Raw genomic sequence first — 72089 nt, 5'->3', positions numbered from 1 at the left:
TTCTGCTATTTATTCCAATTCATTTTCTATTATTTTAAGTTCCTTTTATTATTATTTGCAGCGATTTAATAAATTACAAGCTCCTTTATTCTTCTTCTATGGACAAAGTAGCTTAAAACTGGAAAGAGCATAAGGCAAATGAAAATATTAAAAATAAAAAAAATATGTAGAAAAATATTCAATTTTCAGCTTAAAATATCATATTTTCATTTCTTTAGATTTTTTTTAATTTATATTCAATTGAGCGGAAAATGTTATTGCAGCTACTCAACGAAATCCTGCAAAATGCTGCTTTAGTCAACGAAAAATAGCCAATTCCAAGGACGGAGAATGAAAGCTGCTGAAGAAGATTTAATAAGCTAAAAATATATAAATAAATTAATTTTTTTGGATCATTTTTGGTAGTTATCTCTCTGGATTTTTGACATTTCGTCGATAATTTTGACGATATTAAATTGCATTATAAAATATTCAAAATGTATTTCAATTTGGAAAAGCGAAAATATATTTTAGTTTAATTGGAAATACCTCATAGAAATAGTTTTCTGTAAAATTTCACTTTTAATAGATTCAATCCCTAAATTCTTCAACAGAAAACCTCTAAAGACCATAGTCAGTATAGCAGTTACTGGTATATATATATAGATCTGGGTCAGATTAGGTGTTTACAATCGGTACAGGATATTATTTTAATTACAATATTACCCTTAACTGCAGAGTGGGGCGACATCCATTATGGTCACTAAAAAATTACTTAAAATTGAATTCTATTCGTCTCTATATCTGAAAAAAATATTTAATTGTGTACTCCGACATTAATTTCTTTTATAAATGTATTTTATTAAAGGATTTAATACTTCTGAGTACTTCCATTAAATACTTTTTTTTTGTCTTTGGAATATGCTCAGGGCAGACTGGTACAATAGGTCTCTTCTGGCCGCAGTACCGGCTGTTGGGCAATTTTCACGAATACCTTTTATTATTATTATGCTCAGGGCAGTACGCTACTACGCTCAATGCTTATCGATCATGTATAATATGGGTATAAAGACAATGTGACTAACGTTTGATTGCTTGAAAAACTCAGAAAAAGATATAGTTAGTAAAATCTCAACGACTCTGAACAGAAAAGAAAATATTAGGACCTAATAATATTTGCAAGAGCAGGAATATTTAATTCATTCTTTTGAATAAAAAACAAATTCAGGTCACTAAAGATAGGGAAAGATCAAGACAACTAGGAGATTAAGTATTTCGCAGAAACATACTTCACTGAACTTAGACAAATACACACGTTTGGATAAGAAATAAATTTCGCATGAGCCGAAAAAGAGAATAAAAAAAACCTTGAGAATATGTACTGATAAGGTTTACTCTATTTAAAGCCAACTCTCTAGATAAGATCATTCGAAGAGAAAGCTTAAATGAAATAGATAAATTAGCGAAATAAAGAAAGACTATATGTTATATACCAAAGAAAACTTTTTGTAATAATTTAGCAAAGCAGCACAACGAATTGAATAGGAGCAATGTAATGGCAACTAACACAAGACAATCTTTAGTTAAATATATGGCATCAAAAGAGAATAAAACATTAGGGTGTCCCAGGGTGTAAGGGCGAAATTTTTTTTTTCGATTTCAAATACGCATACCTCTTATTTTTTTCTATTTGATACTAGTAACTAAAATAATAAATATTATTGGTATCGGATAATGATAACCCGTGCCGACTTGATCCCAAACTTTTAACAGAAAGTTTGTATAGAAACTATAGAAGACATTTTAAACCTTCATGTTTATTCAGTAAATAAAACACTATTTTACCTGTATCTTATATTTATTAAGTATTTATTATTAAAATGATGATAATTATTTAATTTTCTTTTTTGGGTTTGCTTGTTGCAGTCAGGATAAACATATCTGTGTTATTGTACGCAGCGTAGTAAAAATTCCTTTTGTTCGTCTTCAATAGTGATTTTGCCATGAAAGTCCTGCATTAACTTAACCGCTCTTTCTGCTGTATCACTAACTGCTCTCAGTGTCAGCACCTTGTTTTTAGCATGTTGAAATGAAGCATTACTAGACCATGAAGTAGGACATTCGTTAAGAAAACTGTCATCAATTTTGAGTCCATTAAACAAAGCCATGCTTTTGAATGAAACAAAGTCATCGATGTTTTTCTCGTAAGGCGAACCACAAAGTTTATCTTTTGAAGGAATATATCGTTTACTGTGGACTGATGGGTTTTCTTTGGCTAAGTTATTAACTATTTTTGCCTTTCTTTCATAGTCAACATCATCGTCAAATAGGGACAAGACAGCCACTTCATCAATTGATAAATACCATAAAAGCTGACAGAACTTTTGTAAAACTGTTTTTGAGATAATTTTGTCAATTGTTTCATAAGCCTTCATGGTCTTCAGAAAACACAAATCCTGGTAAGGTGCTTTTACCGCTGAAATGCATTGCAGCCAAGGTTTGACGAAGAATGTCACGATGAACAGGCAGACGTCTAACAGAGCCGCTTTATCCTTATTAGGCACTCTCAATTGAGAGCTAAGTAATGAAATTTTTAATAAATAAATTGCCCTCGCCATCCATCGCACTTGGTGCATGGCACCTGGAGGTCGAATCTTAAATTTCTTTTCTGTATCTCCACCAAGGAATATTATTGAAAGCTCTATTAATTCTCTATAGTCATTTCTAACAATTTTCTTAGTCAATTCAGTTCGGAAAAATTCCAGCAGTTTGCCAATTTCTGAAGCATTCAGGTAAGATAACCTTTCTGTAGGATACTGTACTTTCTTATGGTCGATATTTGTCCAGTTTTCTTGTAACCTTTTGAATAATGGAATGTTAGGATTGTTGGTAACTTGACTAATTTTAGCTTCAAATACGCCTTTCAATATCAATTCGAAGATGTGATGGCGGCAGGCAAAAATAGGCATATCTCGATTAAATTTTTGTTCGAGAAGCACACAAGCACCATTAATGCGACCGGTATTTGAACCAGTAGTATCACAACAAAAGATTTGCACTTTATCTTCGAGATTCCAGTCAGTAACCGCATTCCAAACTGCCTGTGCCTGTTCACTTCCTATTCAGTTGTTTAATTTTGGCACCGCAATAAGTTGTTCTTTATCACCATACGAAATAACAATCGGGAGAAGTTCTTCTCCACATTTGCGCACATCTAAAGCCGACAACAGTTTGCCATCCCAATGGACAGTTACAGTGGTACTTCGTTTTGGATATCGACTTTAATAATTTCTGCACGTTGTTTTCGTTTTTCTGTGCGAATTCTTTGAATGGAGGACTTGCTTATAGGAAATTCGTCAGTATTGTATCCAAGTGCCTCAATAGTAGCTTCAATAATAAATACAGAATTTCTCATACTTAACTGACACCTATCTAAAGCTGTCACTAACTTTGGAGTGATAAAATTTTTCCTCATAGAAGTTTTTTTTGTATCGGACTGTGCACTCCGAGTTTGGAACATAAATAATGGATCTTGTAGATCCATTATTTCAGAATCAGAAGATAAATTTTCTTGATAAGATGACGTCGAAGCAGTTAAGGATAAACAATAATTAGCACGACGTTTTTGTTCCTCAATGTTTCTAAGACGCGCTTTTTCCTCTTTTTCGGCCAATTTTTTGTCCACTCCAGCTGAGTGACCAGGTCGACCTGGCTCTCTCTGGCGCTGCAAGAAGATTTTGTCTTCATTTATCTTTATTAATTGAAGCGCGTCAGCATGTGCAATGTCAAACAAATTGTCTAAGTAATAAACTCTTGTCGACGCTGCTCGTACACATCTTGTGTTTTGTTCGCATTTTTCTGCAAATCTCTCCAAACTTGGTATAATGTAATTAGCTTCTTTACACAGTTAGATAAAGCTTTAGTTGGTATACGTGCCTTTTCCCAATAAATAATGCACTCACGAATAGTAAGATTTGCGCCTTCATTGATACTTAAATTCACTTCATGAATGTTGTAGAACAGAACTGTCAATACTTGCCCATTAGAGGTAAGTTCTGAACCAGTGATTTGATGTTTTACATCCCCAATTAAAAATAACCTCTTTTTAAAACTGCGTAATCCCATTGACATATTGACTAAATGAAAATAGTGCGTTCACTACTAAAACAAACAAATAGTACGTAAGAGCTGACATGTATCGGTGTAAGTCGGCATGGATTGCATTATTTTTAAGTAAATAAAATTTTACTTATAACTTATTTGATACCACTTAAACATAATTACAGAGTATGCGTTGGGACACTTTAATGTAGATATGTATATATGTGTATAAAGATTATACGTATTCTGTATACATAAAGGACAGGGCCCTGAAGCTATATGCGAAAACCGACAGGGTGCCCTCCTTAACACTATCTAATCAATCTAGTAATCACTAACCGAACGGGGCAGTACGCAGATCTTAAATCAGTCATTGAATAATCACGAAGCTTATGAGGAATACACAAATGAGTCAGTGAGATGGGTGGGACTCTATAGAAACCCCCAGCTATCAAAGAGTAAAAGTGCCCAGATGCACTAACTCGGAAAAGGCTCAACATTAGATATACTAATATTAAATAGCATTTAGGATAACATAAATAACATTTAAGTAACATAAACTATCTTAAAGCTATTTAGATTTATAAAATTTTGAAAGTTGATGGCTATGGGTCTTTCATATGTTTTTACTTCCATGTTTACCTCAAAGTAACGACATAAATATATCTTATTAATGCGTAAATACTTTTATGAGTTTTTTATTGAATTGAAGTGCGCTTTCATGTTGCAATGCTTTCTGCGGTATTGTGAGTACATCAGCAGCTGCAATCACACATTTAATGGAGCCATAAACTTATGTACTTAACAGATATATAAGGGGGCACATATAGCTGTTTCTGCTGGCTCTGTGGAGCACAGTTCGTGCAATAAATCAGTAAAGTTCTTTATAAACATTTAACAGTATTAAAATAAAGCAACTTAAAAACAGGAATAAAATCCTTTGGTAAATTCTAACAAAAACAAGAAAAACAAGGAAAAAACCAGCAATGAAAATGAAAAGAAAATAAATTGAATAAAAAATTGCATAAAAATCGTGGATAGAATACTGTAGTGGCTGGCTTAATGGAGAAAATGTAAGGTTAACGTTTATAGTGCAGTTCCTTGAGGACAGCAACAACAACAACAACAACAACAACAACAACAACAACAATAACAAGGACGCTAGGTGAGATGCACAACATAAATGAAACTTGGTTAGGAAATTTATAAAAAGGAGAAATATAAAAATGGTTTATAGTATTGTACATACAAGAAAAATAGCAGCAACAGTGGCGGCAGCGGCGGGAACGGCGGGAGCGGTAGCGGCAGAAAAAACAAAACTAAGCAAAACCGCCACAGAAGTCCTGTGTACTTGCACTAAAGCCTTTAGCAGTTTTAAATGATTTCTTTCCGTCCACTCATCCACTCATCCACTCGTCCACTCACTCCCCAGGACCCCACAGAACAACTCGTCTATTTAATAGTGTGCGTTTGCTTTCTTTGCTGTAATATTTCACTTTTTAAGTTAATTACTCGCATTTGAAATTCTCGAGTTAAGCTGTAAAAGCTTAGATTTGCTTTTGATGAATTATTTATTTTCAGTTTAATGGAAATGGATGAAAATGGATGGAAATGGCCTCAGCTATAATTTAAATTTTATGATGTTATTTTTAAAATTTTTTTGTATTTTTTCTGAATAATTTTTTCTTCTTCCATGTTTACTTTTAGTACTTTTATTCAATTATATAGCGATGTAATAGAAAAACTAAAATAACTAGAGACATTTTGCTTCCTTACACTAGTAATTTGTGCCAAGAAATACGGAGCGAAAGTTCAGAGGTACAAACAGCTACCAACTAGTACACTTAATCAATTACTGGATAATAGATTGTGCGGTGTCAACTTGTTCTAGAAAACGATCATTTGAACTATTTCCACACAAAACTCAATAATAAATAAAAAATCTTTTTAATATAAATTTGCTGTTGCTTAGCTTTAAGAAGTTTTTAGTAATACCTCCAGCTCAAAAAGTACCTGAATTTTAGTACCCGGACAAATTTAAATTTTATTCAAAAGTTATTTTATCTCCTTCAAAATATGCTCTTTCTGAAGCGACACACATATGCCAACACTTAACCCAACCTTCCATACACCTTTCGTAGGCCCGTGAAGGTATGGCTTTTAGTTCCTTCGACGAATTCTCTTTTACCGATTCAATCAACTCAAAATGCTTACCACGAAGGGGTAATTTGAGTTTCGGAAACAGGAAAAAGTCGCATAGTGCCAGATCTGGCGAATATGATCGCGTACAACAAGAATTTTTCATAGTAAAAATCGCTAAATGCACTTGAGGTAATCTCACTGCTGTGAACAAACTAATTAACAGATGGCACTTCAAATTTGTACCATATGTCAAGAAAGGATGTACCAACATAACAAAAAAAAATTTTTTTAAAAAAGTTCTATTACTTAAGGAGTAGTTAACAAACAACATAGTCCGGATACTTTTTGAGCAGATGGTATGATAATGATAAGATTTACTAGAGTTAACTGCAATATGTCATCAAGCATATGTTTACTGAAGACATGTCATCTTCGTCTTAGCATGATTGTTCTCTATCTGCCACTTCTTTTTTACAATTTTGCATTGCTATTGTTTTTCAGTTGGAGGATACAGCTTCTAACTATCTCTTTTGAGGATGCCCTTTTCTTCTTTCCTCGATATGAACTCGAAAGTAAGCATTCTAACTACGTTGCTTAACCATGCAATGAGATTTTATATTTCTTGTTTCGTTTTTTTTATACTGTTCCGACGAACCTCAATGTCAGATTTCTAGGTGGACTTGGTCTAATTTAGGCAAGAAATTAACTAGTCAATTACTTCAACTAAGGCGGAACTTGCTCAGCACCACAGTATCTGTGCTGACAGGACACTGCGACACTATCCTAAAATGATTTTTGTCGTGGTTGTGCCTTTGAGGGTGGGGAGGAGACTGTGCTCCATTTAATGAGTCACTGTCCTTTTCTCACTGATTAGACTGAGCTGTCATCCTGTAATGTTAGGGAACTGGTCAAGTTTATAGAACTGTCAGGTTGGTTTTCCTTTACCTAATGGGGAAGTCGTTACCTTTTTCAGCGTTGGATGTACACTGATTTAAATCTACGTACATACCATGGGCCATCATTTGAGCTCAAGTGGGCGTTTTGGAAACAATAGCGCCACTGCAACCTTCCTACCTACCTATGTTTCGTTTTGGTTCTATATTATTCTCTCTATTTAAGCATCATAACTAGTTCGAAATAAATCATAAGTCTGTTGCAATGGAGTATCATTGCTCACATATGATTGGTTCCATAAACCAAAATTTTCAATATGTAACACTGATTATTATCCAATTCTATATAAAAAAAAAATTCAGTATATAAAAGAAATAAGTAAAATATGCGATGTGAGTGTAAACGAAGAAAAGACACTATTAAATAAATATAGAGAAAAAATTGATGAAAGTAAGCAGAGACCGAAAAAATGAGCTATGAGCAGGTTAAAGACAAAAAAAGAGGAAAGAGGAATGTTTTCAAAACTTAACAGATCCATAAAATACAGTAACCTAGACTTACACTTGAAGCGGAGTAGTAGTATTAGCAGGTATTTTGAATTGTAAGAGTTAATATCAATCACATAAAATTCACTAGAGAGAAAACAACAAAAAAGGTATTCATTAAAATCGCGTATCTCAAAAATGATTAATTTAAATGCGTTAAAGATAATATATATAAGACATTTTGGAGATAGGCTCCACCGACACTATCGTTTCCTCCGTTAGACATATCTAGCGGTGCCTAAAGAGGAGACATCGGAGTACCTGCATCTACATCCAGAATAAGGCTTGAACTTTCGAGCATCTAATGTTTTAGTACACCGGGAGGTATTTTAAACAGCATTGACCAAATTCTTAAATTTAGCAATATATTTGACTGGAAGAGGAGAAGTATTCAGAAAGAGTAGTAAGTCAAACAGATAATGTGAGAGTGACAAAGAAATACACCAAGTGGGATAACACTGGAGAAGAAAAATTTCAGAAACGAAATACTGAAATAATTTTTAGAATAATCTACATAAAAAAATATAGTATGAGGGTGAAATAATATGAGGAAAGAAAGACATAAAGAAGAATATAAGCGTAAATAAAAAAAAACTTGATTAAAAGCAACAGATTCTTAAGAAGAGAAAAATTGAAAGTCAATATGGTGCGAGAGATACAATTAAAAAAAATGCACAAAATTTAAGTGACAACAAATTTTACAAGAGTTGCCATAATACTACAAAGATCTTATTGTTTTGGTTTAATATTTGCATTTGATACAATGTGTTCTTTTATTAACATAACCAGACATTTTATATACAGCCAGTATACATGTTCAGGATACACTAACAAGCAATTGTTAGAGAATCAAAAGCTACATGTAAATGCGATAAATTATGTACTGGTCGATATATCAGGCGTAAAGAAATTAAACGTTTTAGGCATAGCCATTACTTAGTTCTTTGAATAGAGTGGATGCTTTAATGTTGACATAACCCTTCAGTAGGTATTTGTGAGCTTCAGCATATTTTCGCAACACATTCATTACAAATGACATTTCAACCTTCATGAAAGAAGGTGCAGTCAATCTATAGTTCATATATTTATAAAGTTCATTGCGTTGACTTTTTTTAAGTATTTGTGGAGCAATGTATTTTTAATTAATTATAATTCTACACTACTTCAGTTTTTCAGAATTGAGACATTACTTCTCATAGAATGTAATAAGTTTTCTATAACAATTCTCATCATGTTTACTTTAAAGAAACAGAAACACAAACTGAGGAAAAAGAAGGAAAGTAAAAAAAAATGTGTTTTCTCACATTTTATTGCATTTTAAAATATTTTCATGCGAGCTTTCGATGTGCATTGCATGCATATGATAAAAAGCACTGAATATATTGAAGGAAGAATGAGGTAAAAAGAGAAAACAAAAAAATAAAAACTAGAAATTATGAAAATCCCCTCCGGAGGCCAGTCACTGTTATGCTTTAAACTGATTACTTATGTGTGTTTTTTGGCCAATTTTTCAATTCACGGTCACATTAACTCTGCAACTAAGCAAGCACGTACCGAGCAGAACTGAGTAAGTGCAATTGCCGAAAAAAGAAACAACGAAAAATCAAAAAATACAACAACAGCGGCAACAAAGATATAAAAAATAGTAAAAGAAATGAACGAAAACTGCCATGGCAAATATTTGCCAAATAAATATACACAAGGGCACACAAACACATGCACCGACACATGCACATGCACATGAAACGAATGGCAGGCAGTATGACGCTGATATGCGTTGGCTAAATATTACTTTGCACTGGCAACTTTAGCACATCGCACATTCATTTTGCTTGTACGTTTGTGTAAAGCGTTAGATTTGCACACACACACACTGACGCACACACACACACTGCTCCTCACGTCCGCTAACGTACTCATATGTATGTATGGTATGTGGGTATAAAGCTTGTATGCGCTATAGCGTAACATGTGCAGTTATTTCTATTCATAAAATCCCGAAGCGAAAATAAAAAACTATTTTAACAAAGTAACAAATATTGTGTCGTACAGTGCGGGGCGGCGCGGTGCGGTGGTGTTGGTGCTGCAATTGTGCCGTAGCAGTGACGCTAGCATCGAAAGCAACAGCAACAGCAACTGCAGCAACTTCATCTTCATCAACAGCTACACCTAAACACCAACAATAACAACAACAACACCAACACCAACAACGGCAACCAATTCAGACTGTTTTTCGTGTATGCAATTGTGTGTGTGTGTGTGTGTGTGTAGGTGTATTCTTGCACTAAAGTTTCCTTGCTTAAATAGAGTTTCGTTAGTAATTGTGTTTGTTTTTTTTCTTGAAAGTTTTAATTTTTTTTTAATTCACATATTTATTTTTTTCTCTTTTGGTATTTGGGGAATGTTTTAAAGTACGTGACGTAGATGTTTGTTTGAAATGCACGCGGTATTCGATTGCAGGCGAATACATGGAGTTTAGGCCACCCACATGCACGCAAATGACTAAGAAACTTAACATTTGCATACTTTTTTTTTATGTTGTGGAACTTCAACCGCCCTAAAAACTCCTCTCGTCCGGACTGAAAGCTCCTTCAGGAACCACCGTTAGGTAAAGCGTCTGAAAGCGTCATGAGCGAAAGCTCAAATCATTAGTCTGGTCATCACGTCAGTAACCGTCCACTTGTTTGTAGAAACATCTCTTCCTTCCGTCGAACTTGTTCAGCAGCCTTCAATTCTCTCATCAAAGATGAAATAATGGAATCCGCCATCTGCCAGTTGTTGACTGCACTAAGCATGAAAGGAATTAAGTTTCCTGTCGATACTGGTTTACCTAACTTCGCTGCTAATTCCGCTCTCAAGTGTTCAAATGTTGGAAAAGCGAACAGCACATGTTCTGCGGTCTCTTCTAATTCAGGGCAAGCAGGACACCAGAGATCCTGCACTAGGTGAAACCTGTACAGATAGACCTTCAAACAGCCATAGCCTGACAGAGCATGCGTCAGGTGAAAGTTTACCTTTCCGTGTTCTCTCTTAATCCATATCCAGGTTCACCTTCCCTTGTTCGAACTCGACCATTTGCGTTGCCAGGTCTGAATTGTTTGCCTTCTAACGTCCTCTCAGACGTTAGAATGCCGAGGCTCTCACTGGAGCCGCATACAACATGATCGAGCTCAAAACTGTTGCTAGAACTGTTCCGAACTTCCGCGTTGTTTGCCATTATTCCCGAGAGAGCCATGACTGTTCTGCTTAACTTTTCTTTTTTCTTTTCTAGTTTATCTGCCCATGCGTTTTGTTGGTCCAATAACTTATTTTCGGTACGAGCTTATGTGTCCATCTCTTTTTCCTGGATGTGTCCCAACTCTGTTGCCACTTAGTTAATTTGCAATCCCAGTTCTTTTAGGTGCATGTTTTTCTTTTTCAATTTCTGCTTCCTGTTGCAGCGGCATCATTCTAGCAATAACCATGGCCGCGTCAGTAAATACTCCGCGTCAGTAGATACTGCGCTGAAGGAGAAAACAACTCTGAGCGCACATCTCCTGTAGGCTCCGTCTATTCCTAATCTGTACGTCTTTTTATTCATTGTTGTATGTTGTTTCTATCTTTCCTATATGTTTCTCTCTAACCACAATTAACGAAATCAATGATTTCTGTGCCTTCTGGGAGCTCAAGCCTTAGCACTTCGTCATACATAACGTATGACTTTCTGCCACTATCTGTGTAGTACATGAGTACTCAGTCTTTAAAATTTAAAATAGTCAACGATTATTTCTAATAGGTGCTTTGGGACGTTTTTTCCATCGAGTGCTGCTAGAATAGTGTTCCAGTTAAATGCATTCTTGACGTTCAATGTAATGATGTCCCAGTATTCTTTATCACCTTCGAGCCAGCGGTTTCCTTTAATGGTATCTTTTGCTACGATTATGACGGCTTCCACGGCATCTATTGTGGAGCGTACTTATCGAAACCCTCTCATTTAGCTCAGATTTTTTATCTCTGAGTTTTTTTGAGCGAGCTCTCTCGTTATTCAGACTCTGTTGTGATAGTTCAGGTCTCGGTGCCCCCATGAAAGAATTTTGGCTGGGACTGACTATCCATGACTCCTTTGCACTTTCGGTGCCGGCAGGAGTAGTAACGCCAGTGTGTGTAGATATTTTTGTTGTTGTATACATTTTCTTTGCAAATGGATCCCAACTTAAAGCCGCGGTCTTAGTTTCGTTGTGTAGTTACCCTTATTGTGCTTCCATGATTATCTTTGCAACCGGGAGTTAAGCAGAAGATATTCTTAATTGCCCCTACACCCCAACTTAACAGGACGAATCCAAGATCGTTCTTTAAGGCTTTTTAGGTTTAAACGGGACGGAGACAGATGACGCATTAGCCTGAACGCCGTCTGGTCCAGATTTCACTCTAGCCCATATTGGCAATAGAATACTTTATCCGCCAGCCTATGCCATCATTCCCAATCGTTTTCTGTTGTCCAGTATGACATAATCAGAATCTTACTGGTATCGATCCTTATGCCTATTCTTATAGGCTTCCTCCGTTATCATATTCGGTGCGTAAGTTATGATGCGACAGCCGCCCCTCACATGGGGTCAACACGCTGCGAACTTCCTTCTCCCTTGTTGGTGCTGCAGCCACACCTTACATGAAGATCAATCGCTGGCACTTCCAACTCCCTCGTTAGCGCATCAACCGCTCCCAAGAAAGGGACAGGCATGTAGCACCGGGGGAATATTCTAACCCCTATCACGCAAGGGTGTGTACACTTCTATGAGTGTGTTTGTATAGATGTGTGAATTGTGACAAGCATAACACTACTTAAGTGAAACGTGCAACGTTTGACATTTGCTTTTGGGTGAAAAAGTGTAAAGTTTATTTCTTTTCCATTTTTTATACGTAATGTTGCAATTCTTAGCTTAATTTTGAGTGGATGTGCGTTCGTTAGGTTGCTTTTGCAGCACACACAGTGCCTTAAATGAATAATCAAAAAATATTCACTGAACTTCTCTCCAACACGTGTTTTCATATAATATTTTTTTCACACGCTTTTGCATCAAGGAACTTCAAGAATTTTCTTACTTTAGCATTCGTTTAGAATTTATGTGGTATCATATACATATGTAGTATATATAAAATATATAAGATACAACTTTATCAAATTTGAATTAGTTCAGTAATATTACATAAAATTTGTAAATTTTAAGATAAAACAATTTTGACACACCACCTGCTGCTGACTCAACAACTCCAGCGTTCTATAAATATCTTATAGACAGATCATTCTTCGTTATCCTTAGAGGTAAGATGTTGAAAGCCAAGAAATTGAAACAAGGTCTCCCCCACGACTCTGTTTTCTCACTCATTTTCTTTAAACTTTACTTGTCTAAACTCCCGGAACCCACTACGGGAGTCAAAGTTAGGTATGTCGTATGTTGATATTTAAACAATTCTCGCTGCGGACCAGGACACCAAATCATAGTGCAACAATATGAATACATATTTTCTTCATGTGGCCTCATTCTTTGGTGATAGAATTCTTCACCTACTTTCTTCATTGAAGAGATACTTTTGACTTAGCTGATCAATATCAGTGAATTTAGTGTTCATACAACCACCAGTAAGTCTTGGAAGTAGTTTTCGAAAGTATGTTGACCCTTTCTACACAGTGAGTTATGCGATATGCAGTCATCTGAAATATCGCAATCACGTATTCATTTCGTGATGATAAAGAGACTTTGCTGAGCACATGCACACATAATTGGGACCTATGGACTCCACAACTCTGCAAGATGAAATATAGTAACATCCAGTCTTGTAAGAACACAGCTTTGCGGATTGTGACTGTCTGCCATCGCATGTTGCATGTTGACCACCTGCAATGAATGTTATATCGTGGGGCACGGCACGGATTGCCATGTAATGCAATTAATATATGTATGATCGCAGAGTTTAGAAGGATTTTTTAGTATTACCTTAACTTTCCAGTCACTTATTCTATTCTTTCAGCAGTTATGCCGTATAGAATAGTGTTCTCATCAGCTGTTATGTCGTACAGAACATGAGACAAGTAATTCAAAAAGAAGACAAGTGTATTCTTTAAATCTGAAATTGAGTCTGTTTAATTAAGTAAAATGTTTCGGTATTTATACCGTTCAAAACTTATGTACTAACAATGTTTCATATTTCTTATTTCTTACTCTTTGGTCATTCTTAAAGAATGATTAAATTCTTAAAGAATTTGGGTCATGTTAGTGCAACGACTACACATGTTTTATCATTTGACTCGCGCATTACGTTACATTGCATTTGTAACTGCAGGAGTCAAATGCATTTAAAAATGAAACATGATCAAAGTCAAAGCGACAGTTCAACAAAAGTGCATTTAATAAATTATGTCAAATTTGTTTTGTCTACAATGCAATGATTTGTCACATTAAGCATTGGCATGGGTCATGAGCAGAATCCAAAATACTTTTTATAAAAGAGCATAACTATCTGCTATCTAAGCACTACGTTCTTGCATGCCAAACAGATGGACACAATAATGGCACTACGTTTTTCCATAGCATAGATATATTGGTACCCACTGCAATGAAGCTAACATCAGCAATGTTAAATATAAACTTTGACTAACAGCTTTTCACATAGTTTCATAATTTTCTTCGTAATAGATCTCCGTCTAGTATCTCTGGGGAAGAAGGAAGTCTCCCACGTGCAGCAAGAACTGTCCTAGCTCAATTAACCCATTTCGTACCTCTTACGTACCTCTAACTTTGAAAATTATTTAAAAATGTATAAAAGTAAGTAATTCAATGTTTTTTATTTTTGTTACTTAGTTTGATGTCTTAATAATACAAAAATACATACTCCGAACAGTTTTCATCTGTTCATGAGTTTACCTAGTCCGGAATAAAAAGTATCCAAAAAATGCTCTTTATAATCAAATGAAAATTAAAATAAACAGAAATAAAAACTAATATATTTGTTATAACATGTGTTCACAAAAATCCAAATATAATTTTCGTAATTTTCTCCGACGCCTTAGTAACAGTTACTTGTCACCAGACGCCGGCGAAAAAAAGCGTGTGGTGAACCACACGTTGGGTCCCATAATACTTTAAAGATCAAACAATCAATATAAATGTTTGTCGTTAGGTAATGAAATCAAATGAGAGTAATCTCTCTAATAAATATCATACTCTTCTGATCTACTTAAACTTATGTTTTTTACTATGCATAATAATAATAGGTCTATTTTGATATTTAATTGCTGGTTGAGTTAGTCTGAATTTGATTGTTTTATAGAGGGCTTACAGTTGTTCATTCTAAAAGTTGTGTCTTTAATTTTTTACTGTAAAAAATAGTTTACTGATTTCTTAGATATCTAAGAAATCGGGAACTATTGCATACTATTGACAATTGGAACGAAGATGACATATTGGCACTAATATGTGACACTCCGCTACCTATTGAATAATAATGTTTGCCACCTGATAATGTTGCTGGGGAATCGGACAATAAAATTATTGACGATCATAAAATATCAACAAAGAATACATCCGACTCTAGAATTTTGTTCTCATTTTTTGAATTCCATTTGTCTACTGAAGTTGTATACGAATCAAATGCACAAGATTATGGTGGTCTTGTAGAAATGCCTGAGTCGCAACTATTTACATTGCAACTTGTAAAACCAATACATTACGGTTATAAGCTATGAACCCTTACTTTGGATAGTGGGCATATCTTCCACTTTCTGACACACTTTAATGCAACTGACAAATACAACAAACAATTGGGAATGGGAGCATTTGTTGTAAAGGAATTTTTGAGCCATTGTATCCATTGCAACATTCTGTATGACTCCGTTGAACCCATAGTAAATGTGCACCACTATAGCAGAAGTTGGTGTCCTATAGCCTCAAGTTGTCAACAGCAACAACCGACTCATGGGCGGCGTCGATTTACATGATAATAGTGTTGCTAACTATCGTATCGGGAATAGAAGTAAAAAGAGGTGGTGGCCATTATGGGTACTGTGTTTAGATAGCGCTGTAGTAAACGCTTGGAAACTAAATTGCTTTGTCGCTGCTTCTATCAACACAAAGCCGATGCCTCAGTTAGACTTCAAGAATTTCATTGCCAGAAACCTTCGTCTTCCATCAAAGAACTCAATGTTCATTACAAAAGCTACCGCTTACGATGATTTGAAAAACAAAAGTCACAGCGCTGCAGATGTTTATATTCCGGGAATTTTACCGAGTGTAACCGGTAAAAACGCTCCCATAAAAACTCAAAATCGTCACTACTGTATTGTTCTTACACCAAAAGCTACAGTTTTTATATATGAAAAGTGTCATTTAAATGGTCATGTAGAAAATTGCTTTCAAATTTTCTATGAAAACAAATAATATTACATTGACCGTAGACAATGACGCAAGTAAACTTATTTCTTTTTACATAATACAATCCATATGTAATAATTCAAATATATTTTTTGATTAATAAATATTTGAAAAGCACAAAACATAAAATTTTATACTTACACGTATTTTATACAACTTAAAATGATACTTCATGATACTTTACATATAAAAATGTTTGTACTATCGAAGATAAAAAAATGTGCTATGAGTCCCAGCGTGTGGTTGACCACACGGCACTTTTCCGGAAAACTACTTTTCAAAAAAAAAATTTATTTATACAGGGAATATTTTTAATTTAAAATAAGACTATTCTGAAAACTTTACCATAAAATTCCAAATTTGAACTTGCCTGGTACTTAAGGGGTTAAGACCAGGATATATCGATGTAGTAACAGATACTTGATAAGCACATATACGTTAATTTCTAACATGTGTACCGACCACAAGAAAACGTTAATAATTTGATAACGAAAAATATTTTCCAAATATTAAAGAAAATTCTTGGCTTATTAAATAACGCGGATGTCAGCCCAGAGAACAGACGAATAGTTATCATTGCCAAAAGGTGCCATTATGAGTTCAACTGGCAATTGAAATAAAGAGCTTTTTCTTGACAGACAAAACTTACGTTCTATCGATTGCTCATCCTTCCTGATCTCTTGTATGGTGCAGAAGCATACACCATCTCATCACAGAATGATGAAACTGCACGGGAAGTTTTCTAGACAAAAGTAATTCGTAAAATCGTTAGTCTCTTTGAGTTAGCAACGACTACCGCATCCAAATTCATTACCAGCTTTACAACAATATTGATTAAATTCTGCGAATTAACATTGAGCGGTTTTCCTGAGCGACTCATATAGTGACGATGCTAAAGCGAAAATGCTGCTTTAATCAACAATTGAAGAAAAAGGCGTGAAGGTAGATCGTGTCTCTGAGGAAGTAATCTAGTTGAGGGCACACACTCATACTTGATGTATGAGATAAGAGAAGTCGGCCACTCAGCAGAGACGCCTGGAGAAAAGTACTATTCGGACCGAAACCGGTAACGGATTGTTACCGCCATTTATGTACACAAAGCAATACAAAAACAAGAACCAAAAGTAACGTCGTGTGAGTTACATTTTGTTGTCAAAAATAAAATAATAACAGTTATTTATGCTTGGAAAAATAAATGCATGTGATAATTATTTCTGAAAATTATGATATATAGCAAATATAATTATTATTTTTAAGTTTAATTTAAAAACGCTCATATATATGTAACAAGGTGGCATCACTATTAAATAATCATGGGAGATAGCAATAATGAAGAGAAACGAAGCAGTTGTTGACAGTTGGTATAAGGAGTCGGTCGTGTATAGTCAGTCGGAGACGATAAGCGCTAAACATCTAATAAGCAGCATTTAATAAACATTTAATAATAAGCATATTATTATTATTTCTTACATATATAAAGCATGCATTATATTAAGTATGAAAGTTATTGGAATGATAATTATATATTTAAAAAAGACTTTAGACAATTTTTTTGCTGCTTTTTTTTCTTAAAAATGTTTGGAATAACTATTATTTTCGGTCCCTGGTATTAGATACTTAGTTATAATAAATACAGAATTTGTTAATTAAAAATATACAAAATTATGTTGCTCATACGCACCCTAAAACGTGTGTGTATTAACCCATTTTGAATCACCGTGTGTGCACCGGCTAGCTTTGAATATCTTTCAATATTCAAAGAATATTTTATATTTTTTAGGTAAAGACAAAGTGAGAGTAATTTTTCAAATAAATAATAAACTTTTCTCATTATTTAAATTTGTTTTATTTTACTATTTATTACGGAAATTTCAACATAAAATTTCAAGTCTGAAATTGCCTGGTACTTAATGGGTTAACACAAATCATTACAATTTTTTTTATTACTCACAAATTATCTTACCTGTTGCATACCGCTTTCATGTATCTCTTCTATATACCATATACGGTGACATTTCCGAGTGTGATACTAGTGGGGTTAGATGATTGACAATCAGGGGTAACCAAGCTATTTTTCACAGTGGTCCCACACTGAAAGTCTTAAGAAAGTCTCAACCATAGACAGATTTTCTGCCGTCGTTAAAAAGAGTTAGAATGCCATATTATCTTATTTTCACCATCAAACAATGAATTGGATTATAAGTGACACTCTTTACATAATTGTACTAATAATACTAATCTCAGGACTATTGACCCGACATTGTTGTTCTCTTGATGAATTAACTATGCCTAATCTTAAGAATTTAACAGGACTTAATCCTATGTAACAGTATTGAAATCCTTGCACAACACGTCTGTTAAATCGGTAGCTTTAAAGTGCTACTGATTCGAACAGGTTTAAGTCCTTAAATGTACTTGTTAAAGTATTTGCTATGTTTTTTATTAAAAAACATTATTACAGTATTTTTTTTGTTTTTTTTTCAGAGAGGATTGCGTATTTCTAGGTTCAACATCACCGTTAAGTACTATAAAGCTTTAAGTAAGCAAAAACACAGAATGAAAAGACCAAACATTTGCATAAAAAACCGACACCGAATAGAAAACAAAAACTAACAGGAAAGCAACAGTAAAACAAATGCAATAACAAAACAAATGCAATTAATTAAATTAAGTATGCACACGAATGCAATAAAACGTTGTATCAACACATGTAAACATGCTGGCAACAAAATGTGGCACTTGTGCTGCTGTGATTATTTTTGGCGCTACAAAGGATTCCGGAGTGCAAGCAGCAGTCGGGACAAAAATAAAGTGGCGAATTATGCACAGCACACCAGACAGCTAAGAACGGCAGTCGCTGTGTGGACTGCGTTGGGCTAGATTAGTTTGGGAGTTGAGCATTGGACGGATTCCGAATATTGTATCTAAGCCAGATAATGTCAATTAAGTATGCAACTTAAATCGCTTCAGCTGTGATCTAATATAGAAAATCAAACCAAAAATGAAACTAGATTTATTTTCTTTGAAGAAAAATATTTTAGGTTTAGACAGAATCAGTTTATAGCTCAAACCGCTCCTATCCCAAACTGTTTGGGGCAAGAGGATGCTATTTTCTGCTGTTCAACAGAAAGCAATAAAAAAAGCAGGAGCAGGTTTGTAAACCTGATCAAACATATATTATAAGTTGTGTGCTTGAAAGTAAAGACCAGTCGACTTTGAAATCCAGCAGCATACGATCTGTTCGAGAAGAGTGGGACTATCCTTAATTAAGTGTTTCTTATATGGTACAATAGGACTCTTCTGGCCACAGTAGCGGCTGTTGGGCCGCGTCTACACTTTTTAATAAAAATTGTTTCTTATTACAAATGAAGGTAGGAGTTGTCGGCACAGTATCCTTCTTTTGATACAATGCTAAGCAATATTTTTTTTACGAACATTAATTTATAGAGTCTTTAATTTATCAAATCTTGACACTAGTATAGTACATATTTTTTCTAATTTTAATTGCAATATATTTTAATTGCATATTTAGATGTTATTAGTATGATATTATATTCAAAGTTTCAAAGTGTTATATTTTAATTAAAAATAGAATAATTATAATATATAATAATTATAATATAAGCAAGTTGAGAGATAAAATATTTTCCATGGCGTTCCCGACCTAAGTAAGATTATTTATGGTAGAATTTATGAACTTTTAGGTTCTTAAGGATTGTTCCATTTTTCACATATCTGGAAGCACTGCAGATATTTTCTAAATATCTTAGTCTATAATTTAGTCAGAAGTAATGTCTTAAAATTTCTTTGGGATACTGCTTCTCCAATAAGGTTTAAGCGTTGCGTTGAATAGAAACATTTTGTTGTTTGGGAAAGGATTACCCAACTAAGTCCCCCAATTTTCTGTTTCACTTGCATTTCTTTGTAATCATGACCAGATCCACATTTCACTTTTTTAGTGTAAACGTCCTCTTGGTTGGCGTGTGGAGGATAGTGCTTATATCACATGGGTGTACAAATGATCGAGTTTTTTCTTTAGTAACAACGGATTTTCGCGGGATCTTCATACTCAATGTATATAGTAGTCCATGTAATTATACTTTATCTGTTGGAGTTCTGTAAAATAGTTTCTTGAAAAATTTAAAGAATATATTGGTGTCTACATTCAGACTTGAAGCCTTGAATATTCAGCAATATTTCCCTAGTTTAAAAATCATGATAAGTTCAGACAGTTTCCATGTGTATGGAAAAAAGTCAAGCCGCAACATACTTCTGAAAGGCTATTGATCAACAAGAATCGTCAGCCTTTCTGACATGCTTTTAGGCCTTGAGCCTGTTTAAAGAAAAATAATGGATTTAGTCAAAAACAGTATTTATTATTATTTATTCTATTGTTAATTTTGAAGCGCATCCCATATATCAATAAGTATTTGAAAAAAGGGTTACACCTTAAAGACTCATATAGCAAAATGTAATTTAAAGCGATTACTTGCTGTCTTGATGATCAAAAAAATAAAAAATTTATCCATTTTAAGACACAAATCATAGAGAGGTTTTATAATACATATTACAGAAACTAATCCCAAAAATATGCAGGATATTGAGTATGATATTGGTATGAATCTCACTCAAATGCGCCAATGATCTGTTGTGCCAGGAAAAAATAGAACTACTTTATTATCTGTCGCTTCCTCTTCTATAAAACATCACAATTCAATGTACAAGCTTAAGGTCTGTCAGATATTACATGTATTTGCAGTATAAAGAACACAAGTTTACTTCACGTCCTACGTCGAAGAGCCCGCAACACTACCTCTACAATTGTGTTTTTCGTGACCATGGTAATAGACTAACCTACTAACCTACCACCGAGCTTCCGCAGTAACTTCACTACCACCTATTTTCCTTCCTAATATAGCATGCACATGATTTCTGGTTTCGGTGAACCTGAACTTTTCAGGACAAGGATTTTTTATCTCGACTTTCGTCTCTAATTACTGTAAAGAAGTTTCCCAGACTACCCTGCAGGTCAGTAATGGAAATTTTCTCAATTTATTTGTAAGAGGTAGTTTTCTTGGGTCGCCAATAAAATAGGTAGATCGTACTATCATTACCAGCGTTTGCAGTTCTAAGTACTATAAACTTTGATACATAAATAATATCGCTAGCAATGAGCAATATGGAAACACACACACTGAGTTATTCTGTGCAAATAATTTCTTGACAAAATTTGTACACTTTTTCAAACTTGCAGTTGTTATGGCTGGCACTTTCCCCAATATTTGCACTTGTATGGTTGTTGGCTGTGCAAAATACCAGAAAAAAGTGCAAAGTTTTGAGAGTTGTCAAACAATTGCTAAAATTACAAAACTAGTGCCTGAGAAGGGCAGATGAGAAGAAAGCGGTGTGAGACAACCGAAAATTATATGGCAACATAAATAACATAAATAAAATGGTACAAAATAATATAATGAAGCAAGGGCAAGGGGAAATAACAGTGAATGAAAGAAGAAATGAACATGACAAATAAAAACTAAAGTTGTCAACCGGAAACTTATGTATCCTTTGAGAATTATAATCAGTCACAGGATTGCCTTTGTATGTAAGCAAGCAGATCCTCTCCGTGTAAATACCACTGCGCATACAACGAAATAAATACAATTTAATATGTTTGCATATAATGTGTGTTTGATAGTGTTGCCATAAAAAACCGAAAACCGAAAACCCATACACAGAACACACACACTCATACGTGTGGATGTGAGGGTGAGTGTGCATCTCTGTACTTGCATATGAACAAGCACAGAGATGACTTGTTGTGAGTAGTCAAAGCATTTTTCATATTTATTTATGTAGACATACGTGCTCATCCTTGGCGAGGAAGCCCACCTGTTGCAATCCTTTATTTGCAATCCTCCTTTTTTAACATATGAAGGACTTTTTGTATATTTTTTAGTGTGTGTTTATGTCCATATGCGATTTGGGTAGTTTATTTCTCTGTGCAACACATTAAAGTTCATTTGTGTTTGTATTCTTGAATTGTCCTTTTTGCGTTAACTAAACTGTTATAAATTTTCTCAATGTTTTTCTACATAAATTTAAAAATAAAATTAATTGCACTATTGTGGGTTTGTTTGCTGGTGTAATATTTTGTGTTTATCCTGTTGGTGTGTAGTCCAAGGAGAGTACAATTTTAATAAGGATATGTGATATTATAAATGAGTTTTTAGTTCGTACCTAAGTGAGAAGAAATTTTAACTGAGGAAGCATATAAATTGCTACGATTTGTGTAAATTAAAATGAAATAAACAAGAAATATTTGTTTAAGTTAAAAAAGAAATATTGAAGTCAGCAGACTAAAAGGAAAAGTTACAGGACTGCATGTAATTTTGATTACTCGAAGCAACATTGTTAGTCTTTTTGAGGGAAAATATTTAACGAACTATTCCAAATAGATTTTATTATTTTTATCTGAACTAAATATATATAGTTTTTTGTATGTGTTGAAAATAGTAAGAAATTTGACTTGCATTTTGAGTTCAATGAACTGAATTAATATATTTCTAGTTTTTGAAAAAATTAACCTTTAGTTATTAATATACATTTAAGATTTAATCAGTTGAACCTATTGACCGTTGATGCAGGCTAGTATAGATTGGCATTTTTATTTTTATATCTCCTGTTTTTTGCAGTCAATTATTTTCTATGTACTCATAAAGGGAATAATACAGACCTGAAGAGTAATATATATAAGCTGTGTAATACAGATATTAACAACACAACAGTTTCAATAATTATACTAACCACAAGCTGCACTGTCTCAAAATCTTAGTGGTTGAGAAGAAAAATACTAAAATGCAGACACACTTTAAAAGCAACTGTAGTATTATGACAACAGATTCTACTTCGGGCTAAGTAAGCAATTGAGATATAAAGCATTTTCTGAACAAACAAAATCCAGCTCCACAAGTCCCTTATCATGCCTGTCTTGATTTATGATGCATAAGCTTGGCCAATAACCAAGCTTCGAGAGGTAATTCTTCGGAAGATGAATGGTCTCTTACACGTCGGTGATGAGTATCGAACTATATGGAGCGATGAGCTGTACGAGCTATATCGCGATATTGATATAGTAAAGCGTATTTCAGCAGCTTCGATGTTTTGGTCATATTGTACGAAAAGAAGAAGACTTTCTGACTGGAAAGGTGTTTGATTCGGTGCCCGCTAGCGGAAAAAGCGATAGAGAATAGTTGAAGGCACTCGATACTACCAACTAGTGGCTGTAAGTCACTAAACGGGTTGGCTGGCGGAGGCCAGTGAGCGCGGCAAGGAATGCCGTACATCTGTACTGGTCAACTAAAAGGGAATAATGTTGTGAAAATGGCAAGATTTATATTAAAAATATACTTTACACTTTATACAAATGTAACGACTAATGTCGAATTTCTTGCACTGACCTTCAAAACTACATTCCGACCAACTGTCTAAAAACTCATCGCTGTTTTGAGTCAGGGGAATATTTTACTGAATGAAAACAATTTAGTTTGCTTTTCTTATTAAAAGTACTGTTCATTTTAGAAGGTATGCATCCTATATGATGACATATAGGATTAATTTTTTGAATTAATCTGTCTGGATTCACAACAATTTCAGCTTTCCAATATCCAGGCAAATAGCAGATGATTCATTTAGTTTATTTGGTATTTGGCGGTTTTAACTTTTACTCGAAATTAATGAATATATGTAAGCTTCTAGACTTTATTTTGTGCACTATCGACGTCTTGCGTGAACATATATTATTATTTATTTATATTCACGTAAAGTTCAATAAAACTTTATCATATTTTAATCCTTTCTTAATATTGTCTTATAAGAAATTGTCTATTTGTTTAATCTTAATCAGAAAACTACTGTAAAAACTGAAACAAAAATTTTTTTATGTGCCCATATTCTTCATAAAAAATCGGTAATCTGTAATGGACATGAAATATTCTTTTAATTTCAACTAATAAATTTTGCTTGAGATGGGCAAATTTATAAAATTTATTGAATATTTTTTAAAAATTTTAAATAGCTGAACCATTTCGCTACAATATGCATAGGGCCTATCTGTAGAACTCATGTTTATTCCGTTTTAATTAAATAAAAATATACGTTGATATTATATTTACTTAAATTTAATGTATTTGGTTACATTTTTTAGAATCTTTTTAAAAATAACTTGTGCATTAGAAAAGTAATTTAATTTCCTGCATTTACGTAGTTTGCTTCAGAACTGCTGCTAAGAAGAAAAAATTTTACTCGGTGCGTATGAGTAACTTTTCTAATTAATACGTTTTTGTTTAAAATTTCACAACTAATATCAATTGGTAGTTTTAATTATTTTTTGTGTTAGATTTATTATATTTCAATCAAATGTGTACGATTTCAATTTTTACTTAATTTTAAAACAAAATTTATTACATTTTGTACAAATAATATTTCAAATAGTTTATAAACTACAATTTAAATAGTTTATTTGCATTCATATAATATTGATTGAGTCGGAAATCATCATACGATAGTTTTAGAAAATCCATTTTAATTTTTAAAGAAGGTAAAAATCAAATCGCACATAAGTGGTTGGCAATAGACAAGCCGGAGCTCGAACAATCATATACGCATCCACACGAAGCAATTGTGCAGGACTTCATTTGTACGTTTCAATTTCAAACACTAAATTTGATTAAAACTAACCACAAAACTAGCTGCCATCCATATTTGCAAACCCGGTTGCATACCCATTCGCATTCCTATTCGCATGCCCAGACCCCAGACCCCAGACCCCTTCGCTTACCCATTTGGATTCGCAGTTCGCAGTTCGGATTCGGATTCAGATTTACTTATTTAAATAAGGATGGCAGTAAATACACACAGCTGCACTTACATGAACGTGCTGACTGTGCACATATGCACAGCTGCACACATGCATGAAGTAAAAGTCAATTGAGCAGAGCTAGTTGAAAACTGAAGCTGTTCGTTTAGCAAAGGAACCAAAAAACAAATTGAAAATGCAAGGAGCATGTCTTGGCATTTTTCGTTACGTCCCAGGCCATAGCAACGTTAACAAAGCTACAATTACGCAAAACCCAGCTGATGTTCCACGAACATATGCTCGTACCAGAGACATTCCACCGCTCCTGGTACTCAAATACAAGTTAAGAGCAGAAAAAGGCATAAAGCATGCATGGATATGCTTTAATAAGCAATTTAAAGTTGTAATTTGTAAATTAAATAAAACCAATTTCTGAGTAATTTTAACAGAAGTAGAACTTATACTAAAAATGAAGTAGTAAAATGGTTCTCGAATTGCTAAAGTAGCAAAAAATTCTATAATTGTTTGCCTGCTACATGGCAAATACAGAGTTGTGTGCCTTTACCTCCGTCTGTATCCCTGCCTCTGCCTCTGCCTCTGCCCATGTATGTGCTTGTGCCTTGACGATTACGATTGTTTAGCTCAAGAATGATTTTTAGAAATTTAGTGGAGCAAAGTATTGGATTGTGGGAACGAGTTTCTTGAGAAACTAGAAACTTTTCTGGTACGATACGAGAACCTTTTGAATAATTAAATTTAATACTTAAAGACGAGGGCATTAATTTCAATATAATTCTGAATTAATATTGATTTTGAAGAAGGAGAAGTAAAGTTGCCAGTGCTTTAATTTAGAAGAACGGAAAGAAGCTTTAATTGTGGATTTCGAAGTTTTAAACTAGATCTAGCAATTTCAATTAAATTATTTTAGAACCAAATACTATTAAACAGAAATTTTTTAGAATTATTTGAAAACTCAAAGCTTACAATAATTCTTCACACAATATTTTTCGGAATAAAATACCAGGAGTAACTTGCTATATTAAATGCTCTTATACACTATGAGTAGATATAGTGTATAGCTTCATTTAGTTAACTTTTATGCTTTATATGCATTTTGTCATGCTGATTTATTGTGGCATATGTGCCTAAATAAACACTAATTACAATGAGATGATAATATATCTGTTGCGACTTTTGCGTCTAAAAAAATAAGACAAAATAATTAAGAATATGATTGACTGAACATTGTAACAACTCTCAGATAAGATACATGTTCATATTTGAACTTTAGTAACGACTTCAACAAAAACTTCTACAAAGCAAAGCACAAGCTGCAGACCTCAACATAAATTTTTTTCATCATAATTTTGCTTTTCATATTTATTTAATTAATAAATAATATAATTTATAAAGTACACATATACATAATTCAAAATATGATTTTATAAAAAATAATTTGTATAAATTTAATAATAAGTTTATGACTTATTTTGTGTGCATGGGACCTTTGTGTAAAAGAAACAAACATCGTTTACTTAAGTAATAAAATCACATTGAATATAAATTGCTTTTCTGAAGAAAACTCATATCAATTTAAAAAAATATAGCTTCACTTCATTTGGGAAAGCAAGAATCGATTTGCCTCTCATTTATACTGAATAGCCTTCATATAAAGGCGCCCAATATACGAGTATGTTAGCTTTAACAATTTTACTTATAGTCAGTACTTAGGGTTGTCATCATACAAAGCAAATATTAGAATCCAACTTTCTTTTAAGCTGCAAAATCAAACTGTCCAATATTATACTTCCTAATCTCTATGTAAAGGAGCCTTTAATTTATAAGCTATTATATTATGTAGGGTTTGCATCATCCAAGAAACTGTGTAAAATCGAAGATTTTTCGAAATTAGTACAGCGATATCAGTGCTATCGAAAGACTTGTCAGGGGAAATACATGTAAAAGTAGTTACTTTGGGAATTTCTATATAAAGTTGTCACAAAAACTTTCGAAAGCTGGAAAGACTTTTGTATGAAGATATACAAAAAAATTTGAAATATGAAATAATTAGGATAAAACACACCTTACAGGAATAGAAGATAGGCATATTTAGCTCAGTTAGTTGATGTAGATGTGGTGAACTCGTTAAAAGTATGAAAAATTTACTTAAACTTCGTTGTGTTGAAGAAAAAAAAATGTTATTTCTGAAATTTCTGCAGTTTTTGCGAAATTCCGATTTTTCTCAAATTTTCTTTAAACTCCAAACAGACCGATAGAATCGAATTCCTTTTATTCTTGACATTTTTTCTTGGTTTTTGGTGGGCAAAATAAACCCAATTAAAGTAGTTTCATTCCAATTTGATGCTTCGTTACGACTATTTTTTTTTATTTTTGAACTTTACAATACCAACAGTTGATTGTGTTTTGCTCTACTTTTTAGCAGCTGTTCTTAATTTTACTACTTCTAGATACTCCTCCCTGCCCGCATACATACTTTAATATCGAACTCGAATCCTGGATGCATACACTTATGTCACTTTCCAGTAGCAAAACGTGCGGCAAATCAAATAAAGTATTTTAGCTTCATCGAGTTTGTCACTTTTAGTGCTGACGATGACGTGACCGATTGCAATAGTTACTTCAATAGTGACCCTTCCAGCACCACCATATGCTGTTCTAAGCTACCTAGCGTTTTCGAATAAAACGAAATGGAAAATATATGTGAAAATATAAGGAAAAGTAGAGATACGTACAAGCACTTGACATTTTGGACGTGGCACGCTCACCACATTCCTCTTGCTACACTGCAACAGCTAATAGCTACAAGCGAAGGAGCAAACCAACAATGGATGTATCCACTACTCTGCCTTACATGTTTGCAACGTCTATGAACTTAAAATAAAATTTAAAATAAACTAACATAAGCGTTACGTGTGCTCCTCAAAAAGGTTCGGATAAAATTAGTCAAAAGAAAGTAAATAAAATATTTATATAGTCTACCACTTAATCAGCGTGTGGCTAGTATGTAAGTCACCAAGTAGCGAGTGAAATAAAAATCCAGCAGAAATGAACTACGTCATACACGAGATATAATACAATTCGCCTCAAAGTATTATCTTCCAAACACCGTTCAAATGACCAATTTACGACTGTTCAAAACATTGTCTTTGAGTGCAATATTCTCGTATTATAAAATAGAGACAGAAGTATTTATGTTTTTAATTTCGAGTGGAAATATTTTTATTAAGTTCTAAATGCAGTACATGTAGATCCTGTAAATCAGAATAATCCAAAAAAGAAAAAATTTGCTTTATAGGACAAATAATGGATGCATTTCTAATATTTATTTATATTTATTTATAAAAAGTCTCCCCACTAATTTCAGCTAATCTCATTCATCCCTTTAGTTTTGTTAGAAATGGTATGTCTCTTCTTTACCTTCTCTTCAATAGCAAAATTATCAGTTCGTAAGGTCTTTCTTCCCCAAGGCCATTAAATTCATATCCAAGCCCGTTCCGAAGTCCGGTTCCTTTTTGTTTGACAACCAGATCATCCTTATCTCCGATGTTGGTATTAAGCAGTAGTAAAACTTTCTCTAGGTCTTGATAGGAGACCCTTCCTAGTACAAAAGGCTCTACATTTTACCTTAACTCATTAAGTACCAGGAAAGTTCAAACTTGGAATTTTATGATGGAATTTTCAGAAAGGTCTTATTGCAAATTAAAAATATTACCTGCAAAAATAAATTTTTTTTCGAAAACTAGTTTTTCGGCAATCAAATTTCACAATAGACACATATTATCAACTGAAATTTATATTGCATTATTTCATACATAGTACTATGACACCCAACAACCCATGTGAATACATATTTTAGCAAATACATTATACATTAGTTTGGACACTTTTAATTCCTCACAAGGTAAACTTATGGACAAATGAAAACTGTTGAAAGTATGTATTTTTATATCATTATGATATCGAACTTAATAATAAATATAAAAAACATTGAATTAATTTCTTTTATATATACATGTCGGAGCACCACACTATGCAATAACCCATCATCCGTGTGATAGTATTTCGGACCCACTAGATAGAAGTTACGAAGCTGCTCGTTAACTGATCCAGCGACGGTGGGGTAGTCGCCGTACCTAACGGTAACTGTCTTCAGTACTCGCAAATTCTTATTTCTACACACTAACATATTTCTTAGAGACGGTTTGCACTACTCGACAGCCGTCCTAGCCTTTTTTATAATTACCACTCTGTCCCTCCAGGTTGAGTGAGTGATGAGGTCATTAGTGTCAGATAATTTTTTCTCCTTCAACCCATATTTCATAGATGGGAATTTATAGGATCTTTTAAGTCAGAGTCAGTTCGACTCTGTCCAGATATTTTCTCGTCGCCGACGATGCTCCCTAAGGTTTTGTTCTAGACTCAAGTCTTCATAAATTGTCAACAGCAGTTATCCCTCTTTGACAAGCCCCTGTCTTTCTCACGACTGCCTTATTTTCATGCGGTCATCCAACATGCGTTTTATTTCTAACGAGCTCAACGTCCATCTAAGGATCATCATTAGTTTTTCTACAACCTGAAATATTAAACTTAACCCCTACATGATCCCACCCATCGCTTTCAAATTCTAAAGGAGACATCACTCTGGAAGTCTCTGTATCTCATGCGCTAAACAAATGTTCGACAACAGCTGTATTAAGCTTGCTGACAAGCTTAAGCAACTCGATATCTATATATCACAACCTTCCTTTTCTTTTATTAATCCTTATCATGATGACCTCCAATTTACAAACAGTTTCTTTCTCTTTATCTTAATGTGACTAACATACTCTTACAAGTACTTCTATCTCATTGATGTAAGCTAAATGGCTTTTATTTCCTTAATTTATTTGCATTGAACCCTTATCAAGTAATTTGCTATCTCCTGTCGAGAACTATCTTATATGCTGTCACAGCCTCTATGAGGAGGACATGATATTCTCTAACCGATTACTTGATTAAAAAATACGGTATTAGCGTTTAATCATCAAATACAAATTTCTACGACATATAATCAGCCAAGAGTGCTGTTAAAAATTCGTTATTAGTCGTTCTGAATTGAAGTCGCTTAACTAAATTTACTTGAATACCACTTTAACTAGCTTTAAGTAAACTATCTACCAAGGATAAAAATAAATCCAAACGCATAACTTCAATTGATGCCGGCGGAATTCCATGAAATTTCATGGGACACTTATCGATGCTCGCCGCATTACATCGATACGTATGTTAAGAGTATCGCGGTGTTAAACCTTGACGATAGGTGCTCCCGTTAAATAATTTTAGACTTCTATCGCTAGCTATTATCTAGCCTCAATTACGGTAAAACCTCACAACGTCGTACAGTGTAGCAGAATTAAAATGGACGCTTAAAATTTGGTGTGTTCTGAACCAGTAAAGATAATAGAATGACTTTTTCTTCATTATAGTTTTTGAGATAGGTCGTCTTTAAATGTATTTTGAGTGCAATCAAATTAATGTAACCTTTTCAAATATAACTCCTAAAATGGGCAACTGTTAAATTTTTTCGAATATCTCAAAATCTGTAATAGGTAAGAAAAAAGAAGTTTGGTGTATGTGATTCTTGTACTATGTCATTATGGTTCAAAAATGTTCGTGATAATTACGTATTCATAAAAAGAATTTTTTATGCTTTCTGAAACTCTAGCCAAATTGAGATTTCGTAAAAATTGAGATTAAAAATTAAGAGTTCAAGGAACCCTTAAAAAAGCGTTTGCATAACTGAGTTTTTACTGTATTCTCAGATTCAAATACATGACACTGTTGCGGTTTAAACGTGAAATATATTGGAATTCAGATTTTTGGATATTTTATAATTAAACAAAAATATTTTATTATGGAATTATATTAAACTGAAATACTCGAAATAAAAAAATATTAAATTTTCGCTTATTAACGCAAATTTCATTGCAATTAAAAGGTATTTACGCCTTTTGCTGAATGTGCCAAAAATAGTTCATTCGAAACGAATTAAATTTTATTTGAACTAAATAATCAAATAATCAAATAATTGTTGCTATTTACATACGCCAGTACATAAACACCCGAGCGAATATGTGAGCCATCATATATAAGTGTTGCTAATATGCAAATAAGTGCGTAAGCTTATCCTGCTTATAAAGTTTAATCCGTTTAAACTATATGTATTAACAGCAGCAACAACATAAGCACCAGCACCACCAACAGTACCGGTATGTTACCAACACCAATGCAACACCAGTAACAGTGCCCATAACAGCGCACAACGGCGAATAGCAGCCGTTCGAGTGAGTGAGCAGCAAAAACAACGAAACAATAACAATGGCTTTAATTTGGTGGTTTATTTAAAATAATTATGCCCACACATATTAACATTAATAGGCACAACTATATTCGTAACATTCATGCATATATACATACATACACATGTTTATACACATGTTTATACATATGTGTATACTCGTATATAAACGCCTATGTAAACAGTGGGAAAAAATTGTGCATAATGTTTTTTACACTTACCGAAGTGATGCGCTATGTGATCGTGTTCCTCTGACTCTTCGGGCAGGTTGTGACCAATATCGTGCGCCATATTCTCCATGCTGCTGCTGCTCATGCCGCCGGATGTGGGATCGTCCAAATGAGTACAATTAACCAATTGACCAACGAAGCTGTTAATCCAAATTGCAACAATTAGCAACGAAATTTCCGGTGCTTTGCGTTGTCTTTTCATTTTTATTATTTGTGGCTGCGCGTGTGTTGCTGCAGTATTGGTTTTCTGTGTGAATATGCTGCGCTGCAGAGCTGCCACTCTCGTATTCTGCATTTTCAACGCAAGCAAGAGTCGCTAGAGACGTCAGAGTCGGAATTGAAGTTGGCGCTCACGTTGACGTTGACGTGTACGTTTACGTTTACGTTGTGGTATGGCCTATTTAAGGTTTAAGTTGAACTTTTCGTTTTAAAAAAAAACTCTTTCGCTGCCTTAATTGCGAATTTGTATTGGCTTTAGATACAAATGCACATTAATGTGCACACACATACAAGCGCAAATTTTTAACATTTTCACCGTTATTAAATATTTTTTGTTCAAATAATTTTTTATTGCGGTTTTTATTATTTTTAATGCATTCTTTTATATTTTTTTTTTCAATTATTTATTTTATAAATTATTTTTCACATTTTTCTACATTTTTATGTAAATATGTGTTAATAGTTGTTTTACATTGAAATTCTTTCAACTTCAGTTTCATTGACAGTTTTCTTTTTTCACATTTTCTTCTCCATTAGTGTTTTATCTTAACGACATTCCGAAATTTTGATTTATGCAGCACTTTTAATTCGTAGTTTTTTTTGCTATCCTTACATCAAAGTATTCGTTGCTAATTTTCACCTGCAAAGAAATAAAGCAAAAAAGAGAAATACAATAAATTTTATAATAATTTTCTAAGCGTTGCCACTTTAACAACAAAATACCATTTTGACACCAACGCTAATAAAAGGTTGGCACGCACGCTGCCAACAACAAAACACACAACAACAGCGAAAAACCAGCGAAATAGCAGTGAAATAACAGCGCAAAGAATGCCGGTAGGCAGTGTTAGCAGCTTTAACAGCCTTAACAGCCTTAACTGCTACAGCTTTTACAGCGTTAACAGCGACAAAGGCAGTGTCAAAGGCTGCACTCATAAGACAAATGATAAAAGCAACCGCAACATAACAAACATTTAGCATAGCCACACAGGCACAACACAGCGAAGGCAATTATACTTAGACAATTCGTAATGGCTTAACTCTGCCGTGCTTTGTACACCCTACACTAATGTGAGGCAAACTAAGTTGCAAGTTTAATATACTTGCATTTAATAATAAATGATATGCTCAATTAATTGTGAATTCTATATATTAGTGGAGAGGTTAATGGTTTACGGTACCTCGTATGATTTAAATAAATATTGGACATATGAAGACCTAAAGTAATGGTAGGAAAATAGTGATTGCCTTCCCTAGTAATGGACTATATCCTTTTATTTTCGTTTCTATTCCCCAATATGTCTGTTTATACCTGATCTAAGTTTAGATAGTCAGTGAACATAGATCAGGTATATAGACCTGAGTATAAGTTCAAATCGTTGGTCTAGTCTTCATATCAGTAACAGTCAATTTGTTTGTGAAAGCATTTCTTTCCGCCGTCGATGTTGTTCAGGTTTGAATTCTGTCATCAGAGACGAAATTGTGGAATCCGCTATCTGCCAGTTGTTGATCGAACTAAACATAAAAGGCACTAAGTTTCCGGTCGATACTGGTTCGCCTAACTCTGCTTCTAGTTTCGCTTTCAATTGTCCGAATCTTGGACAAACTAAGATATGTTCGGAAACACACATATTCTCTTTTAATTCGGGCAAGTAGGACAGCAGGGATCCTGTACTAAGTAAAACCTAAACAGGTAGGCCTTGAAACAGCCGTGACCTGACAGAGCTTGGGTCAAGTAGAAGTTAGCCGCACCGTGTTCGTTTTTGTCGCCAGAAGATGTTTTTCGTTGCAAATTCTTGCGTCCAAAATAACCCCTAAATATCTTATGGTAGGTTTCGAGATTATGACGACACCTTCAAATTCGAATGCAAACGTTTTCATCTTCTTCTTTGTTTTTTTCAGTACTGCCTAAGTCTTATGTGCCGTGATCTTAAGACAGTTCATATTGCTCTAACGAATGACTCAGAGCTTCTGACTATAATTTCCGCAATGGTCTTAGCAATAACCACTTTTGCCAAATCGACCGCATAGCTAATCAGTTGACAACCATCTAGAAGATCAGTCTCTAACATACCATTGTACTGTCAAGGATTTCATCTATCTTGGCACCGCCGTAAAAAACAACAACGATCAAACAAAGAATTACCGTTGCAAAAAGGAGTCAATATGCGGTCAGCACAAAATTGAAATATAGAGTTCTTTCTAGACAAAGAAAACAAACGAGTGCTGCTTGAAAATGATGTAGTAGTAAATTTCGATAAATTTAAAAATATCAAATAGCTCAAAATGACAAAACAGTTCAAAAAATTTATAAAGCTCTTATCAGACTTCGATCAGCAGTTTGATGGCAGAACAGTTGAGGTTTCTGTGATATTATTTGCGGATTCCAATTAATATAGTTATTAAGCAATGAATTCGTTCACCAGAGCGTTCATAAATATTAGAAAATTAAAAGATAGTGGTAAAAATTAAGCTCAGAGAGGATATGTATTGGTGCATCTTAAAGGCTCACTTACTTTATCTTAGTGTTTTTTATACAAAAAATATATTTCTTCTCTTACAATGAGTCAAGAAAAGTTTTGTGATGGTTATATATAGACGTTTTTTTAAATTTAAAAACTGAATTTGTTTTATAATAGTTGATTATTACAGACGTGACTCGAGTTAAGTTCTCATACCTTATGCATATTATATCATATGCTTTAGTTATATTGTATAGAGACATACATATTTTCATGAATATCATATTAATGTGAATGTGTATGTTATTATAACTAATACAGTTAATAGAGATATAGAGTTATCACTAAATTACGCTGTTGCACAAACAGCAATCATCATATTCGGTTTCCAGGTGCAAAATGTGTTGCGTGAGGTATTTTGCATTTCAGGGTCAACTGAATTTGAAGTATGTATGCAATTAATGCAACTTAAGATATTGTAGACAAAATATTTTTAAGTTGGTCTTAAGATTTATTTCATAAAGAAAACATCTAAGCTAAAATTCGTGTTTTATTCTTTTATTTCAATCAACTCTCATCGTTGGCTGCGTCCAATAGCTTCCGTGAGCTAATCATCAATATGTAGTAATTTATAAATAATTTTTTTCAATAATTTATTCATTTTAATATTATTTCATTATTACAACTTCCAACTCCTAAATTTGTGTAGGAATTCTTGAATTTTTGTATTCAATTAAATTGTGTCTGTATATGCATGCTTGTTATATCAAAAATTCCAATTGTAGGGTATGAGTCCAATCGGGGCATACTAACATCTGACAAATATTAACATTTCATTTATAATGCTTTCATATGCTTTTTGCTTTGCTTCCTTCTTCTGTCACCTTAACGGCTGAGAGATAATAACCCACGGCAAAGGCAATAACAGCGACAAAAAAATGTTGAAAGTCAGACAGTCGGCAATTTACCGCAGGTTTTTGCATTTAACTGAAAGCATAAAATAAGATAACAAGTTAAACAATACAGAAGCACTTAAACAAATTCATTTTCGTTGGCATTGTGAACTCTAATTGCACGCTACACAAAGAAGTACAGATAACGGAAGTGTCTTAGTTTCGTGAACAATTAAAGCAGAAGAAAGAAAACATAAATAACAATAAGAACTGAAGGTTCTAAAGGTGAGAGTTTAATATAACCAAAAGCCTTACATGTCACCGAGCTATCGAAAGGTATATGAGGGGAGTAGGGGGAACAAGCCAGTACCTTAAAACTTAATAAACCAGAGGTTTTAATGCAATTTTGCTTATGTAGTGGCCTTGTGCCGGAGTTTGTTTTAAAAGTTCTCTTCTTGATTGTACTAAGTATGAAGCGCCCACAAAAACGTGTAACACTGGAGTAACAATGGCAAATGTCACCTGAATAATTTAGAAATGAAATTCAAAAATGCAAAATATATGTGGTTAATATTTAGAAGAATAACACTGAGAATGTGAATAAAAGATTTGTGGGACAAACAGTGGACATAAAAAAAAAATTTGAATTTATATAATTGCAAGTTTATCAGTGGTCAGCGGAGTTCATAAACAAAATAGTAAAATATTTTGTTCTAATAACTGAAATATTCTGTTAACATCTTTGTCAGAAAAAATCTGCAAAAATGTGTTAATTTAACAAAAGTTTTTTCTTAGAAGAATGATGCACCTGTGCAAGTGCAAGGTTGCTTAAAAACGGCCAAATGTAAGCGAAAAAAAGTTCAACATAATTTCCGAAAAGAGTCAAGTCAATTACTGAAAATATCCTTATTACGAAGTGACTTACTTCCACATCCATACTTTTATTCCACATGGTATATAAATGGGCTTACGAGGTCAGCGATTGTCAATTAGAATTATTTTCTATAGGTCTAAATTTGATGAACTGGATTTAGTTTTAGTCTTTGTTATATTTCAAAGTTTCTTGAAAGGAATGTGGCTAATAAAACAGCAAAAAATTGCTAATCATAATCAGCGGTAACGGTGAAAGATATCTGCGGTCCTGCTTTTGCAACTAACTAACCAACGAATCCTTTTGAAGTGCTCCTATAAAAGCGTGAAGACAAAAAATATTTTGTAGTAGTTTGTTTCTTCAGTAGTGAACAGTGATCTGGTAATTAAGACAGATTTATATGGATATATTTTCCTGATTTTATAATTTTATGGATTGTTATGCATTCTGCAAAAAAATAAAAATTAAATATTTTTGGTTTAAAGCGGAGTTTTTAACTATCTTTATTGTGTTTCTTTATTTATAATTTTCAAATAGAGTATTAAACAGAACATATACATTACAGATAATGTGATTGTTTTGCATTTTAATATTCAAAATTGAGACTGCAATTATAACAGAGAGACAAAAATCGTTGGCCGAAACAACAACTCAATAATAACAAATCCGTCCTGTTACTTTCCTTATTAAAATCAAGTTCTGTAATAATTATTTATTAAGAATCCAAAATAAAATATTTTCTGATGTCGAAGCTGCATATTTTAGAATTAGATTTTATTTATTTTCAAAAAAATCTTTGTTGCCAAAATCGAAAGGTAAAAAAGTGCATCTATAATTTATTTTCTACATTCGCTTATTTGTATTTATGATTAAATCCGATGATTTATGTATGACTTTAAGTACAATTTGAATTTTAGAATTTCAAATTTCGTATTCCGCTTTAGCATTCGCATTAACTCAACGAAAACAAAACTAATTTAGCAGTTTTGGAAATTTTAACAGACAATCTTTTCTCTACCACTTTCTCACAACCAACTCCCGACTAACCCACAATTAACTCTTGACTAACCCACAACTAACCCGCAACTAACCCACTACTAACCCACTACTAGCTCACAATGCACATGAGAAGACATAACAGCAAATCCAAAGTGAAACAATACGTAGCGTTAAGAAAAAACGAAACTGCATAAATTTGTCGTATATTTCAGCCATAAATCATTGTTCGAAAACAAATATAAAATGAAGTTATGAATAATAAACTCAGTCTCACTTTTCGCTCTACTCATCACTAGTGTGGCGTTGCAGTACCAACATCTCCACCACCTCTAGTGTTGCCGGCGTCCCCGTTGCCGCTTCTGTTGCCGATATTACTAATGCCACTCACTGCTTAACCTACAAACAGAAGCAGCTACTGAGTAGAAAATTTTTGGTTGCGAAAACTTTATTGAGCGTAAAAAATTACTTTAAAATTGTTATAAAAGCGTGAGAAAAAATTGTGAGAAAAAAATGTGAAAAAAAAAATTAAATAATTTCATTATTTTTAATGTTAGTGCTTTCATTTCATTTCGTTTCGTTTCGTTTCGTTACGAAATTTAACACCTTCATTTTTCGCCAATTAATCTTCATTTCCTCAATTCACACTCCCTGCTTAGCATGCAACGCCCTAATTATGCGCACCGTTTATCAGGTTTTTTCTTTTCCTTCGTCAGCTTATGTTCATGTTCACGTTCACACCACTGCCACTGCCACTGCCACTACCAGTGCTAATGCCACTGCTAATGCTAATGCCAATGTTAACGTTAACATTTCTCTTTCTGTTTCATTTTTATTTTAGTAATTGTTTGGTTTTAATTATTTTTTTGTTTTTGTTGTTATTAGTTTTATTATTGGCAGCTAATGTTTCTTTATTTTGAAGAGTTTTGCCTTCGCTAAGTGGTCGCATGTGCGTTCAAATACTTGTTTCAATGTATGTGCGTGTATGTGCACACATGCACACATGCGCTTGTGTGTGTATGTGTGTGCATGTTTGTGGTGTACACGTATGCTCTGATAAGTTTTCCGTCGTTTTTATAGTTGATTGGAACTCATGTCAACTGCATGCAATACCTCAAGCAATGGCTACGACGCTTGTCCTCATTTAAGCACCAACACACAAACCCAATTAATAGTATGACTTCAAGCAAAAACATTATTTTTCATTGCATATTTTTGTCCAAAAAGAGAAAGAATCGCTCTTTTATCTGTTTTCTTTGCAATTCCTACTCTGTCCACGTGTCTGCAATTTAATTAAATGTGCATAAGGAGAATATGCAATATTGCGCAAATCTATCATTATTCTCCATAAATATCATACAAATGAAATCCCTGTGTTTACCACCAATGGAAAACTCCTTCTTCTCTTCACTCGAATTGATAATAGTATTATAAGACACCGTCTTATACCACAAAAACATGTGTTTTTCTTTTAAGGATCTCATTTAAGGATTTTCGATGTCAGTTTCAATCAACATTTGCATTTTATCTCAAGGTAATGTCTTCTAAGTCCTGCTATGTGACAGTGGGCTATGTGACAGTGAAAAGTAAAAATGGAATCTTCATGAAACCATGATTTTTAGATTAATGAATAGTAAATTTAGTAACAACCCATCGGTTGATAAGTTCGTAGGACGACACACTGGTAACACCAATCATGAAAAGTCTGTACAAATATACAAAAAATGGCGACTTTTGAATATCAGTGGCTACCTGTCAAAGTTTCATAACGATTACTCATTTAACGATTACTCATTGAACGATTACTCATTTAGTTATAGCTGTTTTAGTGACGCTACGTTTTCTATTATCAAATAAATGAAACGAAAGCAGTATCGCATCTTTATTTATCATTGCTTTTAGATGGGAAAAAGTGTCGTGACAGCAAAACCTTGAATGATACGTTACCACTTATTGACTCTGCTCCATCGAAGCAAATGGTAGAAAAATGGCTCATTGACCTTAAGTGCGACCGTACAAACACCGATCGTCCAAAAGAAAGAATACCGAAAAACGTCAAAAAATTCTGCAGAACCATTTTGGCAAACCGTAAATGAAAATTACTGGAGATACCTAACATCTTAAAGACTTCAAAGATATGGATCGGCTTCATTTGACATATGCATTTATCTTTGAGAAATTTTTTTTCATCTAAGAAACTAAAGTACACTTTTTCATTAAATAGGCGGATTAATAAGGTTTACTCCATTTAACCCGAACTCTTCAGCCAAGGCCCAAGGATCGGCTTCATTTCACATATCTTTGAGAAATCTCTTTTCATCTAAGAAACTAAAGTATACTTTTTCATTAAACAGGCGGATTGATAAGGTTTACTCCATTTAAACCGAACTCTTCAGCCAAGATCTCCTGAAGCAAAAGTTCTAGTCAAATAAATAACTTAACGAAATAAAAAAGACAATATGTTATACAGTGAATGGGAACTTTTGAAACAATTTTGGAAAGCAGCTGCATAAATTAAATAGAAGCAAATAATCGCAACTTATACAAGCCTCTGATTGTGTCCCAAATTATGTATAAATAGAAGTACGTACTTTGTTGCCACACGTTGGGCGCCATTTGTTGCGTCAGCTTGATGTTACCACAGTAGTATTAGCTGCCCTGCATGACATGGTGACAAGCCCGGCTAGCTCAGTCGGTAGAGCATGAGACCCTTAATCTCAGGGTCGTGGGTTCGGGCCCCACGTAGGGCGCAATTTGTTGCGTCAGCCTGATGTTACTACAGTAGTATTAGCTGCCCTGCATACCGGGCTTGCTACCATGTCATGCAGGGCACCTAATACTACTGTAGTAACATCAGACTGACGCTACCACTTGAAACGTTATTAATAGTCTTTCAGCTATATATCATAAGTTTTTGCTATATACTCACTCTGGAGAAAGAGCACTATGAGGATTTTGCTCACATTATTTTTATTCAAAAACACTTTTTCGGTTTATAGTTTATTGCATTTCATAGTACATTTCAATTGCACTCCTACAATAAATTTATTTGATAGTAGCAGTGGAAAGTTGATTTCGCTAGTAATAACTAAGCAGTAGAAATGTGTATTTCTATCACAAAAAAAAATGGGAACCGAAATGTAAATTTCTATTCCTGATGCTTCAGGACTTATGTTTGGAGCGATCTGTTTTCTAGCTCGTTACCTTGCTGACTGTCTCGATGACGTTTTGCTTCGCCTTTTATACCGGAGAGGTGTGATGTGTGCTGGTGTCTTGATTTTGTGAATGCAACGGTATTTTGTTTACAAGTTTTTAATATTGTTCCGTTGTTATTTATTTTATTCAATTGGTGATGGTTTTTAATTATTGTTTCTTTTATTATTGTTTTATTATTATTATTATTGTTCTATGTTGTTATGTTACAATAGTGAATATCTTATCGTAATTATATTTAAATAAGTAGAATTATCCCGTACTGTGTTAATAAAGTGTTAATGGCACAACTTATAACAAATGGGTTTATATCTTTAGATGACATACTGGTAAATGGCATACTAATAAAAAATCCATAGATATCTTGCAAAGTTAGAACTTTCAAATGTCAGGTGCAAACTGTGAAAATTTCATGACATATCAACCATTGCTTGTTTAATTAATTACTTAGTAAAGAGGTTCGAAATGTAATGAATTACAACAACAAAAATTGTTTTTATATTATTTTTAAATAATTGAACTTTTGATTGACAGCTGTTTAGAGTATATTAATTATTTAGTGAATATTTTTCTATCAGAAAATTCTTTTTAAAGTTTCTACCGCGTCTACTTACAGTTGAGAGCTGTGTTCTGAAAACATTTTGAACCTGAATGTGACAATATACAAGACGTGGTTCTACCAATTTACACTTCACTTTACTCCAGAGTGTAATCGACAGCCAGCTGATTAAACATCTTGCCATCGATATTATAACAGTCTATATTCTGCATATTATAACAATCTATATCCTATCTTTCATATAGAAATCCAAACAGAGAAACAATGCATTCCTCTAAGTACTCATTGTAGAAATTGTAAAAACTTAGAAAAAATAAAATATTAAGCATTTGATCTATGAATGCTTGGCTTTGGTCTCTAGAAGATGCAGATTTTTAGAGAAATATTTTTTTGATAGTTTTTTATACTGTTCATCGGTAAAGTCGGAAAATTTGTTAAGTTATCTAAATTCGACGGGATGGATTTAATTTTTGTCTTTTTTATGTTATAATGTTTCGGCTGATCTGCCACTGTAACGAACCAACCACATCTAAAGTACTACTAAAGCTGCAAGGTCTGAAGGAATTAAAAGCCAGAAAAGGCGCAACAATTTCCTCTCTTTCTTTATATTATAGTGAGTAAACACACGTAAATAATAAATTAACGATATGGGTATTATATATAATATATGGTCTATGGTGTATAATAATGGTTGCTTTGGAAACTTTAAATGGCTTGGGCGACAAATTTTCCTATTTACGTTGAGTAGCAAAATTGGAAACAAGAAACGATTTCAAAAATAATAAAAACACAAAAAAAAATACAAAAACAAAACCGAAACCGAAACTGAGAAAATACATAGAATAAAAAGCAAAATTAAGGAAATAATAATAAATGACATAATAACGCTTTTTATAGTTACCAGCAAACTGGAAAACCGTTATATTACCGCTATTTAACTGTCATCGCCTGAGCAAAAGCACGAAAGCGAAGCACGGTACGATAAATGAATGGAGTGTAGCCAGAAATATTAATGAGCGGAATGAAATCATTTGATGTTGAAAGGAAAGGAAAGGGAAGAAAGGCAGGGGATGGGACTGAATGGGTTGGAATGAATCAGATAGAATGAAAGGAGGAAACTATGCAGAGATTGCATTAAAAGTTGAGGTGCAGAAATTACATTTGTCACGCAAAGTTCTGTTTATTTATGCAATGAAAACAGTGGAAATTGATTTATGCGAGCGCACTGACCTGACTCTGGTGCTGCTGCTCGAACCGGTGTTGGTGCTGGCGCTGGTGTCATCAACGACCAACGCCTAACTTATCAGTTAAACATATTTTATTAATTTTCGAAATGAATTTCAGCCTTCAGCAGAAAGTATTCCTCATTGTAAAATAGTTAAGTTAATATATGAGGAGGTGCTTAAGCTACGTTAAGCTAAAAGAATACAAGGTAAAGTCCAAAGATGCAATTACAACCTACGACCTACCATTATGAAACGATTCCCAAATAAACATATGAAGGATGTGTTTATAAATGAGTGAGAACTGCATTAAAATATTCATAAGACTAAGGTTGTTGAATGAAGACGAGATATATATGCGCCCTTATTCTCTGGAGATGAAAGTCAAACAAGCTTTTAATTCGAATTCGAATAATTACTGGATTGTTATTGAATGCGTTTCAAAAAACGAGAAATAATTCCATCAGCGGAAAATGTTTTTATTTCTTTCTTTTGGAATGAACAGGGCATAATTATGATTAGTTATTTACTTACTTACTTAGTTCAACTTCCGCACTTGCAGAGGTGCAATTGACAAGCAAACAAAATTATCTAAGTATAGCTAAACAAATTTGAGCAGATGAACTCTTTTCTACTTAAAGTCATAATGGACTTGGTCCAAACTGAACAAAAAACGTAGCAGTTAGTTGCTTAAACTAATGCATAAGCTGCGAAACTGGATCTATCTTAAGAAGCCGCTTGTCGGGATTGAATTTTAGCGAATGAAGATGAAACTGCACTCCACCTCATATATCCAACATTGGGTAGGAAAAATTTGAAGTCTTTGCGGCCCACATTTCTTACCGACCTGACAAAGCTGTCACCCTGCAAAATTATGGACTTGGCCTAGTTCACAGACTTGTCAGATTTGTTCACTCTCACTTGAAAGGAGAGTCGTTGTTCGTAAACTTGGCGTATGAACAACGCTAATCTATGGTATTGCAATTATATAACCTTAAGTGGGGTTCGAGCACAAGGTGGCTACTAAAACCTAACCTCACCTGGTTGGTTTTTCCTACTTGTATTGTTGTTGGACGGATACTAAATTGCGTCACAGCGTCTTTCTCTTAATATCTAAAATGTATATACAAACTTTGTCTACTTCAATGATTGTCTACCTCCAATGATTCCATTGCAAAAAAAACGGTTAAAAAATTTCCAACGTAAGACACGGCTGTTGTAAAGTAGCGTATTAGGCACCAGCTTCCTCTGTTTTGGAGTATAACTGATAGTAATTAAGTATTCACTTCCGGGACCCCATCGGTAGCGTGATCTGGTACCACGAGTTCTAATTTGATACAAATTTGATTGTATTAAAGTATTTTGAGAATATGAAGTGTTCATCAATTATGGCAGGTGACCATGCAAAACAACTACGGACTCATTTTCAATGAACATCAAACCAAAAATCGATCTGGCTAACATGTCCAAACCATGAAAACGAGACGTTTTTAGTGTGTTAATGTAGCAATATAACTCATCCAAGTCATTATACAGGTAATGCATTAAAAAGCAATATTATATAGACCACTTTTAGACCACTAAGATGGTGGAATGAAAGAATAACGCTTAACTGCAACGCTTAAAATGCAAAAGAAACTCATTTTGTTTTATCACGCTTATGCACTGAATGCAACTCGTCTGTCACAAATTGCAACAAAAAAATTGCTGTATTTTACTATAAATTGCCACTATATACCAAATTAGACCCTATTTAAATTTTTTTTTTAAGAGCATAAAATATACTATAATGAGAATTTTATATAAAGGCAGGGATTGGTTGAAATGGTTTTGCTAATCTAACTGTCAGCACCTCCACACGGAAATATCTGTTGCCCATTCTGATGCTCCCAAAGCAGTGTGAGGAAGTCGCCGTTATTTCTTAATATTATCCCTTTTGAATAATTTTGTCTTCCAGATAATTGCTTAATCTTTTAATCTGTGATCTGTGTTCAGTCTCATCTTTTTATGGTAACACCTCCTGCTTAAATCACGTTTCAAAAGATGTCACCGTGCAGCGTCAGTACACGATCTTAAGGTTTGTTAAAATAAAAAGGGATTTTTGTTTTATAATTGTCTAATGTAGGTCATAAGGTTATTGGTGAATTCTTCTATCCTCCTGACCAGTTCACACATCTAGATTTGCATATATAAATCGGCCTCATTTAACTTTATTCCAGAGCCTCTAATGACCATCTTTCAGTTATCAGTGCGTTTATTTATTGGCCAATCGACCACTTTCTTCTTAAATGTACCGCATATCGAGGAAGTGATCCTTAGCTTAAATGGAAAGAATAACAATTCGCACTAAAATTACTCGAAACATTTGTGAATTTTAAGTAAATTCTTACTGGTTATAATATCTTTTACATTAAATCTGAATAAAAACGCCTGATATTCACAAGAAAAACAATGTTTTCGCTGAATAAAATGAATAGTTTTCCTAACAAAATAATTTTTATCATTATTCCATTTGCATAAATTCGTTAGGAACGTTTACGGTTTCCGTTGAGTTATAAGGGTTTTTCTTTTGAGCTTTTTTAAATCTTTTAAGCTAATTTGGTTGCAGACAAATAACATTACCTCCCCTCATCGCTGCGAATCTAACATAGGAGCTTCAAGAGGAGCACTTGCTGTTGAAGTACTGAATTGCTGGATCGCTAGATTGCTGTGTGTGAGTGCATCCGCCAATGCAGCATATGCGGAATCATACACATACCATCAAACATCAAACATATTCACCCGTACGCACACACGCACTCAAATACGGAATTGCTTTGTTTTTTATGTTAAGGATACTTCTTCCTTTGCATTTTATTAACCCACATAAAGAGCACCTCGAACATTTCTTCGTGTTTATTGATATAAGAGGAAGCACATATGCGGGAGCGTTTCCATGTTGCAACTTGTGTGTGCAGCAAATTGCAGTTCTTGACTCAGACACACTTGCTGCGGGCTACAACATTCTAATTTTCACTTTTTATTTGAACGATATAAACTTAATTATCCTTGTATAATTCTTATCAATTCCTTTCTTTTATATTTTCTTTTATTATTTTTGCTTGTTTTTGTTTGCTTTGGAATTTAATTTGTTAACCGAGTTAGAGATTTTTTGGGGACATCGTTGCGTATGAGTAACTTTAAATTTTTATGAATTTCGTTCGGACTAATTTTTTGATAATTGGTTGAAATTGGATTAACCAATTACATTATATAGGTTTCGTTCAGTTTTTAGGTGATTTCAATATCCTAACAGAATTTATAATTCTGTTATAATAAATAATACATGTTATATATATTATACATATATTATATAATTAATAATATATGTGCTCACCTGCATTTATGGCGACAAAGACTGTAACGATGCAGCACACTTCTATTTTTCTGTATTATGTGGCTCACATTAAAAAAAGAAACAAATTGGAACAACAATTCCCAAAAATATTATTGAAAAGATAAGAACGAACGTAGAAAACTGGCAAATGATTAAGTAGACCTGGAAAGGAGAAACAAAAACTAGACTAATAAATATGGCAGACACCATGGTTTGAGCATGGTTTGAAATGCCAACAGAAAAGAGAACTTTCCCGAAGTAATGCGGAAGCGGTTGTTCCCGGAAGAAAATAAGACTTTTCGAAGTGCAGGTATTTTAGTTCATATACTTCATATTAACATGTTAGGATGCCGGACACACCATTCTAATGGTGTTCGGTTTAACGGTGCATAAATAAAGCAGTTCGCTCAATCGTCACGGAAAAAAAAATGTTCAGGAATCACGAAAAGCTACAAGTCACATAATACGCACTGGATATATTTTTTGGATGTATAATCTAACGATGAGATTGCATGGAGTTATGATGTGTCTCAAACAGCCTCTTTGACTCAAATATCAACTTCTACCTACTCGCGGTATATCCTGTTCCCACTGAACAAGCTCTGGCGACCGAATATATAGTGGTATAACCATGTCGACATGTAGGTATAGTAGGAAATGACTATAACCACACAGCGAAGCGTGGCAATTTTGAAAGCCATATGCTAGCAAATAATACTCGTGAGACAGCAGTTCTGCCACCAAACTAAGAAAGTAAGAGGACTAAATCATATCAATGTTTAAACTTTGTTTCAACCGGGAAAATTAGCACAACTAACATTTGAGTGCAAACGGCCACGCTTTGATGTTTTAGGCATCAGTGAAATGAGGTGGAACGAATGCGGCGTAAAACATAAACCTTGACTCACATAAATGGAGTCGGAATATATCTGAACCGAAATATTAGAAATGCTCTGCTGGATTGGCACGCATTGACAGAACGAATAACAACAGCACGTCTAAACCTAAGTCTCGTAAAATAACAATTATTCGATAACAATTGTTATGCTCCGACAGAAGAAAGCGAAACAGAAGTTAAAGAGCAGTTCTATGGCCTCCTGGACAGATCATCATCGTTTTTCTATCCCAACAACCTTATAGTTCAAATGGGAGACTTCAACGCAAGAATAGGTAGCACTAATTCCGACTTAGAACACATGATTGGAAAACACGGCGTTGGAGAAAGAAATGACAACGGGAACCTTCTGTTAGAAATATGCTCGAATCATGAGCGGAGGCTCGATATTTACACATAAGGCATTACATAAAACAACTTGGATACCGCCTTTTAGGCGTTACGCGTAAAATAACTGAAACAGAAAAAAGGTCCAAATTAATAAACTAAAAGATAACAACGTCTATGTACAATCAATGTGCACTAAGTGCGAAAATAGATGCAGAGATAGTCACTCTGATGTTGAAAATTTGTGGAAAAACACAAACAATTTCATTTTGGAAACAGCTACAGAATTGCTTGGCAATATAACAAAAAACAGGAATAGCATGATTAAACGCAGCCTTTTGGCAATTAGTAAGAGCCAGAAAGGAAAAAATGGCGAAACTCGTAAGCCAGCCGAACACAAGAACATAAGGGTTGAAGCTTGGGAGAGACACCAACACTCTGACTGAATAAATTAAATGACAAGCATGGAAGGATAACAGAATATTCTTTGAAATTCTAGCGTAAGCCGCTAAAATCGCTGCACAGAAGAACAACTTGGATATCATTTGCTAGTCTGCGCAACATATGGCGGGCCCACAATATTCGCAGCAACACCTTGCTAAAAATTTTTAACGCATGCGTCAAATCTGTATGCCCATATGGATCGGAAACATGGCTTGCTAACTTCCAAATCGAAAGAAGACTGCAATCATTTGTCAACATATTGGGCATACGGTGGACTGGAACAATTTTAAATGAAGAGTTATGGAGAATAACGCACCAAATAAACATCAACAACGAGATAAGAAGAAAAAAGTATGGTTGGATTGGACACAAACTGCGCAAGCCTTATGAAAATTTTGCGCATGCTGCACTTACTTGGAACCACAGGGGACTAGTCTCAGAGGCAGACCAGCAACGACCTGTAGAAGAACAGATCAGTGGGAGGCGGACAAATCGTTAAACGAGTTGAAAGCAATAACACAAAATAGAAACCAGTGGAAAACTTTTATAGACTCCGTAAGTTCTTAATAGAGTATGGAAATAATAATAATAATAATCTTACGTTACTGAGCACTACTATTTGCCCATGTTATTTTTCACTACTGAACTAACTGAACTATTTTATATTTTTTGTGGGGAAAAAGGAAAAGACCCATTGTCTGTCTTTATGTGAACAATCCTCAAAATCGTGATGTCATTCGTCAAGCTAATCCCGGCACAGAAATACGTGTGCCCGCGATGCGTTCACGCTGCGTATGTGATCTAGTATATCTTACAACCCCTTAGCGTCCACGCTGCGAGACCTGCAAGTCCACAAGAGCTAGCGTCAGTTATATGACACTGAGTCATTGAAAATGACCTCAAGAGGACCCAGTATTCATCTCATTTACAAATTTATTTACTTCGAAATTGGTCTCCCCTTTTGATGGCCTTCCATCGAACACAGTTGCCCCCCCCCGCCGAAGCCTTTATACGCAACCTCAACAACCAAATATTATTTCGGTGGTGTTCTTTCGAGCGAATAACAAACGCCACTTCACAATGCGGTCGCACCCTGTTTACTGCAACCGCTTCTTTTGCTCTTTGTTGTTGTGTAGATTTGCGCTCTTGCTGCATATGTAAATACTTAACGCAAATCATTGTTGTTTTTATTAGTTTTGACGCGGCGCGCAAATTAATTATGTTCTTTAGTGTGGCAAGTGTTGTTGTTGTCGTTTTTGCTTCTTCTGTTTGGGAGATAATTGTGGTCGTTGTAGTTGCGCTCGTTGTTGTTCTTGTAGAGTGGGAACTTTTAACGTTTATTGCAATTCCACTTTGTTCCTCCTCTGTTTTAATTTGCTCCGCATTTTTGGTCTACCGAAAAGTGTAAGTGTTTCATGCAAGTTTGCTAATGAATTTTCATGTGATCACTGTGCTCTGTGCACTGTGCGCTGTGCACTGTACACTTCAACCATGCACACACACACACGGTTGCATATATGCATACACACTTCACTAGCACTTCACACATACCATATATAAGTTTTAATTTTTTTTGTCCCTCTCCTTTGACTACAACAATACATACACAAATAGAAAAGGAAATATTTTTGCGTAGTTTTTATTGATGAATTTCGCAAACTTTGAATTCGTTTGCACTTCTTTTAAACTTTGTTTGTGTACGTTTTGACAAAGCCAAGCAAGCATTCGAAAATGTCTATGTATGTGCACACGTTGGTGTGTGTATATTTTGTATGTGCTCAGTTCTTTAGGTTTCCAATGCTTTTTGTTGTTTGTGTGTGTGTGTGTGTATGTTACAACTCAAATTTAATATGAAGTTTATTTTGTTCATTGTTTATATTGTGTTCGTTGTTGTTGTTGTTCTCGGCGTCGTTGTTGTTGTTGTTGCAAAATAGTTCATTTTCAATGTATTTTTCAATTATTGTTCACAACTAAAATTGAACATGCGAGGAAATTTCATTTGATTTTTTTTGTTTGTTTTTTTTTTGCATTTGTATGCATGCACACACACACATACGCTTCATTTGACTGGTAGCTTTGTTTTTTGTTGGTTTTTTATTGTGATCGGTTTGGATTTAATTGCCTGCTTTGGAGCGCTATTAATGCACGTGAAATGAGCTTAATTAATTTTATGTGCGGTTTCGGGTTTAGCGCTTAAAATAATTTTTAAATATAATTTATTTTATGGTTTTTTTAGCCATTCAGAAATTCATGCCAAATCGAATTAATTTAATCCTATAAAATTTTAAAAAATATTTTTTTATTTTTTTTACTTGTTTTCTGTGAAACAAGCCTCCGACGGAAGGATAAGCAAAAATGCAAAGTATGCGATTAACCAGTTTTTAAAAAATTCTCTTATTTTAAGAAATAAGAATAATTCTATTCAATTCTATTCTATTTAGATTCTTAAGTAGGAACTAATGCTAAGTCCGAATACATATTAAAAGTAAATATTTGTTATGGCATTTTTCTCAAATTTTACTAAAACGAAACTGAGGGCGTTTGCTTTATCTGTGAAGTGCAATTTAAATAATTTTTAAAAATACTTTTAAAATATTATCCAAAAAAATATGATTTTTGAGTAGAACTTAATGAAGTAATACCATACTTATAAATTACTAGAACTACAAATAAAAATTTAATATTGCGGGCGTATACGTAATATGTGAAGTACATGTACATTTTTTTTAAGTACTTTTAAAACTAATATCATTATGAAAAAAATGACTAAATTTAGAATTTAACGCAAGTAATACGCAAATAATATGAGACAAGAGTTTAAACGAATCCAATGATATTTTAAAATAGCGCTCTAGAACACCTTAACCCAGTTAGCGTTGACCTCAATCGATAAACGTTTATTATGTTGAATCTATTTGAGCCAGTGCACTTGAGCGCTTTTATTCCTTTTTAACACGAGGTATTTTCAAAACCCCTCTTTACGCCTTAACCGGGTTATTGTTCATTACTTCATCAGACTAAGCAATAATTGACCTCAGATCTGCATACCTCCCCGAGGAGCCTGTAACCATTCTGCGATTTGATAACGCGGTGTTTGTAAGTCTGTCAGTTTTCGTAAATAATTTCAGGGCTCTATCCTTTATCTAAGCGTTTTATTTATCGCAATTATGAAATTTTGCGAGACAGTATCTATAAGGCAATTCGATTACTAATGTTCTTAGTGCTAGTGTCATCTCAATGGGAGTATTAGAATAGAGTAGTAAGTTTTGTATACATGACTGTTATACATACTTACAACGCACTGTATATGTAACATCTTTATTTCGTAATAAATTACATACTTGAAACTATTTTATAATAAACATAATAGACAATAAATATTTTTAACAAGGAACCCTTACACCTGTTGAATAACATACATGTAAAGATCAAATGTAAAGATCAAAAGGTTTTTAGAGAAAGCTGCTAAAGCCTAACTTATACTCTTGACAAATAGTATTCAGATTGTTATAAAAAAATTATATTATTGTGGATTGTATATTGAAGTATTCGAGTTTAAGTACGCCATTCATGAGCATACCATATCTTCTGTTTGCAATCCGTTCCTCTTTTTAGAACGCAGTAGTCTATTAAATTCTAAATGAACATTACTCGTCGAAGAGCGCTATTTGAAGTGATATAGCAGAGTGCACATTACTTCGGGTTACTTTGTCCTGTAACTTTATTATCACAACAGGATTTTTTAAAAATCTATTCAGTATTTATTGACACATCGATTTTAAATTAATGAATATTGTGTCTCCATCAAAATTGAGAAGTAATATTAACTAATAAGATATTGAAAAACGCACGAACACAGGGTTGCTATGAGCTTGCTTTCTGCTAATTTGCCGTTACAATATTCATGATGTAAAAACCCTCTCTGCGCATATATAATGCCATTTTTTGATGATACAGCAATAAAGGAAACCAATTGCTTAAACTTTATTTTTTATATTGAACTTCAAAAAGAGTTTATGAAAAACATTTTACAAAAAATTAACGTATTTCTCCAGGAAATGCTTGGTACCGATCTAGGAAGAATGTATATGAAAGCCAAAAATACTGCTTAAGAATTATGTTAAATGGGTTATGGTAAATGGGTAACAACATTTTGTCAAGGTTCACGAATTATATCGTATTTCACAGGTGTTGAATTTATTCAAATGTGTTATAATTTGTACGAGGAAACGGGAGGATTTTTCGGCATGGATCTCACGTTTGAAATATTTACCATTCTCTTTTATATATATTTACTTTACCAAAAGAAAGCTGCACAATATAGTAAATATTATTTTTACATAATAAATAACATGCATTTTCCAATATAAGTTATAAAAACCGAACTGTACTTTTGATTACAGGTGTTTCATTAAAGATTTCGCGGTTCAACAGCTCAACCTCCAAGTTCAAACATTCACTAGATTTATAGAGATTTAAATCTCCAAAGACGGTATGCTTAGATATCTTGATTTTAATAGACCATTCGACTTAAGAACAGATGCCTCTTTTTACGGCTTAGGTGCGGTCTTATCAGAAGACGGTAAACCTATAACAATAATTTCAAGAACTTCCGGAACTGCATCTTGTAGCTAACGAAAAAGAATTATTAGATATCATTTGGACTCTAGAAAATGTAAGAAACTATTTGTATGTGATATGTATGTTTATAATCTCTCCTACTTATCTCTCTCTTAGTGTAGAAATTAAGATAAACTTAAGCACACTATTCTGTGTATTCGGCCCTTTATGTTTGCCCCAATATATATCAAATGGCGATGACGAAAAGTGAAAAAATAATAAAGTGAAAAGTGAAAATAATAATTAATAATTAGAAAAAATTCAAAGAAGAAGGAAGGATGGCCGAGGATTTTTCGATATATATTAATCGCACAAATCAATTGCTGAATTTAAATAAAACTGAGAAAACTGAAAGTAATACCTTTTTTTTGTAAGTCTTAGAAGCGCTGACCATTATTTTTGAGTGCTAACAATTTTTTAATAGAGATTAACGAATTATATTGTCGAATTGAAGCAGCTAGCACGAGAGTGTGATTATTAGAAAATTTCTCGATAAAGCTCTTTTTATCACAAAAAAAAGTAGTAATAATTACTTAATTTAAAAAAATACGGTAAATTATTTGCGAAATTTACAAAACAAAAAATCAGAACCTTTAGAATGGGTAATATAATTGAACAAAACAACTTGCCCAAATTAAATAAAACCTCTAACAAATTAGGGGTTATGGTGCCAACGACCAGAAGTAAATGGACGAGTCCCACAGTAATATTGAATAAAGGTGATCACAGCATAAGGTTATTTCTTAATTGCAAAAGAACAATTAATCGGTTTGTAGAAATTGAATATTGCAGTATTCCGCGTATTGATGACATTTTAGAAAATTTGACTGGGTGGAAATATTTTTGCAAAATGGACTTGACTGGAGCATATTTGCAAGTCAAAGTGCCCAAAAGAAGACAAAAATTTTTAACCGTGAATACACATGTTGACTTATATAGGTAACCTGGAATTATGATTGGATTAAATATGGCACCACAAATTTTTTTCAAAAATTATAAGAGCAATTTTTTAAGGTATTGAATGAGGTGCATTCATATTTCGATGATCTTCTAATAGACAGACTATTAGAGGTGAACGCGAAAATTAATTTAAAAAAATGTCAATTTTTTAAAAAGAAATTAATGTATTTAAGTTACATGATTAGTGAAAATGGAATATTGCCATCAAGAGAAAAAGTTAAAGTAGTTTTAGATGCCCCAACTTCTATGAATAAATCGGAGCTAAAATCCAATTTGGGGATGGTTAATTATTATAACCATTCAGTACCTAATTTATCTGCGGAAGTGCCATAACTACCAACCAACTAACTAAAAACAGCGTAACGTGAAAAACCATCAAAATATATTTAATTAAAGCAACTTATTGCGAACATAGGAGTTTTAACACACTATGATCCAAAAAAACTGATAAATATTTCATTTGATACAAGTTCTTACAGCCTAGAAGGCGTTCGGTCACATATTATTTCCGGTGAAGAACGTCCGGTTCAATTTGTATCTAGCACTTTATCTCTGGCTGAAATCCGTTTGGCGACAGTTTCTGCAGTGAAGAAATTCCACAATTATATTTTTCGGTTGCCAATTACTATTGAATGTGACCATCACCCATTGCGCGAAATTTTTTAAATTAAAAACAACTTACCATCCGTAGCAGCAAACCGATTGCAGCGATTTTTATCAATATATGATTATTCAATTAAATATAAAAAGGGATTGCAAATGGGACATACATACGCGCTGTCTCGTTTACTCCTGCAAGAAGATACATATGAAGATTACAATAATATTAAAATTTTTGACCTTAGAAGCGACCTTCCAATTAAGTTTGAGGACATCAAATGTGAAATGTCGAAAGATGTCACACTATTAAAAACGTACAATTATGTTAAGAATGGATGGCCAGAAAAGATTAATAATAACTTAAAAAAGAACTTTAAAATTTTAATAATTTTAGCAAGTGAAGATAATTGTGCATTTTTATGGCTACAGGCTTGTAGTTCCAGAGTCATTGAGACCAAACACATTAGAAATGCTGCATAATATCGGAATCGTTCATATGAAAGCTGTAGCTAGGACATATGTTTGCAGGCCGGGTATAGACTTTGAAATTGAGAAGTTTGTCGGGACATGTGAAGTAAAAGATTTTTACGAACTGGGAAGTAACTAAAGCTCCGTTTGAGCGTATCCACGCTGATTTTTATAAATTTCCAAATTTTGATTCCTTAGTAATTGTTGACACTTTTTCGAAATGATGCTAAATTGGTGCTTAATTTTACACAAAACTAATGCTATTACAGTCATAGAACAAGTTCGGTAATGAAAAACTGAGTTTCAGTAAACTCAAACATTTTTAATTCAATGAAACGATTTTTTGCAAAAATATTGCACATAACTATATTAAATAGACTCACTCAAAAGTGGTTAAGAAACTAAGTCGAATTAGCATCTGATATCCATACATCTAGACATCTAGAGCTGCACTTCACTTTTAAAGAATTTTCAAATACGAGTACTGATGTTGATACTGCAGAACCTTTAGCTAACGACTATGCCATAGAGCAACCTGTGAATATTGGAAATATACCACTAGGGTTGAAACGTTCGAAGCGCCTTAATAAATGAAGATGAGCAAACTACGACTGAAGAAAATTTACTTAATTAATTAATTGATTATTTAAAATTTTAATTTAATTAACTGAATATTTACAAAAAATAACACTTATTGGAATTACTTTAAAAATAAATTAAAATTGAAGTCAAATTTTAAATTAAATTAATGAAATTAAGAGTATTTAAAATCTCAATTTAATTAGAAAAAAAGTATATGAATTAGATGAGATATAAACAAAAGTGTGGAGAAGATGATAAATACGTCAATAATGTCTGCCACTCTATCTCTCCCTTAGTGTAGAACTTAATGTAGACTCTAGAACACTATTCTGTTTATTCCTAAATATAATAAATTGAGTTTGTTTCTAACCGCAGAACAAAAACGGTCTTATGTGTTTGCTCAAATATATCTGTATGGTGCAAGCGATTTGTATATATATACCGATTACCAGCCCCTAAAGTTTGCAGTTCCTGATTAAAATACAAATGCAAAAATAAAGCAGATATTTAATTCGGCTTTCAAAACTCTGATCATTAGTTCATACAGACATTAAATCGGTTTGTAGGATCCAAAAGTACTTAGAACTGTAGAACTGATGTGGGTAATAGATTTGTATGTACTACTTTTGGCGTTTTACATTATTTCGTCCCAAAGATTTTAGTTTTATGATCAGATTTTTCAGAACTTCTAAATGTGTTTCCTATCTATACAGAGTAAAATTGCATGCAATATGTAAGCGGAAATATTAGACGGTGCTGCCATGTCCTTGGGTGGTAGTTACAACTTGTTCTACATATAAAAGATACTAGTGTTGATGACCAACTAAATTAGAAGTACACAAATAGCACAATATATCTTATAAACCGCAGTGTACCATTATCCCCTTTAATAATAATACGATACACTCGTATTAGTGGCTTATAGCTTGGTTTAGAGAGCAAGGACTCAAGTTCGATGATGGACACCACTAAAGTCAGAATACGATGCTCTAGTTTTTTTCAATTTATCTTGAGGCAGATATATATTATATAAAATTGCCATATGCCAAACGAGCTGAATTAAGTTATTCAGGATGAGTTTTTTTATTTCCATTAATTTTTTTAATTATTGCGTGAATGCGTGCAGCGAAATTAATTTAAACAACTGAAACCACGAATTGAGGGAAAAATTTTAAAAGTTATTTATTTTTAAATCAAATTTTTTACTATGTAATTGATGTGATTTATAAAGTTATTTTAAATTTTAATTGTATTTTTTGTTTTTTACCATCAGATATGCTTTTTTTTGTGTTGAATATAAAATATTTTTTAATGAGTTTTTTTTATAAAATAATTTCTGTTCATGCAAAAGAAATAAAAGTTAATTTTCACATTAATAAATATTTATTTTAAAATAGTTTAAAAAAACAAATGAAAGGTTAACAGATTAAAGTACTTATTTATTTTACAGGCCAAAGGTTTTGAGCCTTTTTTTTAGTTTCCACTAAAACAAATATTATTATTTGTTAATCAAAGCATTTATTTTAATAACGAAATGTAAATAATCAGTTCTGAATATAACAAATAATTTAAATGCAATGAAGTAAGAGGAGTTCATTGCTTATATTTAGTATAAACAACCATTAGAGGACAAGTAAATTACCATTAGAGGACACATACATCAACTAATCGTTGTTTTCTTATCATTAAAATATTTAACATAAACAGAGTTTGTTCTAGAAATTCCACTTTTATCACTTAAATAACGTAAAAGTTCCTTCCACGAATTGGTATTTTCAATCTTAGAGCAAAGAAAAAAGATTACAAGAATATAAACTGCTTAACAAGAAACTTATGAGATGGTACTCAGGTATTATTATACCTACATATAGTATATAAAAAACTGGAGAATGTGTTAACATTCGAAAAGTCGAGGTAAGAGTCATAATGTTAAGGAACGAAGGAAGGAAGGAAGTGTAAATACAAACTGGTCTTCTAAGTAATCCTCATTCCTAGACTCCTGTAAGAATAAAGTGTTGATTTCTTCTGTTTGTAAGGAGAAATTTGAGAGAATAAGAAAGAAAAATCGGTTTGATTAATTTTTAAAAAAATTATTTGCGAAATCAAAGAATTGCACTAATCCGGATTTTTTCAAATTACAGAAAAACGGATTACTGGGATATTTGCACTGCATGAGTCATATTATCAATCCAGCAAAAGTCTTAAATAAATTTATATATGTAGATATTTTTAAAAAAAACATATAGGTGAACAAAACTTGTACATATGTTTGCATATAATTGAAAAATGTGATATATTTCACTAGATTATCATGTCATACAATCCGAACTAGCCAATCAGTGCCCGATCCGGACTACAACGCATATACTGGATATTTTGCTTATTTTTTTATTATGAGGTTATTAATAATAGCAATTAAAAAGGAAGAACTAACATAAGCAGGTCGACTGAAAAATATTTGCAACGAACTGAAACCTTTAGTCCAAAACCTTAAGATAGTGAAAATAATCCCAACAATAATTGCTGTCTGAAAGTGTCATTTTCAGACAAATAAATACTAAAATGACAAATGAAAGATGCTGAATGAATGAAATTAGTCAAAACTATAAATAATATCGATAAGTGCTAATAATTCCAAGGGCTTTGTCCACAAAGAAATCGTTTTAATGGATCAAATTGTTGAAGCACAATTTTGCTGCGGCTTAGCTGCATTTGAACAACTCATAATATTTAACACAATTAACCTTTTTTGAGAGATGATGTACCACTTCATTAATAGAAAAATCGCTTCCGCAATCACTTGATTTAGCACAATATGACTCTTGTCCTTCCGGGAAAGTGGAATCGCCATTTTGTGGGCTACAGAGCTACAAACACAACAGACATCCCAGCAGAGCTTTTTCGATCTGCAATTCCTATTTAACAAAACCTTAAATTTGACTCAGTTCATTGAGTTTGAATAAAATAAATAAATCTTGTAAAATAAATAAATATTTGTGAAAGTTTCTCTTTATTATGGTACTTTAATAATATATAATATATAATATATTATAAATTATAATACAATATATATTATTGAAGGACCGTTTCAAAACGCCAACTAATGATAAGAAAATAAGACTGATAAGAAAATATGTCTCAAAGGCTATTAGTTAAAGGTTTAACTAAATTCTATATAACAAAAAAAAAAACAGCTAATAGTTACCTTCATTTTTTGATTTTTAAATTTGGAACGCTTAACGATTTTGTGTGTCATTACGGCACTGAAATATCTCCGCATTTAGTCCATTCATTAATTACGATTACTACCTGAGTGCTAGTTGAACTTAATAAATGATGCTCTGTGTTAAAGAAGAGTAGGTACTCTGTGTAATTTGAAAGAAACCTCTGATTGCGATTTTACTCACAATATTCGTTCAGTAAAATTTGGAGCTTTATCTTGCATAATCTTGCACATGCATGCAAAAGCTATTGCGAAGCTATTGTACCGCATTGTAGTGGACCAAGTCTAAACTGTGCTCACACATTCCTCCTTACTCTACTCAACTGACCCTTTCATTGACCAGAGACAGGCAGAACTCCATAAAACCAATACGACTACTAAAAATTAAGTGCAGCTGCTGCATTGCAAGGACGAAGTATAACATGAAACGTTGCAACAAAATTGATTGAAAGAAAGTATTTCTTGCTTTACCTTTGCTTTGTGTCAAAGACACAAAGGGATCCATTTTGTGAAAACCAAGTGTAAGTTGCATATAAGGATATTCGAAGTGAGGATATTCGTAATAGGATCAGAGATTTTTGATTTTTCTGTTTGATAGCAGTTGCAAAATGAAAATAAGGTATGTAGCAAGCAAGAAAAAACTATACGAAATGGATCAAAACAATTGAGAACAACAGCAGCAACAACAGCAGCCTGCTGCTATGACTGCAACTGCAACTGCAGTTGCAACAAAACAAATTTTTTTCACGCACAGTAACAATTCCTTGAAGTATCTGGAAAACGTAATCAGCGTGCCAGGATGTGCAAGATGCTGCATGCAATGGGACTACATCAAATTGGCAGGAGAATGTTGAAAGACATCACTGTTGCAATTGCCGTCACGGTTGCTATTGCCGTTGCTATTTGCTATTACTATTTGCTATTTGCTGTTTGCCGTTGCTATTGCTGATGAAAATGCACATGCAGATGACAGCAACGACAGCAACGACAGCGTTGCCGTCGAAGATAAAATTGCAAGTACTGCATGGCAGTGGCTAGTAATGGCAATAACGGTAATAACGGTAATAATGTTAATAATGGTGTACACACCAACAACAACAACAACAACAACAACAACACCATCACCACCACCAACAACAACAACAATGAAAACAACATCAGAAAACAACATCCAAAACAAGCATAGCACAGTAATGACAATAATAACCGTAATAACAGCAAGGAGCACACTACCAAGTACTGAGTACGTACAACAACAGCAACAACAACAACAACAATAGTTGGTGATAGTTAGTGTACTATACCACCAATACTACTAAGCACAACACAACATAGCAGTAAAAGCAGATATAGAAGTAAAAGTGGTAGCAGTAGTTGTAACAGTACAATTGTCAAGCAGCAACAACAACAAAAACAGCAATCCAAACAACAACAATAATAATAATAATAATAAGAAGAAGAAGAAAAAAAAGAAAAAGCAGAAGAAGAAGAAAACAATTGATTACAAGAAGTAAGAAGAAGTTGCAGCAGTGCGAATAGTGGAAAAAATTGTGCGGATGCACATTTACGCTTAACGATGCAATGCGGCAAAGCAGCGAGTAGCAAGTAGCGAGTAGCAAGTAGCAACTAGCGAGTAGTGAGAACGTGGGGAAGTGGGAAAGTGGCGGAAGCTAGCAGTTTACTTTCGTGTGAAAAATGAAGTTAGGAATTAGAAGTTGAGTATAAAAATGGCGAAAGGATATTAAGTTAGTGGAGTGTGCATATGTGCTGGTGTCCAACTAAGTGCTAACTTAACAATATATAAAATCAATTGAGGCAATTTAAACAATTTAAACAATTTGAACTATTTAAGCAATTTAAGCAATTTACAAAAATCAAACAAATCATGACATCAATGACAACATAACAAATTTGGCAGCTTACGTTTTACAAAAATATCAGCAACGTTTTTATTTTTGTTGTTTATTTAATTTGGAATTTTAAATTTAATTTAATAATATTTAATAGAATTGTTTTTGTTTTCTTTTTTGTTTTTTTTTTTGATTTACACAAATAACACAATTTACATATTAAAATTTGACTTGATATTTAGCATTTCATTTTTACGTTTAAAAATTCAAATCAAAAGCTTGTAACGGACAAATGCAGTTTCGAACGAAATATTCGTATGCGATTTAACAGCGGAAAGCCGTTACTGAATGTAAATAAATTCTATTAAACACTTTGTCGCTTTGCGCCAACACCGACCGTCAACAATGAAGCTTAAAATCAAACTAAACTAATTTGCTTATGCCACGCACTGATTATACAAGCCCCACCATGTGGAGCGCACACACGATAGACGACAGACGATAGTCGACAGACGATAGACGATAGACCGTAGACGAGACACGACACGAAGTTAATAACGAACGAACAGTAACAGCAAATAACTTCCACTACCGACATCTGCAACGAAGTTGTTAGTAACATTGGCGACTTACCATTTGCCGAATGCTTATTTGCACACCAAGTAACTTAAAGGAAATTTTATTTCACTTTTGGCAAGCATACAAGTAATGCGCACACGAAGGAAAATCCGTTGTGTTCGTGTGTGTGAGTATGTGTGTTGTATGCTAGAGTAACAGAGGAAGCCAAATGGCTATTGGTCCATGTTGTTAACATTTGATTTTGCACGAATGTTAAGCAGCATTATTGTTAAAAGAATAATTCCTCTGCATAAGCAATGATATTTGCAGTGCAATTGCTTGCAAGTTGCTGTTATTAACATTTGTTTTTGTTGCTTTTAAAACGTACTGTCAGCAATTTTATTAATAACTATTTATTGTTTTATTGACCAAATTTTATTTTATAGTCGAAGTATCGGTGCATAAATATACATTTTTTAAAACTAATTTAAAAAGTTCTTTATTATTTGCCGTTGACCAATTAGCCAAATCAAAACTATATACGTAGTTTTATATAAACTATATATACTATGAACTATATTATATATCAATAATATGATATGTGATGATAAGTTCCATTTTATTTTTTTTATTACGTTACATTAATTCAATGAATGTTTTCACTGAAAACTACCCACAAGTTATTATATCTGGAAGCTGGTATATTTAATTTTATTTCCTGCACCACTGTAATAGATAATATCACATTATCACTAACAAGTTACAAGCCATAATTGGTTTTTGAGTGTAATTTGACAGAAAAATATATAGACCCATAATTTGTAGTGACAATAATGTAGTGACAAAGAGAGTATTTTGCACATCAGTTTAGTTTTTCCCCTAAAACTGTGAAACAAGTGATGTTGCGTGATTGATAGAGTTCTCAAGGGACTATGCCCCCTTAGACATACACATGTGATCTACATTTTTGTGCAACAATAGCAGTTGAAGTTTTACACGAGTTTATTTAGATTAAAATTAAGTTTGTAAAAGATTTTATAATAGACTGTACTTTATTTTTGATTTGAATAGCATCACTAAAATCACACTCCTTCGCACTATATCAAGCTACCACTTATCCTGGCTATTGTAATGTAATTATATATCGTAAGAATTGATATCAGAATTTATAGACATGAAATTTTCTCCGATGTAAGGATATAATACTATTATCTGTTTTAAAACAACCTTATATTCGTAGAGGTCCGTCTTATAGAAGAAATAAAATTGTTGAAGGCTTTTTTAAGCTGAAACTGCTAACATTAACAGTACTGTTTTTCAAGCTGTAGAATGGCAGCTAACATTTTCGAAAAGAGGAGAAATTTTAACATTGCGAAATCTGTTAATTATAAGAATTGTGATGTTTTAAATGAGAATAAGTCTAATTTAATAAAAAAAGACTTATTTTACTTAAGCAATATAATCATATGTTAATTAGACTTTTTATGATTTTATTGAAAATTTTTATTCTTCTGACAAGAAATATATTTCAAATAGAGAAGGGGGTTGGGAATAACTCTGTGCACTCAACATTGTTTACACTTAAAAAGCAGTAATTTATAACGTTTAGTTTAAAATATATAGCTGTAGTTTTAAAAACTAACACAATGACGTTTTTATAGCTCTGAGACCGTGTATCTCGTGGAGTGATCAAGTTGAACTAGTAATAACCGCACTTGATGTACGAAATTAGAGAAGGTGCGCATGCAACAGAGGTGTCTGAGGAGGAGTGCTGTCTCAGCCCGAAACCCGGTAATAGGATGTTTTGGCCCATTACCATTTAAGTAAGTAAGGAAGAAACATTAATGTATTTTCCCAACAGCTGATCATAACTTAAGGCCTTCAAATTCGTTTCGAAACTCATATTTCCTGCAATGAACGGGTTTTGTATTAATCTATTATTCAGACACTTTATTGATTTAGTTTAGGGGCTAGTAGTGAAGAAATTATTTAATTCGAATTTAAAAAAATACGAAATTCTTTTCACTATGAAATTCCTTTTTTATTTCGAATAGAAGTCTTATAAAATATTTAATTTTAAGTTAATTTTAAGAATTTTCGGGCTGACAATTGCTGATTTGGGTACCGTCAAATATCTTTGATTTCAGATTAGTTTGTGTTGTTTACCGTAAAACCTTTGTGCAATAATTTTTTAGGACATTCGATATGGATTATCGGAGCTGGATTATATAGAGTTTAATTCTCGATTCGTCAATGAAGCCCAGTCCATATTGCAACTGTAAAAATACTCTTCTAACAAATTTGAAAGTTACTAAAAATCAACTGGTTGTCAAAAATACATATTGCTGTTGTGTATGATGTGAGATGATTGTGAGATGACGCAACATTAGTCATAAGTTCAGCAAACGCAACATTAATCATTATTTTTTCGAAGTGAAAAATATCTGTTATTGTTTTAACATATTTAAAGCTCAAAAATTGCTCGTGCAGAGAAATGCTCAAGATATATAAAAGTGAAGCTTCGAGTATAAGATTCTGACAGGTGATAAATGCCAGAAATATGGCAGCAATAGATTGTATTGGTCGACTGCAGCAATGCGAGTTGTTCACTCACAAAATTCTACGGACTAGAAATCTTCCAGTTTTTCTGGAGACGCTGGTTTTGTGCTAGCACTACTATTAGAGTAATATAGAGGAAATTTTATGATTGCGTCGTCGTCATTTGTTTGCTAGATGTCTTCGGAGACATAGGCCAAACTCAATGTCGAAAAAGAATAACTCTTCACTGAGACCGAAGGAGCTTTTACAATTTTTTAACACTCTAAACATCGAATTATTGGGTCAATTGCCATACAATCATAATCATTTCCAATACAGTCATAATTTGATTGTAATGTTGGCATTGAACAACACATGAACCATCAGTATTTTTGTGCAACATAGCAAGTCGATTCAATGCAGAAATATCCTCGGGCCTAACGGTGTGTCTGCTACTAGATAGACAAGTGACTTTATCATATGATGCCAATATGAAGTAATCACTGAAAATAAATCCACGCAAATATATCTAAATATGTGCGCATAGAATTTTAGGTTGAAATATAAGTAAATTGAAAAGATAAGAAGAAAAATAATTTGATGTCTGAATAATAAATAATTGAATTATATCAGAACTACGTAAATAACTGTTATACCAAAACTAATTTTATTTTATAATATAATTTGGATTGTGCTGATTCAATACTTTACATACAAACATTAAGAAATTACTAATTAATAACCGAATTGATGACTTCTGAAGTGATCAAAAATAACTAATATTTAAAAATATATTATTAAAATTTAAAAATGCAACTTCGGTTTCTCAACTGGGTTGCCCCGTTTTAATAAATTTTTATGCTTAATTAAAAAAAAGCCAAAGTGAATAGAATAAAAATATGAGAAGCAAAGTTTTTGATTTTGGCCAGCGCAGATGTACTCGTAAACCAATGACCCCATCAATAGAAATGTACGCTTTTGTTGTGTCAGTGGTACGAAATGTGTCACACTGCCAAAAATGCTCCTGTAGCCAATTGACCCTAAAAATATGCATCAATTCTTGGTTTATGAACCAAAAATACAGCGCCGGACGGTTAGCTCACACTTCACTTTGTCATTCTCGCGCGCGCACATGTGCGAGCAAAGTGCCGTAGACGTCCTTATAAAAGCTAAGCTGTAAATTCTCTGCTGGTCCATTGCTTAGCATAAGTCTCACCAGAAGCGGAAGGATGCTTATTTTCAAACATGTTGTTTCTAGGCTTGGACACCGGAAGTGCGATACTATGGCCATTTGACTCTCTAACTATGCGGCCCCAACAGGAAACAACAATGTTTGTGTATATAAGCTGTTGTCTGTTGTCTGTCGATACATGTTAGTGCATTTGTGTGCGTGACTGTGTGCGGAGTCTTATGAGTATTATTGTGTTGAAGTTTTATTGCTGACACATTTATATTGCGGGCTTTTAGGCGCTTTAAAGCGCATTTATTGTAAAACGAAATTTATTAGTGTTTTAGCTTGGATGGCTAAAAACACAGTCTTTAGAAATGAATTGCAATTGAAAATTTATGTTGTTGCGGTAAAGTTGGAGCATTTCGTATTTATTACTTGATTGCAGTACTTGAATAGATAATGAAGACGTGAATGGCAGCGCATATAAATTTCAATAATTGTGCTCTTATATTTTTTATTTGCTTTTTAATTGCAAGAAATAAAAATTGGACGAACACACGGTGTCTTCGTAAGCTTGCACTATTTTTATGATGTCTCTAGTTTATCGTGGTGCATATCGCGTATGAGGAAGAATATTGCCATAATGTGTATTTGAATATATTTGGTATACTAGTATGTTGAACCACGTAGCACCGCTGAATCAGAAGGTGCTTATGTTACTGACAGTTGAAATTTTATTCCGTTTTAGTTTAATGTCAATTTTTATTGAAATATTTTCTTTTCTATTTGTTAAAACATGCGGTGGCAATTTGTGTGACTATAGTACGTATTTTTCTAATTCAATGAGGCGTAGTAAAATATAGTAAGAATGGACAGAAAATTTAAACTGTCATAGGCAAATTGGTAGAAAACCAATTTCAATATAATATAAGCTATTAGGTTTATTATTATAATCTTTAAAATGTGAAAAACTAATTAATAAATTTGCTGTACTGGCTATTAATTTAGTTAATTGTTAATAGAAGCCTTCATTAAGCTTACCTACAAACTATTAGACTATAGCTTAACCGATTGAATTTATTTTAGAAATACTTACCATAACTTTTATATTTTAAGCGAAAACTAAAGCATGTGAAATTTACTAGATAGATCAGAAGACGCATAGGAACTGATCAGGTTATTTTTAGTTGAATACCACCAAATTCTTGTAGCGATAATTTTTTCTAGAAGTAAACGCATGCACGGCAGCAGTAAATTGGGCGACAGCCACTAACTTCTAAGCTAGATTTATTTGATTTGAATATTGGAATAACTTCAGTAGTGCTTCAATTTTGTGGAAAGACACCATTCTCGAGAATTTTATTATTTAAATCGATTAATCTGTTAATTAAGACGAGTGAAAGATTTATTAACATAGGGTACGATATACCATCGCACTCTGGAGTGTTCGCTTTCATATTACCCAGGACGTTACTAAATTCTAAATTCAACTATTGTAACATCAATTTCGATTTTCTTAGCCGTGACGGGTAATAATCTAAGGTTATATTCGTTTTGAAATGAAAAACTTTTGTTGATTGTCACTTTTTGTTGAGAAAAGTGACAATCTTTGAAAGAATTTGTAATGAACCTTTTTCTATGCTTCGTTTAAAGCTGGGGTTTACTCAGCCGTTGCCAAGTATTTGGGAGAAGTTTGTGAAAACACACCACAACATTTCTAGGTATTATATTGTTATTTCTAGGCTTAAAGCTATTTTAGAAGTCTTTGTTTTTATTTTTGATATCTTGTTTAATTTTTATGTATTTCTCTTTTCAACGTTTATATTTAATCTAATTATATTACATTTCTTTAATGATATAGTATAAGTTATGAAGACAGATGACACGAACTTATTGTCATGTCTCAATTATCAATGTTTTATTCTTTAAACATATTTTTGATTTCAATAAAGAAGAACTATTGTTACTAGAATCCTGCAATGATTCTAATATTGCTAGAATCTTATCAGCGGTGCCCAGATGTCTAAATAAAATTGTCTTTAACTACATTACAAATAGACAAATTGCGGTGGAATATTCTCTGCTTTCAACTGATTTCTCATGTATGAAGCATATCTACGTACCTGTTCTAGACCTGTTCTAGCTAACTGCCATGGTTTTCTCCAAATCTAAATTGACGTTGTTGTATAACTGGGTTTTGGTTTAGGACAGATTGATTTTTTTTCAGTAGTTTCTCATAATTTTTGATAATATTAATATTAATATAGGACTTTAATTAATATTAATTAAGACTTCTGGGTTTGTGGACGTATTTTTTTAAATCTATTTTCCTAAAAGACATGTATACTCTACTCTCCAGTTTGTGACAAGCTCACAACCTTGACTACTTCTTATAGTTATATCTTGGACCTCTTTGCGTGATTTATTTACAAATGTTGGAGTAGTGCCTACTTTATATACATCTAATTTCTTACTAGTTATAAATTCTAAAAGCTACTTACCTTTTGTATTGGTTTTTCTATCTGAAAGAAATGTAGTACCGAAATCATTATACTGAAATCATTATCTTGGTAGATCTACGAGTACCATTAGAGTTAATAAACTCTTTTGTAAAGTAATAATTCAGTCTACAGCTTTCAGTCCAATTTTTTGTATTATTTCTTAATTTTTTTATTGCGTTCATCATGAAATTCTGAAAGATCTGTGATTTATAGAAACAATTAGCTTTATATTTATTTATCTTATCAAGATTCTTCAACACTAATTTTGATGTCAGCTTATGAGAATTGAGTGTCTTATCGACACAATTTATTTATATATACATAATTATACTGATGGAGGGGCTTAACCTCACAGTAATATCTCATACATTGTCAGTGAAATCAACTCATTCTTGGCCCTAGATCGTTTTATTAACTGTCGTAGACCATTTCTGCCTTTCCATCAAGTTAAAAAAAAATTTTGAATATTTGAAAGAGTTGTTAGAAATTAGAATTCCAGAATGTTTTAATCATTACTATTTTAATCTAAATGATTAAACAATAAAATGTTAAGGTTTTAAGGTTAACTCAATAATGTTTTGGTTTTATAAAAACATTTTCACCGCAACGGACTTCTGAAAAGAACTCACGTATAAAGGTAGAAGTAGTCAACAGTCCCATTTCCAGAACAAACAATCAAATATAGATGTATTAAGTTAATGGCTATGTTTTGATTTTTTTTTTTTTCAATTTATAAATTATTTATTTAATAATCTAGAATCTTTATAAAAACCAAACTAACAATAAGTGGATCAAATCTTTAAACTAAATTTATTTTTTCCCTAGACCATTGCTTTGGAAAAAACTATTGAAACAGTAAATTATTTAAAATAAAATAAGGTTAAAAATTAAAATTAAAATAAAAACTAAAATTAAATTAAAATCAAATCAAAAATTACACTTAATTTAATTAAATAAAATTTACAATATTTTAAATCAAATAAAAATTTAGAATGTTAACAGATGTTGATGGTGTCCTTCTTTTGTAGACGTCTGTGGCCTTTGTTCAGTAGCAGCATGTAAGCTGATTGGTTACGATGATCTTCTAACTTTGAAAGGTACTAACGGTTATATCATGCAGCTTCTTCTACTACTGTTGGTACGCCCAAGTCTCTATGAAGGTTAGCATTTTTCATAAACCACGGTGCACCTGTTATTATTCTCAGGATTTTGGATTGCAGCCTTTGCAGTTTTCCATCGCTGTTCCCCCCAGTTGAATTCCGTAACTCCATATAGGTGTTATTATCGACTTGTATTGCAGAATTTTGTATTCAAGTGGTAGCTTAGATGACGTGCCCATAAACTAATGCAATGAACTTAATTTTATATTTATTTGTCTCTTTTTAGCCTTTATGTGTATGTTCCAAGTTAAACATCATACCCTTAACCATTGCTTGAGTAGGTGAACATGATTGCGGGATTTTAGTGTGCACTTAGTATTGCTGTATCGTCAGCAAATGTTGCAGTTAAAGTGTTTTTCGAAGTTGGCATATCACTTGTATACAAAAGGCATAATAGCGGACCTATTGCACTTTCTTGGAGAACTCCTGCTTTGATAAGACAAGGTTCTGAAACAAAGTCTTTATATCTTAAACTAAAACTTTTTTTACTTAAGTGGTTTTTCAACAAAAGGTGAGTGTTAGCTGGCATGAAAGTTGTAATTTTATGTATTAGGCCTTCGTGCCATACTTTATCAAACGCTTGGACAACATCTGTAAATATAGAAGTGCAGTATTGTTTATTTTCAAATGAGTTTCTAACGAATGATACAATACGATGCACTTATTCAGATGTACTATGTTTAGCTCTGAAGCCGAATTGATGTTCCGGAATTATTTCGTTATCTGAGAGTATTGGCATTATTTTTGCTATTAGCAGCTTTTCAAAAATTTTTGATAATTCTGGAAGGACGCTAATTGGTCTGTAAGATTCTACTTTGGTTTTGAAAATAAGTGGACTGCACGAGGAATGTAGGTTTGTTATTGGTAAAGAGGTGTTATTTGAAGCATCATTTGGATTAAATACATTTTTCAAGTATTTTACAAAGACGTCCCCTTTCTCAGAGTCAATTCGTGCGCCGTCATTATTTTCTAGTCTGAGACGAGATTCATCCTGGATAGGTTGTTTGAGTTACTTTGTTGCTTTCCAAAGTGAATAGTCAGTTTGTTCATTAGGTGCCAAATTGTATAGAAAATTGTCTAGGAATTTTTGTTGTCTTTCCACTAGTGCATATTTGAGTTCATCAGTACATTTAGCAAGTAGAACTTTATGTTTTGGGGACCTAAGCCGTTGCCATAGTCTTCCAGCTTTCCTCTTCAGTTGTAATAATGCCTCTATTCTTTTTTCACACCAATTTTTTGGGTTGTTTTTTCAGTTCTTATCGAAGTTACTTCAGCACCCATTGCAATTACTTCAGAAAATTGGTTAACACTATTGGTTAACTACATATTTAAGAAATTTTAGCCAGTTTATATGTTTTGTAAGACTTTGCGTTTGCATAGTTCTATTCTGTTGACATAATACTGTTATTATTGTTGGTGAGTGGTCTGATGGGAGTTCAACTGATGGAAATGCGGTGATTGTTGAAGGTTTAATATTATTGCTTAGGCTAAAATCAATGAGATCTGGGGCTTTTTATCCATCAGAAGGCCTATATGTTGTCTGTCCAATTAAAATCACATCGAGATTTTTACTTTTCAGAACTACTAAAAGTTTCCGTCTTCTTGGTGTGATTATTCTTGAATCTCAGAATGTGTACTTGGCATTAAAATCGCCTACGACTAGAAATTTAGAACAGAGTGTTTTAAAAACATTTTTGAAGTCTTGGACATCTATATTGTGGTTGGATGGACAATATATTGTAGCTATTACTACATTTTCTCCATATTCATCGAATTGGATAGCTGTTGATTGTTGATAATCTTTACTGAAGTCTTCTAAAACAAAGTGTTTAAGTTATTTTTTTATTATAATATCAGTACCTCAGCGAGCTATACCTTTGGGATGCTTGGTGTCATAAAAGTAGTAATTTGAACATTTGAAGGCGTTTTTTTGAGTGTTTCGGACATAAGCACGATATCAATTGCATTACTGATTAAAAAATATTCAATTTCAAGTTTATGTTGGTTTATACCATTTGCATTCCAGTGACACATTTCAATGGAGTCGCTCATTTCTTCATTATCAGAGCTTGCTTTACAGCACTTTGATTTTTTATAAGTTCTTGTATCATGGTTTGCATATTACACAGAAAAAGATCAAGACTTTGGATCAGTGTACTTAGCGTGTCTTCTAAATTAGGTTGAACATTGTCTCTTAATACATTTGCATAACTTTTGTCTTGAGATATTATTACTTCTGGATTGCTTATTTGTTCTTGGAAGTAATTTTTGGATGGCACAGTACTTGATTGATTTTTGGGAAGAGTTCTCTGCTTAACTGCAACAAATACAGTACAACCCCTATAATTTGCTGTATAGTTTTTGCCACAATTGCTGCATTTTTTTGCATTTGCATCTTCCTTAGGTTTTGGGCATATGGAGGATTTATGTAGATCTCCACATATTACACATACATACACATACCAAATTCTTGACAGCAAGTACATTGCATTCGATCTTTTCTTTTGAAGGGTGATGTAAAAGATAACGAAGATTTTAAATTGGGTGCACTTCTTCGAGTTTTTTTGGCTGAGTTGTTTTATTTTTAAATGATGGACTTTATGAAATGGATGGGTATGAAATGTTCTATACCTTTAATCACCACACTTAGACCTTTGCTACTTTTTAACTGGTAGGTGTAGTAGCTTTTATTATTGTCATCAAAGAAGTTTAAAATTTTTCTATAGTTTAATTCATCGTTAATTTGGATTTTTGTTTCATTAACATTAACTTTCAAGAGTGGCATCACGTAGAATTGTTTATCATCAATTATGGATGTTATCTTCTTCAAAAGATCGTTCGAATTTTTTTCCCTTAGATAAATTGGAGGTGGTTTGTATTTTTTGGTGTTATTTTCGGTATTCTCGTTATTTTCATCAGTTGATAAGATTTGAAATCTATTTTGATTTAAGGAGGAACGGTTTTCAACTAATTTTGATTGTTCAGCTACTTGACTAGAAGGTTTTGTCATTGGGCTGCGTTTCCGCTTTGTAAGAAGAATGTGTCTATCTATTTCTGTCTGAATTTTATTGCCGCTGTCTTGTTCGCAATTGGGCGATTTTTGATTACAAACATTTTTCTGCAACATTTTCTCTGCAATATGTTTTTCTGATTTGCAGCATTTGTTGATGGAGAATTTGGCAGTGAAGGTCCACATTCAGCACTCCATGAAAAAGTTTTTGACAGCGCATGCGCTGTGAGAAGATCACTTTTGCGTGCAGAAGAAGATGGCTACTTACTAACTCAATAACTTGTTTAATTCTAAAAAGTTTATTATTTTTGGTTTAGTTTCGCACTCAGGGGGAGAACGCTGAACACTGATTTAAGGCTTTTAAGCTCGAGTAGCCAGCTCGAGTAGCCAGCTCGAGTAGCCAGCTCGAGTAGCCAGCTCGAGTAGCCAGCTCGAATAGCCAGCTCGAGTAGCCACCTCGAGTAGCCAGCACGTATGAGCTTTGGATTGTAGAACAATTAATACATACAAAAGCTGCGTATAACACAATGATCTTAAGTGTTCGAAACATAAAACAGAGTTGTTGAATGTGATTAGGGGGTGTGTGATATAGTATTGTTGTTATATTTTCTATTCACATTGTTAGTTTGTGTGCTTTTCTGATTTATATGCTTCTTATGCTTCTATAGTCTTGCTGCATAGAGACAAAAGGGCAATCAATGAAGCGCAATTTTTTGTTTTCATATTTACAAAATTTTGCTACTTTTTGATTAAGAGGAAATAGAGAGGAAAGGGCGCTCAATAGCTGAATAGTAGTCAGACACGAAGAAGAGTTGTTTAGTGTTGAATAGACACACAAATTCAAACGCATAGTCTTTGCTCTTGTATATATTTTTTCTAAAATATATGATTGACTTTGTGTGTATGCAATGAACAAATTCTTCTAAGTTATTACAAATTTGATTTTTGATAAAATTTTTTCAAATCTCATACAAATATATGAGGTTTGCCTAATATGAGGTGAGTAAACACCGGCAGTAGCTCAACCATAGTTGTTGTTAGTGCAAATGGTATTAATGTGTATGGTAGTGAAGACAGTACTGTGCCCTATAGTCGCAATTATATCATGAAGTATATTAATCAACACTACATTGTCATATAATTAATTATGTTTCGTATTTAAAATTTTTAATATTATTTAATTAAATCATATAATTATTTACTACTAAATTTAATATAATCATCTTCACATATTTATTAAATTTCGTACAATCATATAAAATAAAAGTATTTATAAATAAAAGTATATTATATTATAATATACTTTATATACTTTGCTATTATATTCTCAGTTTCCTGACATTATATATAACGATTCTCTTCTGGTTCGTTTGTATATATCTTCCTGCATATATATTTCTCAGTTATAATTCTTAATATATTTGCTTGAAGTTAAGTATATATACGATTATTGTATATTAATATTGTTGAATTTAGTTTAATATAATATTATTGATTTGTGTGAAATTGAGATGTTAGTGTCTTAGTTGCTTTGTCTCTGATAAAATTACTTAAATGTTCATAAGAATGGATATTAATATTATTAAAAAAATATATTTACATGAAAGTTTGCAGTGTAGGCATTTTAATTTTTGCCCACTGAATACATAAATAAAGGAGTTGATTCGATTTATAAATAATAATGGACTTCTTATTTATTTATGGGCAAGTTAGCATTAGTTTGGCATATTTATAAAGCAATTCATAGTTTTAATATTGTAGTCATTGTGGTCAGAGTAAACAAAAAACGCGCCCGAACATTTTAACGAGAAAGCTTTACATTTCGTCCAATCATTTATTCCAACTTTCAATTGAAAGAA

At 33.1% G+C, this 72089-nt stretch overlaps 1 non-coding gene across 1 annotated transcript; it reads left to right on the top strand.

The window, feature by feature from the left end:
- Nucleotides 1-39629: 39629 nt before the first annotated feature.
- On the top strand, nt 39630-39702 carry Trnak-cuu. The gene has a single exon. It is a non-coding gene; the product is annotated as a tRNA-Lys (tRNA).
- Nucleotides 39703-72089: the final 32387 nt, after the last annotated feature.

This window comes from Teleopsis dalmanni, chromosome X (genome assembly GCF_002237135.1).
Source record: "Teleopsis dalmanni isolate 2A chromosome X, ASM223713v2, whole genome shotgun sequence".
NCBI classification, from domain to species: Eukaryota; Metazoa; Arthropoda; class Insecta; order Diptera; family Diopsidae; genus Teleopsis; species Teleopsis dalmanni.
This window is presented reverse-complemented; position numbering and strand designations above follow the sequence as displayed.